The following is a 72,089-nucleotide window of genomic DNA, read 5'->3' as shown; positions in this document are numbered from 1 at the left end:
TTAATGTTTTGGCACTTCCTATTGCTTCCACTAGATGTCACCAGCCTTTACAAAGTGTTTTGAGTCTTCTACTGTGAGATCTGACTGAACGAGCCTTGGAACGGTGATGGCCGATTAGACTCTGGCGCGCGAGGTCATGTTGGGTACCCTCGTTCCAATACGTTTTAAAAGAGAATGCATTTGTCCACCTTGAATATTATTCATGTTCTGGTTAAAAAAGGCACTAATGATTTATGCTATACAACGTTTGACATGTTTGAACGAACGTAAATATATTTTTTCCCCTCGTTCATGAAGTGAAGTCCGGCGGGCTTAGATCATGTGCTAACAACACAGAGCTTTTTGGACATAAATGATGAGCTTTTTTGAACAAAACTACATTCGTTATGGACCTGGGATTCCTGGAAGTGACATCTGATGAAGAGAATCAAAGGTAATGGATTATTTACATAGTATTTTCGATTTTAGATCTCTCCAACATGGCCGTTAGTCTGTATCGCAAAGCGTATTTTTCTGGGCGCAGTGCTCAGATTATTGCAAAGTGTGATTTCCCAGTAAGGTTATTTTTAAATCTGGCAAGTCGATTGCGTTCAAGAGATGTAAATCTATAATTCTTTAAATGACAATATAATATTTTACCAATGTTTTCTAATTAATTATTTAATTTGTTGTGCTGACGTGACTGCCGGTTATTGGAGGGAAACGATTTCCTGAACATCAACGCCATAGTAAAACGCTGTTTTTGGATATAAATATGAACTTGATAGAACTAAAAATGCATGTATTGTCTAACATAATGTCCTAGGAGTGTCATCTGATGGAGATTGTCAAAGGTTAGTGCATCATTTTAGCTGGTTTTATGGTTTTGGTGACGTCTGTCTTTGAATTGACAAAACATTACACACAGCTATTGACAATGTACTCTCCTAATATAATCTAACTTTATGCTTTCGCCGTAAAACCTTTTTGAAATCGGACGACGTGGTTAGATTAAGGAGATGTTTATCTTTCAAAGGGTGTAAGATAGTTGTATGTTTGAAAAATTCGAATTTTGACATTTATTTGGTTTCAAATTTGCCGCTCTTGAAATGCACCTGCTGTTGATAGGGTGCACCACGGGTGGCACGCTAGCGTCCCACATAGCCCCAAGAGGTTTTAAGTCCTTTTATTTAAGTGGCCAGAGATTTGAGTCTGTATGTTGACAGCAGCCACTCAATGTTAGTGATGGCTGTTTAACATTCTGATGGCCTTCGAGATTGAAGCTGCTTTTCAGTCTCTCTCTGTCTTTCCAGCTTTGATGCACCTGTACTGACCTCACCTTCTGGATGGTAGCGGGGTGAACAGGCAGTGGCTCGGGTGGTTGATGTCCTTGATGATCTTTTTGGCCTTCCTGTGACATCGGGTGGTGTAAGTGTCCAGGTGGACATGATGATGAGAAGGGTATGTTGAGAAGGGTATGTTTGAAAGGATGCACATAACTCTGCAATGTTAGGTTGTATTGGAGAGAGTCTCAGTCTTAAATAATTTTCCACACACAGTCTGTGTGTCACGACTTCTACCGAAGTCGATGCCCCTCCTTGTTCGAGTGGTGTTCGGCGGTCGACGTCACCGGTCTTCTAGCTAACACTGATACATTTTTCATTATCCATTGGTTTTGTCTTGTTTCTTTTCACACCTGGTTCCAATCACATTCATTACCTGTTGTGTATTTAACCCTCTGTTTCCCCTCATGTCCTTGTCCGAGATTGTTTGGTGTTATTGTGTTCGTGTTAGTTTTCTTAGGTGTTCGGCGGGTATGTGTACCCATTTAGATTTTTATGTATTTCTATTCTTGGAGTTTGTTTTAAAAGTTATTAAACTACTCCGCGTATATGAAGTTTGTTTCTCCTGCGCCTGACTTCCCTGCCACCTACACACACGACAATGAGACTGTGCCTGTATTTAGTTTTCATGCTAGTAAGGGCCAAGTATCCACTCTCACATAGGTACATGGTTGCAAAGGGTATCAGTGTCTTAACAGCACGATTTGCCAAGGCAGGATACTCTGAGCACAGCCCAATCCAGAAATCTGTCAGTGGCTTCTGATTAAATTCAATTTTCACAGAACCACTTGTTGCAATTTCGATGAGGCTCTCTTGTTCAGATATCGGTAAGTGGACTGGAGGCAGGGCATGAAAGGTATAACGAATCCAGTTGTTTGTGTCATCCGTTTCGGGAAAGTACCTGCATAATTGGGCACCCAACTCACTCAGGTGCTTCGCTATATCACAATTGACATTGTCCGTAACCTTGAGTTCATTTGCACACAAAAAAATCATACAATGATGGAAAGACCTGTGTGTTGTCCTTGTTAATTAACCTGTTATGGCTAGGGGGCAGTATTTTCACGGCTGGATAAAAAACGTACCCGATTTAATCTGGTTACTACTCCTGCCCAGTAACGAGAATATGCATATAATTATTGGCTTTGGATAGAAAACACTCCAAAGTTTCTAAAACTGTTTGAATGGTGTCTGTGAGTATAACAGAACTCAAATGGCAGGTCAAAACCTGAGAGATTCCTTTACAGGAAGTGGCCTGTCTGACCATTTATTGTCTTTCTTTGACATCTCATTCCATTACAAAGGATCTCTGCGGTAACGTGACACTTCCCACGGCTCCAATAGGCTCTCAGAGCCCGGGAAAAACCTGAATGTCGTCATTCCAGCCCCAGGCTGAAACACATTATCGCCTTTCTCAAGTGGCCGATCAAGGGACTGTGGGCTTAGGCGCGTGCACTGGCCGCCCCCGTCTTTGTGTTTTTTCCTCTGTTTGCAGAAAAGGAGATTCCCGGTCGGAATATTATCGCTTTTTTACGAGATAAATTGCATAAAAATTGATTTTAAACAACGGTTGACATGCTTCGAAGTACGGTAATGGAATATTTAGAATTTTTTGGTCACGAATTGCGCCATGCGCGTGACCCTGATTTACCATTTCGGATAGTTTCTGGAACGCACGAACAAAACGCCGCTATTCGGATATAACGATGGATTATTTTGGACCAAACCAACATTTGTTATTGAAGTAGCAGTCCTGGGAGTGCATTCTGACGAAGACAACAAAAGGTAATCAAACTTTTGTAATAGTAAATCTGATTTTGGTGAAGGCTAAACTTGCCGGGTGTCTAAATAGCTAGCCCGTGATGGCTGGGCTATGTACTTAGAATATTGCAAAATGTGCTTTCACCAAAAAGCTATTTTAAAATCGGACATATCGAGTGCATAGAGGAGTTCTGTATCTATAATTCTTAAAATAATTGTTATGCTTTTTGTGAACGTTTATCGTGAGTAATTTAGTAAATTGTTAATAAATTCCCCGGAAGTTTGCGGGGGGGTATGCTAGTTCTGAACGTCACATGCTAATGTAAAAAGCTGGTTTTTGATATAAATATGAACTTGATTGAACAAAACAAGCATGTATTGTATAACATAATGTCCTAGGTGTGTCATCTGATGAAGATCATCAAAGGTTAGTGCTGCATTTAGCTGTCTTCTGGGTTTTTGTGACATTATATGCTAGCTTGAAAAATGGGTGTCTGATTATTTCTGGCTGGGTACTCTGCTGACATAATCTAATGTTTTGCTTTCGCTGTAAAGCCTTTTTGAAATCGGACAGTGTGGTTAGATAAAGGAGAGTCTTGTCTTTAAAATGCTGTGAAATAGTCATATGTTTGAAAAATTTAAGTTTTTGTATTTTTGAGGAATTTGTCATTTGCGCCATGCCTATCATTGGATATTGGAGCAGGTGTTCCGCTAGCGGAACGTCTAGATGTAAGATTAACCTGTTGTGGACAGACGTTCTGCCAGCGGAACCCCTAGCCAACAGCCAATGAAACAGCAGGGCGCGATATTCAAATCATAAAAAATCTAATAATAAAAATGTCTCAAACATTCAACTATTTTACACCATTTGAAAGATAAACCTCTCCTGAATCCAACCACGTTGTCCGATTTCAAAATGGCTTTACAGCGAAAGCAAAACATTAGATTATGTTAGGATACCACCACAGCAAAAGAACAACAACACAGCCATTTTCTTAGCATTTTCAAAGCAATGGTAGCCGTCCAAAAGCACAAAACCAGCAAAAATTATGCACTAACCTTTGACGATCTTCATCAGATGACACTCCTAGGACATTATGTTAGACAATACATGCATTTTTTTGTTCCATCAAGTTCATATTTATATCCAAAAACCCCATTTTACATTGGCGGCGTGATGTTCAGAAAATGTATTTCCACCAAAACTGCCAGTGAAAGGGCACCATAATTTACAGAAATACTCATAATAAACGTTGATAAAATATTAAGCTGTTATACAAAGAATTATTGATTAACATCTCCTGAATGCAACCGCTTTGACAGATTTCAAAATAACTTTATGTGGAAAGCACACTTTGCAATAATCTGAGTACTGCGCTCAGAAAAATACACCAGATACCCGCCATTTTGGAGTCATCTAAAAGCATTAGAAATATTCACTTACCTTTAATAATCTTCATCAGAAGGCACTTCCAGGAACCCAGGTCCACAATAAATGTTGTTTTGTTCGATAAAGTTCATAATTTATGTCCAAATAACTCCATGTTCTTTGCGCGTTCAGTAGGCTACTCAAAATGAAGGAAGCGCGAAGAATATGTCACGACGAAAAGTAAAAAAAAAGTTATATTTACGTTCGTTCAAACATGTCAAACGTTGTATAGCATCAATCTTTAGGGCCATTTTAACTTCAAACTTCAATAATATTCCAACCGGACGTTTGCAATGTTTTGAAAAACGTTTTGGAACACAGGTACCTTCTAACGTTTACGCGCGCAATGAACTCGTGTGATTTTCTGAGTCACCAACTTCCCAGCGTTCTTGTTCGGATCTGTGTTTACCGCAAAAGCCTCAAACAACTTTCTAAAGACTGTTGACATCTAGTGGAAGCCTTAGGAAGTGCAAAATGACCCCACAGACAGTGTAGTTCGGATAGAAAATCATTTGAAATGACTACAACCGTCAGAGGTCAAACTTCCTGGTTGGATACCTCTCAGGTTTTTGCCTGCCATATGAGTTCTGTTATACTCACAGAGACCATTCAAACAGTTTTAGAAACTTTAGCGTGTTTTCTATCCAAATCAAACAATTATATGCATATTCTAGTTTCTGGGCAGTAGTAATAACCAGATTAAATCGGGTACGTTTTTTTATCCGGATGTGAAAATACTGCCCCCTACCCTAGAGAGGTTAAGCTTGAATGGGCTAGTGATTGTGACAGCATGGAAGGAGGAGATAGACAGATGGGTCAGGGGAGAAAGAGAGAATGTCCACTTGGGAGAGATGAGGATTCCAGTCCCGCCACCCCGCTGACCAGATGCTCTCGGGGTATGCGAGAACACGTGGTCAGACGAGGAGAGAGCAGTAGGAGTAGCAGTGTTTTCTGTAGTAATCCATGTTTCTGTCAGCGCCAAGAAGTCGAGGGACCCAAGGGTAGCATAGGCTGAGATGAACTCTGCCTTGTTGGCCGCAGACCGGCAGTTACAGAGGCTGCCGGAGACCTGGAACTCCACGTGGGTCGTGCGCGCTGGGACCACCAGGTTAGAGTGGCAGCGGCCATGCGGTGTGAAGCGTTTGTGTGGCCTGTGCAGAGAGGAGAGAACAGGGATAGACAGACACATAGTTGACAGACTACAGGAGAGGCTACGCTAATGCAAAGGAGATTGGAATGAAAATTAACTAAACAACTGGGGAGCGAGAGAGTAGGGCCTCCCTCACTAACCATTCGCTGAAACACTCAAATATAACTATTCCAACTTCCACTTAAAAATTATAATTGATGTAAACTACAGTGGTTCAATGTTTCCAGGAATAGGCTCAAACTTAGTTTATTCAGCTATATAACTTGGTACAGTATTCTTCCGTGAAACCCACCAAGTGCACCGTGTCTTATGACGCCGTAGCTAACTAGCATGCTAGCATCCAATAACACACGGTTAGCACCAATACTTGGTTGCAACAAACTTCCAATGGATCATTCGTGTCCGTGTCTAGTTCCTTTCATAACGCAGAAGTAATTATACATTGGCTAGCTAACACAAAGTCAGTCCTGCTAGCTACACAAGTGGACTACACAACTCGAAAGCTTACGTTGCAAAAATCTTATTGACTAAAAATGATACAGTACTGCCTAGCTAACCGTGTTAGTTTCTCAAAGCTACACCTACACCTTTAGCTACACCTTTATCCTTGATGCAAAGACAACTATGTAGCTAACTAGCTAACATTACACTAATCAAATCGTTCCGTTGTAATGTAAGGAATGTAAGGAAATGTAATATTACCCGCGGAGCGAAGAACAGCACGTCTACTCACTCCAGCATCCGGAAGAGCAGGGCAGTGTCTGTAGGAGCAGGGCAGTGTCTGTAGGAGCAGGACAGTGTCTGTAAGAGCAGGACAGTGTCTGTAAGAGCAGGACAGTGTCGGTAAGAGCAGGACAGTGTCGGTAAGATCAGGACAGTGTCGGTAAGATCAGGACAGTGTCGGTAAGATCAGGACAGTGTCGGTAAGATCAGGGCAGTGTCGGTAAGATCAGGGCAGTGTCGGTAAGAGCAGGGCAGTGTCGGTAAGAGCAGGGCAGTGTCGGTAAGAGCAGGGCAGTGTCTGTAAGAGCAGGGCAGTGTCTGTAAGAGCAGGGCAGTGTCTGTAAGAGCAGGGCAGTGTCTGTAGGAGCAGGGCAGTGTCGGTAAGAGCAGGGAAGTGTTGTTGGTAAGAGCAGGGCAGTGTCGGTAAGAGCAGGGCATTGTCGGTGTCTGTAATTTTCTGGTAATCATCCCAGTACCCTGGTGACGTGTGGTACATACCCTACTATTCTGAAGTACACTATGCTACACACAGCAGTAGCCTGTGTTCATGTACAGTACCTATCATAGAATATTGTAGACATGTGCAATAGTGCCCCTATCCCGAACATTAAGTGCCTATTATAGACTTATTGTATTCCATAGAATGCTCTAGCATTGGGCCCAATGGTAGAAATACATATGTGTCACGGCCCCTCCTCTGCAGTGCAGGGGCGGTTCCTCCTGCAGGCAGAGGAGGGTCGTTAGTGATTGGAGCCACCTGGGCTCAGGGTATTTAAACTGCTTCACTAACCACTCTTCTCTCTCTCTCTGCTCCTCCAGGTATGATCCTGTTTTGTTTGTTCCTTTGTAGGTTTACTTAGTTTCCACTCAGTCATGTTCACACACACAGATTCATGCATCCATGCACCTTACATACACCCTACATTATGACATTTCCACACATCATTCCTTTTTCTTTGTTTAAAGTTAATAGTTTTTGGTTTACAATAAAGAACCTTTTGATTGGCCTATACCTGTTGTTCATGTCCCCTCATTTTGCCACAGGCTATGAGCCGGCCTGTGACATATGCTAGATTAGTTGTAACACAAGAAATATTATACAATATATTTTTAAAGAAATAAGAAAACAACAAAAGTGAAAGTGAAGGCACAACCACAAACATCTGGCTGATAGAGAGAGGCAGAGAGAGAGAGGGGGCTTTTCTCATGCGAAAAAAAAAATTGTCTTCCAGAAAAAAATTGTCTTCCAGATGTTTTCCTTGCTCTGGAGTTGAGGGCATATTTTTGTCCCCTACAATTCAAAAGGTCCTTTAGTGCTGTTTTATCATCATCACCCCATGACCAATACGGTAATTACCTTTTAATTCTGAAATTGGGGAATTGCATTTGTCATTACAATTACTTAATTTGTCCTATAGGAAGTTTGTATATAGAAATGTGTCATTATTATTATGATGCTGATTATTGTGATATCAAGCCCTGCTCAGATAATCCCTACCATTGTGCTGTTGAATTGTCTTAGTGCTGCTGCAAATGTACATTATCCTAGGGGTGTTGGAAGTCATAATGTAAGTAACCAAATGTGTTATCCTCTAACTCCCCTAAATGCCTCTGTCAATCAAACAGATATTGTAAGCAGTAATCATGCGCCCATGAACCTGAGTTCTACTGTTAGCATTGAAGTGGTTTGCCCTGGTAGGAGGTCTATTATCTGCTCCAAAATAAATATAATTGTCATGTCTACTTCCGATAAGCCTCACAGTAAATCAATAAAAAACAATCATTAACATAGTTAGCCTGAAAACAAGGTTCATGAAATTGATAACTTGCTAGGAATTGGCAGCAATACATGGTTACCACATCATCAGAAAAAACAGGAATGCCAATGGGGGAGTTGTTGCTGTTTTTATGTTGAGTCATATTCCTGTAAAGCTTAGAGAGGATCTTATGTCAAATGCTGTTGAAATAATATATATATATATATATATATATATATATATCTTTCTTTTTTTACAATTTTTTTCTCCCCAATTTCTTGATATCCAATTGGTAGTTACAGTCTTGTCCCATCGCCGCACCTGCCGAACGGACTCGGGAGAGGAGAAGGTTGCTAGCCGTACATCCTCCAAAATACGACCCTGCCAAGCCACACTGCTTCTTGACACAATGCTAAAACAAAAGTTGCACAGCCCGTGCGCACTGTCCCTGCATTCAATTTGAGAAGACGGCGACGGAAAAGATGGCTGACGTTTTACATGCTCCTAACCGATTGTGTTTTTGTGTATGTTTTTTTGCGTTGTTTGTAACATATTTTTTTACTTATTTGGTACATAATGTTGCTGCTACCGTCTCTTATGACTGAAAAAAAATTCTGGACATCAGAACAATGATTACTCACCACGAACTGGCAGAAGCTTTATTTCCATTAACGAGTCCGAAGAGCCCAACGTGAACGGCATACTGCTTTCCTGGGAACAGGTCCAAATCCCTGTTATTTGCGTGAAGAGACAACGGAGAAAAAGAGCACGGAGGTTGGGCTGCCTTCTGAGAATTCGTAGACAATCGAATAAACCCCCACTGCCTTCCATCCTACTAGCTAACGTGCAATCATTGGAAAATAAAATCGACGACCTATGAGGAAGATTAAACTACCAACGGGACATTCAAAACTGTAATATCTTGTGCTTCACAGAGTCGTGGCTGAATGACGACATCATCAACATACAGCTGGCTGGTTATACGCTGTATCGGCAGGATAGAACAGCAGAGTCTGGTAAGACAAGGGGTGGCGGACTATGCATGTATGTAAACAACAGCTGGTGCATGATATCTAAGGAAGTCTCAAGGTTTTGCCCGCCTGAGGTAGAGTATCTCATGATAAGCTGTAGACCACACTATCTACCTAGAGAGCTTTCATCTGTATTTTTCGTAGCTGTCTACATACCACCACAGACCGATGCTGACACTAAGACCGCACTTAATTAGTTATATCCACCATAAGCAAACAGGAAAACGCTCATCCAGAGGTGGCACTCCTAGTGGCCGGGGACTTTAATACAGGGAAACTTAAATCTGTTTTACCAAATTTTTATCAGCATGTTAAATGTGCAACCGGAGGAAAAAAAACTCTAGACCACCTTTACTACACACGCAGAGACGCGTACAAAGCTCTCCCTCGCCCTCCATTTGGCAAATCTGACCATAATTCTATCCTCCTGATTCCTGCTTACAAGCAAAAATTAAAGCAGGAAGCACCAGTGACTCGGTCAAAACAAAAGTGGTCAGATGAAGCAGATGCTAAGCTACAGGACTGTTTTGCTACCACGGACTGGAATATGTTCCAGGATTCTTCCTATGGCATTGAGGAGTACAACACATCAGTCATTGGCTTCATCAATAAGTGCATTGATGACGTCGTCCCCAACAGTGACCGTACGTACATACCTCAACCAGAAGCCATGGATTACAGGCAACATCCGCTCTGAGCTAAAGGCTAGAGCTGCCGCTTTCAAGGAGTGGGACTCTAACGCAGAAGATTATAAGAAATCCCACTATGCCCTCCGACGAACCATCAAACAGGCAAGTGTCAATACAGGACTAAAATCTAATCATACTACACCGGCTCTGACGCTCGTCGGATGTGGCACAGCTTGCAAACTATTACAGACTACAAAGAGAAGTACAGCCGCGAGCTGCCCAGTGACACGAGCCTACCAGACGAGCTAAACTACTTCTATGCTCACTTTGAGGCAAATAACACTGAAGCATGCATGAGAGCACCAGCTGTTCCGTAAGACTGTGTGATCACGCTCTCATGTGAGTATTAAACAGGTCAACATTCACATTGCCGCAGAGCCAGACGGATTACCAGGATGTGTACTGCGAGCATGCGCTGACCAACTGGCAAGTGTCTTCACTGACATTTTCAATCTTTCCCTGTCCTAGTCTGTAAAACCAAAATGTTTTAAAACTTGTTAGGGCTAGGGGCCAGTATCCGAATTTCCGCCTGACTGAATGTGCCCAAAGTAAACTGCCTGTTACTCAGGCCCAGAAGCCAGTATAGGCATATAATTGGTAGCATTGGATAGAAAACACTCTGAAGCTTCTGCAACTGTTCAAATGTGGCTATAATAGAACTTATATGGCAGGTGAAAACCTGAGGAAAATCCATCCAGAATAAAACATTTTTAGGCCTTTTCAATGCAAGTCAATGGGATATATATAAAAATTCCTCCCAGATTGCAGTACCTATGGCTTCCACTAGATGTCAACAATCTTTAAACAAGGTTTCAGGCTTGTTTCTTGAAAAACGAACAAGTAATTGTAGTATTTCCAAAGGGAGCGACACAGGAAAACTAGTCGTTTGGCGCACGTGAATGAGGGCGCACTCTTCATTATTTTCCATTCCTATTGAACATAGTTTTTTCCGTATGAAATATTAATGTTTATTTACATATTAGGGTACCTGAGGCTTGAATAGAAACGTTGTTTGACATGTTGGACGAAGTTTACCATTATCTTTTCTGACTCCTTTGTCTGTATGTTGAACGAGTAGATTACTGAAATCAATGGCGCCAACTAAACAGACTTTTTTGGATATAAAGAAGGACTTTATCGAACAAAACAAACATTCATTGTGTAGCTGGGACCCTTGTGATTGCAAACAGAGGAACATTTTCAAAAGTAAGTGATTTATTTTATCGCTATTTGTGATTTTGTGATGCCTGTGCTGGTTGAAAAATATGTTGGTGTGGGTAATATGTAATATGTTTAATATTATGATTTTTTGAATTTGGCACTCTCCAATTTCCCCGGATTTTGTCACCTTGCCCTAACAGGTTGCAGACCACCATAGTCCCTGTGCCCAAGAACACTAAGGTAACCTGTCTAAATGACTACCGACCCGTAGCACTCACGTCTGTAGCCACGAAGTACTTTGAAAGGCTGGTAATGGCTCACATCAACACCATTATCCCAGAAATCCTAGACCCACTCCAATTTGCATACCGCCCTAACAGATCCACAGATGATGCAATCTTCACTCCACACTGCCCTTTCCCACCTGGAGAAAAGGAACACCTATGTGAGAATGCTATTCATTGACTACAGCTCAGCGTTCAACACCATAGTGCCCTCAAAGCTCATCAATAAGCTAAGGACCATGGAATTATACACCTCCCTCTGCAACTGGATCCTGGACTTTCTGAGGGGCCACCTCCAGGTGGTATGGGTGGTAACAACACTCCGCCACTCTGATCCTCAACTCAGGGGCCCCTCAGGGGTGCATGCTCAGTCCCCTCCTGTACTCCCTGTTCAGTCATGACTGCACGGCCAGGCACAACTCCAACACCATCATTAAGTTTGCCGATGACAGGCCTGTTAGGCCTGATCACCGACAACGACGAGACAGCCTATAGGGAGGAGGTCAGAGACCTGGCAGTGTGATGCCAGGACAACAACCTCTCCCTCAACGTGATCAAGACAAAGGAGATGATTGTGGACTATAGGAAAAGGAGGACTGAGCACACCCCCATTCTCATCAACAGGGCTATAGTGGAGCAGGTTAACCTCTCTGGGCCAGTGGGACGCTTGCGTCCCACCTACTCAACAGCCAGTGTAATCCCGTGGCGCGATATTCAAATACCTTAGAAATGCTATTACTTCAATTTCTCAAACATATGACTATTTTACACCATTTTAAAGACAAGACTCTCGTTAATCTAACCACACTATCCGATTTCAAAAAGGCTTTACAACGAAAGCAAAACATTAGATTATGTCAGCAGAGTACCCAGCCAGAAATAATCAGACACCCATTTTTCAAGCTAGCATATAATGTCACATAAACCCAAACCACAGCTAAATGCAGCACTAACCTTTGATGATCTTCATCAGATGACAATCCTAGGACATTATGTTATACAATACATGCATGTTTTGTTCAATCAAGTTCATATTTATATCAAAAAACAGCTTTTTACATTCGCATGTGACTAGCATGTGACTAGCATTCCCACCGAACACTTCCGGTGAATTTACTAAATTACTCACGATAAACGTTCACAAAAAACATAACAATTATTTTAAGAATTATAGATACAGAACTCCTTTATGCACTCGCTATGTCCGATTTTAAAATAGCTTTTCGGTGAAAGCACATTTTGCAATATTCTGAGTAGATAGCCCGGCCATCACAGGCTAGCTATTTTGACACCCACCAAGTGTGGTACTCACCAAACTCCGATTTACTATTAGAAAAGTTTGATTACCTTTGCTGTTCTTCGTCAGAATGCACTCCCAGGACTTCTACTTCAATAACAAATGTTGGTTTGGTTCCAAATAATCCATAGTTATATCCAAATAGCGGCGTTTTGTTCGCGCGTTCAAGACACTATCCGAAGGGTAAAGAAGGTTGACGCGCCCGACGCGTTTCGTGACAAAATAATTCAAAATATTCCATTACCGTACTTCGAAGCATGTCAAACGCTGTTCAAAATCAATTTTTATGCTATTTTTCTCGTAAAAAAAGCGATAATATTCCGACCGGGAGTCGTTGTTTTCGTTCAAAGAGAGAGAAAGTAAACATGGTATCGGCTCGTGCACGCGCCTCCAGTCTCATTGTCCTCAGATCGACCACTATCCAAATGCGCTAATGTTTTTCAGCCATGGCCTGCAAAGCCACCATTCATCGTTCTGGCGCCTTCTGAGAGCCTATGGGAGCGTTAGAAAATGTCACGTTATGCCAGAGATCCCCTGTTTTGGTTAGAGATGATCAAGAAGGCCAAGAAATAGTCAGAGAGAGCGCTTCCTGTTTGGAATCTTCTCAGGTTTTGGCCTGCCAAATGAGTTCTGTTATACTCACAGACACCATTCAAACAGTTTTAGAAACTTTAGGGTGTTTTCTATCCAAATCAAACAATTATATGCATATTCTAGTTACTGGGCAGGAGTAGTAACCAGATTAAATCGGGTACGTTTTTTATCCGGCCGTGCAAATACTGCCCCTATCCCCAACAGGTTAAGAGCTTCAAGTTCCTTGGTGTCCACATCACCAACAAACTAACATGATCCAAGCACACCAAGACAGTCGTGTAGAGGGTACGACAGAACCTATTCCCCCTCTGAAGACTGAAAAGATTTGGCATGGGTCCTCAGATCCTCAAAAGGTTCTACAGCTGCACCATTGAGAGCATCCTGACAGGTTGCATCACTGCCTGGTATGGCAAATGCTCGGCCTCCGACTGCAAGGCACTACAGAGGGTAGTGCGAATGGCCCAGTACATCACTGGGGCCAAGCTTCCTGCCATCCAGGACCTCTATACCAGGCGATGTCAAAGGAAGGCCCTAAAAATTGTCAAAGACTTCAGCCACCCTAGCCATAGACTGTTCTCTCTGCTCCCACACGGCAAGCAGTACCGGAGCACCAAGTTTAGGTCCAAGAGGCTTCTAAACAGCTTCTACCCCCAAGCCATAAGACTCCTGAACATCTAATAAAATGGCTACCCAGACTATTTGCATTGCCCCCCCCCCTCTTTTATGCTGCTGCTACTCTGTTATTATCTATGTATAGGCACTTTAATAACCCTGCCTACATATACGTATTACCTCAATTACCTCGACTAACCAGTGGCCCCGCACATTGACTCTGTACTGGTACCCCCTGTATATAGTCACGGCATTGTTATTTTACTGCTGCTCTTTAACTTCTTGTTACTTTTATTTCTTATTCTTATTCATATTTTTTAAACTGCTTTTGTGATTAGGGGCTTGTAAGGAAGCGTTTCACTGTAAGGTCTACCTACACCTTTTGTATTTGGTGAATGTGACTAATAAAATTTCGTTTGATTTGGTTTACAACCGTTATTGTCAGTTGGAAACATCGACATCGCTGTCCACTCCCTTGCTAAAAACCCATTTCTGAGTCATGAAAATAAAATAAAAACACTGGAAAGATTCTCCCTTCAAAGGTGACTGTTTATGATAGCCTGGAACTAATTTTTTTGCTGATAACTGTCTGATTGAGAAACCGTTGGGTGGGAGGAACCATGGAAATGCTGGCTAGCCGGGCTAGCTAGCTAACTGGCAGACGTTAGCGCTGTGGTTAATTAAGATAGTTATCTATGCAGAAGATTAGTAGTAAGTAGCTAATCATTTAGCTAATCACTAGTTAACCAGCTTGTGAACTGTTAGCAAACGATTTGATATATGTATGTGTAACCGATGTGAAATGGCTAGTTAGTTAGCGGTGGTGCGCGCTAATAGCATTTCAATCAGTGACGTCACTCGCTCTGAGACTTGAAGTAGGGTTTCCCCTGCAGCTTTTGTGGTGCGATGGGTAACGATGCTTCGGTGGGTGTCAGTTGTTGATGTGTGCAAGGGTCCCTGGTTCGAGCCCGGGTTGGGGCGAAGAGAGGGACGGAACCTACACTGTTACATATGTATTATGTCAAGTACCTTGTACAGACACACTGTCAATTAATATAGGCCTAGCTGTAGCTAAGTTAGCAGACCTTTATAGTTAGCTAGCTAAACACAGCTTTCTAGCCTGAGTTGGATGGGTAGCTAGCTAAGCAGCTGGCATGTTCAATTATTGGGACAGTGAAGAATGTTTGTAACCATGATTATTATTGAGCTGTTCTTGCCATAATAAGGACTTGGTCTTTTACCAAATAGGGCTATCTTCTGTATACCTCCCTACCTTGTCACAACACAACTGATTGGCTCAAACGCATTAAGAAGGAAATACATTCAACAAATGAACTTTTAGGAAGGCTCACCTGTTAATTGAAATGCATTCCAGTTGACTACCTTATGAAGCTGGTTGAGAGAATTCCAAGAGTGTGCAAAGCTGTCATCGAGGCAAAGGGTGGCTATTTGAAGAATCTTAAATATGAAATATATTTTCATTTTTTTAACACTTTTTTGGTTAATACATGATTCCATATGTGTTATTTCATAGTTTGATGTCATCATTATTATGCTATAATGTAGAAAATAGTAAAAATTAAGAAAAACCCTTGAATGAGTAGGTGTTCTAAAACTTTTGACCAGTAGTGTACAATATTTACCATTACCATTAATTTAAATAATCTGAAACACAACCAAAACCAACAGCAAATGCATCCAACAAATTTTTAGAGCCACAAGCTCTACAAATTTGGAGGGGGGGGACACAGACGGACGGACTACGTACAAAAGGCGCTGTAATTTCGAAACGGTTCACCTGATATGGATGAAAATACCCTCAGGTTAAAGCCAACAGAGTGCACGTTAACCTCACAGTCATAGTTTTATTTCAAACACAAACTTTTGGAGTATAGAGTCAAAAAAGTAAATGATTTCCCAATAATTATGGAGGGCACTGTACTTTTTAAGTGAAGGCACCACCACAAACATTTGGCTGATAGACAGAGGCTGAGAGAGAGTGAAAGAGAGAGGGAGAGACAGAGAGAGAGAGGGAAAGGCGAAGAGAGAGAAGGGGGGCTCTTCTCTCGCAAGCCCAATTTGTTCTCCTGGCAAGTCAAAGATCTTCTCCCTCAACTTCTTTCCCTCGTTCTCTTTTCAGTGATTTTCAATCTTCCACCCCCGTTTTGACTCCAGGGGGTTTTAGACCAACCCACAGCCAAACAGCAAACTTCTTATATAAACCAATGCGATTCGAAACACTTCATCATTAACGCCTGCAAACTGACACACTCAGAGAGAGAGAGAGAGAACACAGTGCAGAACCTTCGATACAAGACCGCATATCAACTTGTTTGCCTTCATAAAGGTAAGAGTAGCTTTATTTCAGTTTGATTTTTCTGAGAAGAAAAACATTTATTCCCTTAAATCCCTGCACCAGTATTTGTTTCTTGGCTCAAGAAATGCAATCTAATTTTATTGGTTGTGTGTCCATTCGAAAGAGTAAAAAATTCAAAATCAAATAAATAGCTAAATGATTCTTGGTATGACCGACTTAAAACAATTACACTTTGGATGGTGTAGCAATACACCCAGTCACTACAAAGATACAGCCGTCCTTCCTAACTCAGTTGCTGGAGAGGAAGGAAACTCAGGGATTACACCATGAGGCCAATGGTGACTTTAAAACAGTTACAGCGTTTAATGGCTGTGATAGGAGAAAACCGAGGATGGATCAACAACATTGTAGTTATTCCACAATACTAACCTAAATGGCGGAGTGAAAAGAAGGAAGCCTGTACAGAATAATATTCCAAACATGCATCCTGTTTGCAATTAGGCACTAAATTAAAACTACAAAAAATGTGGCAAAGAAATTCACTTTATGTCCTAAATACAAAGCTTTATGGCAAATCCAACACATAACTGAGTACCACTTCATATTTTCAAGCATGGTGGTGGCTGCATCATGTTATGTATATGCTTGTCATTGGCAAGGACTAGGGAGTTTTTTTAGGATAAAAAAAACCCGGAATTAAATGTTGTGTCTTTGGCTATGCCGGATTAAGTGATATGACATGCTATTCTATAAAATCCTTTCTCTGTAATTAATTTTACCTTACCTATTACTGGGGGACCAGTACGGGGAAAAAAATGTATGAAATGTATGCATTCACTACTGTAAGTCGCTCTGGATAAGAGCGTCTGCTAAATGACTAAAATGTAAATGTAAAATGTAATTAACTAGAAAGTCAGGGCACCCCGAAAGAATGTTTATAGAGCTGTTATCTTCCGAATAAACTCTTAAAGACCTAGTAATATTTTACATCAATAGCAGTCAATATTAATCATCACCTTATTTCAGTCTCTTCTGAAAGTTGTAAATTCTTGGTTATCTTCACGAACCCTGGCTAACAAGTTGAATCAGCAATACAAATTGGGTTTAATTATTTATTTACTAAATACCTAACTAATCACACAGAATTACATATACACAGAATGCAAATTATGTCATTCATAAAACTTCCCTGGGGGACGGTACTATATGACGGCTGGTTACACAAAGAGAGGGGGTTGGGCTTAAATGAAAGAGCGGGAAGACTGAGGAACAAAGGGAGAAGCTGTGCTATCGTAAATACAGTATCTTATGCATTCTAAATTACCGCCCATTTGGAAAAGGAAAATGCAATAAATATTTACTCTGAGCTGCGCTTCGGTAGGTTGATCGTAGATGCTGGCCGTGTTGGCCAACAGAGATCTTCCTGTCTTCGGAAGAATGTCTCTGGTGGTAAATTGGATACGTTGTAGTATCTTCGTTGTGTGTTAGACTGGATACGTCGTCCGTCCTTTCCTAGCCCACGTTTACAGCTGCTGTTGCGAACTGAACGGCTAGGATGTCTCACTTCTTTAGTGAATAAGAGTTCAAAGTTCATACCATTCACAACCAAAGCTCACGCCGAGGTTGGCTTAGTTCTGTAGTTGACATGTTAGTCCTTTTAAACCTGTTATGGCTAGGGGGCAGTATTTTCACGGCTGGATAAAAACCGTACCCGATTTAATCTGGTTACTACTCCTGCCCAGTAACTAGAATATGCATATAATTATTGGCTTTGGATAGAAAACACCCTAATGTTTCTAAAACTGTTTGAATGGTGTCTGTGAGTATAACAGAACTCATATGGCAGGCAAAAACCTGAGAAGATTTCATGCAGGAAGTGGCCTGTCTGACAAGGAGTCGTTCTTCTTGTCTCTGTTTATTGAAGAGTGAGGATCTTAGCTGTCCCGTGACACTTCCTACGGCTGCCATAGGTTCTCAGAAGGCGGCAAAACGCTGAATCGTGGCTTTGCAGGCTCTGGCTGAAACAAAGTAGCGCGTTTGGGTAGTGGCTGGTTACAGTACTGTGAGACTCAGGCTCGTGCCCGCGTCGACCGAAAGCTTTGTTTTCTTTCCTCTGTTTAGCTAAATGGACATTCCCGGTCGGAATATTATCGCTTTTTTTACGAGAAAAATGGCTTAAAAATGGATTTTAAACAGCGGTTGACATGCTTCGAAAGTACGGTAATGGAATATTTAGATTTTTTTGTCACGAATTGCGCCATGCGCACGACCCTTCTTTACCATTCGGATAGTGTCTGGGACGCACGAACAAAACGCCGCTATTCGGATATAACGATGGATTATTTTGGACCAAACCAACATTTGTTATTGAAGTAGCAGTCCTGGGAGTGCATTCTGACGAAGACAACAAAAGGTAATCAAACTTTTATAATAGTAAATCTGAGTTTGGTGAGTGCTAAACTTGGTGGGTGTCTAAATAGCTAGCCCGTGATGCCTGGGCTATGTACTTAGAATATTGCAAAATGTGCTTTCACCAAAAAGCTATTTTAAAATCGGACATATCGAGTGCATAGAGGAGTTCTGTATCTATAATTCTTAAAATAATTGTTATGCTTTTTGTGAACGTTTATCGTGAGTAATTTAGTAAATTGTTAGCAAATTCCCCGGAAGTTTGCGGGGGGTATGCTAGTTCTGAACGTCACATGCTAATGTAAAAAGCTGTTTTTTGATATAAATATGAACTTGATTGAACAAAACATGCATGTATTGTATAACATAATGTCCTAGGTGTGTCATCTGATGAAGATCATCAAAGGTTAGTGCTGCATTTAGCTGTCTTCTGTGTTTTTGTGACATTATATGCTAGCTTGAAAAATGGGTGTCTGATTATTTCTGGCTTGGTACTCTGCTGACATAATCTAATGTTTTGCTTTCGCTGTAAAGCCTTTTTGAAATCGGACAGTGTGGTTAGATAAAGGAGAGTCTTGTCTTTAAAATGCTGTGAAATAGTCATATGTTTGAAAAATTGAAGTTTTTGTATTTTTGAGGAATTTGTAATTCGCGCCACGCCTATCATTGGATATTGGAGCAGGTGTTCCGCTAGCGGAACGTCTAGATGTAAGAGGTTAACGTATGGACCGTCGTCCTATCGTCCTCGGAACAGAAGGTTACATTTTCGTCAAGGGCTTATATAGTGGAGGGAGAGAAGGGTGTGTTTCATAGTTTATAACCCATGTCTCTTCAGAGGGGCGGGCCACTGACTGAGCAGGGCTCTAACCTTATGAAAACCCAATTCTCTCATTTGGGAGCTAAAATGACATTTAATCTTTTCACAAATAGTTTCATTTAAATTGCATTTAAATTGCACAACAATTCCATGTGAATCTGATAACTATAATGTGTAGACTTTCCCAGATACAGTTTATGTCGTCCTGTCATCAGTCATAATGTCTCAGATGACAACCGAACTGACATCATATTCATTAAGTACCATCGCATATTTTCAACTGGTTATATTACCGAAATATGGTTCCTTTCTCCCCACTTGTTTGATGTTCCCAGACTCTCTATGTTTAACAAAGGCTATTCAAGAGTCCTTCAGTAGAGTCAGAGGGAAGGGAGAAAGGTATTTATGGGGGGGTCATAAACCTTACCCACAGGCCAACGTCATGACAATAGCTTAGCACAGGCAAAATCCTAGAGGTTAACCTGGTTCAGGCTGCTTTCCAATGGACACTTGGAGACAAATTCACCTTTTCACTTTTCAGAAGGACAGCTGTAATTGCTGCAAAAGGTGATTCATGTATTGAGTCAAGGGTGTGAAAACGTATGAAAATTAGATATATTTTTATTTTTATTTTTTAAATAAATGTGCAAACATTTCTTGTAAACGGGTATAAATACTTTTTAAACAACCTCGTAGGGATCCCTTAACACTCGAATCCCGTTAATGGGATAGATTTGACAACCGGTGAAATTGCAGAGCGCCAAATTCAAACTACAGAAATATAAATATTTAATATTCATATAAATACAAGTGTAATACATCAAAATAAAGCTTCACTTCTTGTTAATCCAGCCGCTGTCAGATTTCAAAAAGGCTTTACGGCGAAAGCACACCATGCGATTATCTGAGGACAGCGCCCTGCATACAAAAACATGAAAACCATTTTTCAACCAGGCAGGTGCGACACAAAAGTCAGAAATAGCGATATAATAAATGCCTTACCTTTGAAGATCTTCATCTTTTTGCAATCCCAAATGTCTCAGTGACATAACCTCTCTGGGCTAGGTGGGACGAAATCGTCCCACCTACGCAACAGCCAGTGTAATCCCGTGGCGCGATTTTCAAATGCCTTAGAAATGCTATTACTTCAATTTCTCAAACATATGACTATTTTACACCATTTTAAAGACAAGACTCTCATTAATCTAACCACACTGTCCGATTTCAAAAAGGCTTTACAACGAAAGCAAAACATTAGATTATGTCAGCAGAGTACCCAGCCAGAAATAATCAGACACCCATTTTTCAAGCTAGCATATAATGTCACAAAAACACAGAAGACAGCTAAATGCAGCACTAACCTTTGATGATCTTCATCAGATGACACACCTAGGACATTATGTTATACAATACATGCATGTTTTGTTCAATCAAGTTCATATTTATATCAAAAACCAGCTTTTTACACTAGCATGTGACGTTCAGAACTAGCATACCCCCCCGCAAACCTCCGGTGAATTTACTAAATTCCTCACGATAAACGTTCACAAAAAACATAACAATTATTTTAAGAATTATAGATACAGAACTCCTTTGTGCAATCGAGGTGTCCGATTTTAAAATAGCTTTTCGGTGAAAGCACATTTTGCAATATTCTGAGTAGATAGCCCAGCCATCACGGCTAGCCATTTAGACACCCACCAAGTTTAGCCCTGACCAAACTCCGATTTACTATTACAAAAGTTTGATTACCTTTGATGTTCTTCGTCAGAATGCACTCCCAGGACTGCTACTTCAATAACAAATGTTGGTTTGGTCCAAAATAATCCATCGTTATATCCAAATAGCGGCGTTTTGTTCGTGCATTCAAGACACTATCTGAAGTGTAAATAAGGGTCACGAGCATGGCGCAATTCGTGACAAAAAAATTCTAAATCTTCCATTACCGTACTTCGAAGCATGTCAACCGCTGTTTAAAATCCATTTTTATGCCATTTTTCTCGTAAAAAAGCGATAATATTCCGACCGGGAATCTGCGTTTAGGTAAACAGAGGAAAGAAAACAAAGCATTCGGTCGACGCGGGTACGCGCCTGAGTCTCACAGTACTGTAACCAGCCACTACCCAAATGCGCTACTTTTTTTCAGCCAGAGCCTGCAAAGCCACGATTCAGCTTTTTGCCGCCTTCTGAGAGCCCATGGGAGCCGTAGGAAGTGTCACGTAACAGCAGAGATCCTTTGTAATGGATAGAGATAATCAAGAAGGGGAAGAAATTGTCAGACAGGCCACTTCCTGCATGGAATCTTCTCAGGTTTTGGCCTGCCATATGAGTTCTGTTATACTCACAGACACCATTCAAACAGTTTTAGAAACTTTAGGGTGTTTTCTATCCAAAGCCAATAATTATATGCATATTCTAGTTACTGGGCAGGAGTAGTAACCAGATTAAATCGGGTACGTTTTTTATCCAGCCGTGTCAATACTGCCCCCTAGCCCTAACAGGATAATGGTCGTTTTGTTCGATAAGTTCCTTCTTTATATCCCCAAAATGTCAATTTATTTGGCGTGTTTGATTCAGAAATACACAGGTTCCAACTCGCCCAACATGACTACAAAGTATCTAATAAGTTACCTGTAAACTTTTCCAAACATTTCAAACAACATTTCTAATCCAACTTCAGGTACCCTAAAATGTAAATAATCGATACAATTTAAGACGGAGTAAACTGTTTCCAATACCGAAGAAAAACAACGAGGAGCGCGCTCATGTTCACACGCACCAAAAGGCTTGAGTCCATCTGAGTGACGCCTAGAAAGAATAGGACTACTTCTTCATTTCTCAAAAGAAAAACATCGAACAATTTCTAAAGACTGACATCTAGTGGAAGCCATAGGAACTGCAATCTGGGCCCTAATACATCAGGTTCCCATAGAAAAGCATTTGAAAACACAATGACCTCAAAAAGATTTTCCCCTGGATGGATTGTGCTCGGGGTTTCGCCTACCAAATCAGTTCTGTTATACTCACATACATTATTTTAACAGTTTCAGAAAGGTTAGAGTGTTTTCTATCCAATACTACCATGCATACGCATATCCTAGCTTCTGGGCCTGAGAAACAGGGAGTTTACTTTGGGCACACTTTTCATCTGGACGTCAAAATACTGCCCCCTATCCCGAAGAAGTACTGTATATGATGTGAGGAAATTATTCTGTTTTGATTGGCAACACTTACTCAATTGATTTGTGGGTCTTATGTAGAGAGTTATGCTAACAAAAAGGTGCTTATCATTTGCATTTTGTGTGAAAGCAATGTGAAAATGTTACTGTTGTGCTCATGTATGTTATTGCTGTGGGCATGTAAAACTTCAGTTTCGTACAAATGGTGTAAGACTGTAATAAAAAAGTCAAATTGAACAATCACATCTATGACCCCGTTAGACACTTTTTTTGTAGACCAACAGTGGACATTTTACAAAAGGTAATTTATTAGGCTTCCAAGGCTGGGGAAGTAGGCTGGAAAGCCTTTTGCTGTTGTTAAAATGTTTTAAAATCAGGTGGAATTACTATAATTCTAATATAAATGAATCTATCTTTAATATCATGAATCCTTAATATCATTAATATATCCTCAATATCATTAATCTATCTCTTACAGCCCCTTCTGGATAGGGGGCAGTATTGTCACTTTCGAAATAAATATTTGCCCATATTAAACTGCCTCCTACTCAAACTCAGAAGCTAGGATATGCATAGTCTTAGTAGATTTTGATAGAAAACACTCTGAAGTTTCTAAAACAGTTTGAATGATGTCTGTGAGTATAACAGAACTCATATGGCAGGCAGAAACCTGAGGAAAATCCTAGCAGGAAGTGAAAATCTGATGCGTGGCATCTTTTCTAAGCCTTTGCCTATGAAACACACAGTGACTGGTTACTCATTTAGCACTTCCTAAGGCTTCCACTAGATGTCAACAGTCTTTAGAAAGTTGTTTGAGGCTTTTCTGGTAAACACAGACCGAATGAGAAGGCTGGGAAGTTGGTGATACAGCTGGTGACACCTCCTACATTTTGAGTAGCTGAACTGAACGCGCGAACAACAAGGAGCTATTTGGACATAAATTATGGAGTTTATCGAACAAAACAACATTTGTTGTGGACCTGGGATTCCTGGAAGTGCCTTCTGATGAAGGTCATCAAAGGTAAGGGAATATTTCTAATGCAATGTATGATTTTAGATGACTCCAAGATGGCGGCTATCTGTATAGCCTAGAGTATTTTTCTGAGCTCAGTACTCATATTATTGCAAAGAGTGCTTTCCTCGTGAAGCTTTTTTGAAATCTTTCATAACGTTTGCATAAAGGAGATGTTCATCTATAATTCTTTGAATGACAGTTTCATTTTGTATCAATGTTTATGACAAGTATTTTTGTAAATTGTGGCGCGGGTTCACCGGCAGTATTTGATGGACAATATTTTCTGAACGTCACGCGCCGATGTAAAATGCTGTTTTTATATATAAATATGAACTTTATCGAACAAAAAATGCATGTATTGTGTAACATGATGTCCTAGGAGTGTCATCTGATGAAGATCGTCAAAGGTTAGTGCTGCATTTAGCTGTGTTTTGGGTATTTGTGATGCATGCTAGTTGCTTGGAAAATGGCTGTGTGGTTGCTTTTGTCGATGTACATAATCTCCTAACATAATCTAATGTTTTGCTTTCGCTGTAAAGCCTTTTTGAAATCGGACAACGTGGTTCGATTCAGGAGAAGTGCATCTATAAAATGGTGTAAAATAGTCCTATGTTTGAGAAATAGAAATTATTAGATTTGGTTTTGAATATGGCGCTCTGATTTTTTTCACTGGCTGTTGATCCCGCTAACGGGATCGGAGCGGCAAGAGGGTTTATTGCATACTTTTAAACATGCACATTTAAAAAAAACTATTATAATATAACATTCTTTAAAGTATACTTTTTAGAGAGTACTAATGTTACTGTCCCCACCACAACAAAGAAAGACTTAAATACATGTAATTTTGTCTGTGACATCCTATGGAGGACTGCTCTTTATAAGGAGAACCAATATGGCAGCTGCTGGCTTCAAAGCCAAAGGGAATTCCTTTGGTCTCTACTGAGTTAACTAAAAGCTGATTTAACTTTCTTGCACCTTATTTGTGGAACGATCTTCTAAATGTTCAGAAGGCTGATGGAGTACCTTATTACTGATGAATGTGTTTTATGACCATGGTTTTCTTTCTGCTTGCATTGTGTATTTTCTGTAATTTATGTAATTCAGGGCTCATCTGTAAAAGAGATCCTGGTTTCAGTATGACTCACTGATAAAATAAAGGCAAAATAAATATAATTAATCTATCCTTTATCCAATTGTTGAAGTACAGGCAGGGAAAAGACTAGTAACGTAGTCCGGGAGATCGGGCAAGAGGTTGATGACAGGGAATCCGATAGGCAAAAGTACAGGCAGGGAATAGGCAAAAAGGCATTGTTAGTGAGGATGGCCAAAACTATGATACACAGGAGGACTAATATGGGAAAAACAGCGCTTCGAATAGAAAAGTGTATCAAAACAAACAATACCTCACAAAGATGGGGTGCAAAGAACTGAAGTAAATAGTGTGTGTAAATGACATACAGGTGTGTGAACAGGTGATTAGAATTCATGTGATTGGGATCTGGAGAGTCAGCTGCGTTCAGGGGACCTACGTGTTTGAGAGTCTGATCTTGAAAGTGGGCTGGAAAGTGGGCTGCGTTCAGGGGGTCTATGTGTTTGAGAGCGTGAGTTGGAAGCAGACATTACAATATCCTTAATATCATTAATATATCCTTTATGTCATTAATCCTTAATGTCATAAATCCTTAATATCACAAATATATCCTCAATATAATGAATCCTTAATATCATTAATGTATCCTCAATATAATTAATCCTTAATATCATTAATGTATCCTTAATATCATTAATCCTCAATATCCTTAACCTATCCTTAATATCATTAATCTATCCTTAATATCATTATTATATCCTTAATATCATCAATCCTCAATATCATTCATCCTTAATATCATTACTCTATCCTCAATATCATTAATCTATCCTCAATATCATTACTCTATCCTCAATATCATTACTCTATCCTCAATATCATTAATCTATTCATAATTTCTTTAATCCTTAATATCTTTCCTTACTGTGTTTTTCTTTTCTCAGGAGAAAGCAGTTTTTGTGAATGTCACATAGCCACCATGAGGCCCACTGGACTTTCCATTTTCATTGTCGTCCTCTCAGCCTCTGTCCCGGGGTGCGGCTCCATGTGGCCTTACTCCACACCGGAGTGGCAACAGGTTAACAATAATCGGCCAAATGAAGCGGAAATTCACTTAGTGCTTGGGCCACCCGATGTCTTCACCACTGACCAAGCTTACATCAATTACGAAACTTCTTACTTCAAAGGGAAAGAAACTAAGGTGTTGGTTTTAAAATTAAACATAGACCAAAACGGTCAACCTACATTTCAAGAGCTTAGCAGGCCAAATTGGATGAGCGATGAACTTATTCAGAATGCTAATAGAGTCAAGATTACCTTGATTTCTCATGGTAACAGAAAACTTGTAGAGTCAACAAACGATGGACTGAAATATTATGGTGTGGACTACAACATCAACAACATGGATCACCATCAACTGGCTAATGTGGTGAAGTTATTGGTCCGCAATATGAGACAACCCCAAGTTGAAATGCGATTCATTGTGTGTAATGCTGGAACGGATGCCGCAGGGAATTACATGACTCAATTCATGAAGGAGGTGAATAATAATAATCTGGGGTTCCAGCTCCGTGAGATTGTGGCGTATGACACCTTCGTGTCAACAACCAACACACTTAATGTTTACCAACCCAGATTTTCTAATTTTCCTGAACAACTATTCTTTCAAAATTATGAGCAACATGGTCTGACATCTTTTCCTGATCTCAACCAGGGGCGAATGAGTAATGAAATGACCATAAAAGATGAAAGAAGAGTTTTGTTCACTTATGAAAATGGAAATGTGCTTCGCAGCCCCTTGCGAAAAATTACTAATATTAATAATAACCAAATGGACGTCGACATGGAAACAAACATAAATCGGTTTAATGACCAAAACAGCTTTGGGGAGCAGCTTGATAATAACTTACATGGTTGTTTTAAGAAGAGGCGACGACGCAGAAATGTGTGCAATTCAGAAGAGTATGTGGTGAAGGACAAGTCACTGCGCATTAAAGACGGTCAAGTGGAGGTGGAAGTGGCAAGCAGGAGGAACCCAGAGGACACCCACCTGGTCTCCTTCCCTCTAGATGAGTCCAAAACCTTCTACACCCGGCAGATCGAAGAGAATGCCATGCATCAGGGCAGTCGGGTGAAAGCGGCAGGTGGGGGTGCCCTGGACAAGATCAACAGAGGCATGGCGGTGTATGGCATTGTGGCTGGCTTTATTGGGGCGGGGAAGTTTTTTGCAGAGAATGATACAGCCAGAGGGGCCTTTACTCTCACCCAGTCTCTACACGGGCTCGGGGGGCTGACTGGCGTGAATCAACAGATCTCCAAAATGTCCCAGAACATATTAAAAAGCACCATCCGTAAAGGGGCAGAGAGATTGGGTCTGGAGAAGACATTGGAGAGAGTAAGCGGCTCACTGGAAAGAGTTCAGGAGAGTGCCGCTGGACAGTTTCTGAAGGACATTCCCTTCGTTGGCTTGGGTTTCCAATTCTATTTCATAGCTGAAGATTCTGTAGCTATTCAGACAAGCAACAACTCTGACCCAGAACAGAATAAATATTATGGCTTAAAAGTTTCAAACTTAGTCTTGGACGTGTCAACCACTGTGCTGTCCATCGCTGAAGTGGCCTTCCCTCCGGCCGCACTTATTCTGGAGCCCATAATCATTGGCCTGACCATAGTTAGGATGTCTATCAGTGATTTTTACTGCGATGTTGTGAGTGAGCTGGACCGACTGCCCAAGGGGGCTAATGACATACAGAAACTGACTGCTGTTTTAAAAGGGTTAGGGGAAGGTGCTTTGGATTTTGGGACCGGAGGGCTGCTGAGACAGATGAAAGAGGTGGATGAAGAATACAGGAAAAACCAAGAGCTTCTGCGAAATTTGTCTTCTGCCAGTGCCTATTACAGAATAGTGGCCAATGACGGTAACGTAAGCACCATCGACCTGACGGAAGGGGCGCTCTCACAGTATGGGGGTTTGATAACGGTCCGGCTGTCAAACCACGGCAATGTCACCATTCAGATTGGAGGCATTGATGACGGGCGAGGCGGGGTCAAAACCATTGTGAAAACATTCCACAACCCTGCCATTCAGAGCATCATTCTTGGGGTGGGGGAGTCTCGCCAGTTCCTGTACACCCAGAAGACTGCAAACCTGTGGTGGGTCATCCCAGTTCACTCCCAACAGGTCATCTGTGGAGAACTCCTGCTCCGCTCCTCCCTGTTTGGCACCTATTATGGGAATGACAAGGACAACTCATTCTTTGCCCTCCATCAACCCGCAGCAGAGCAGCCTCCACCAGCTCCCTCAGACCCCTGCGCTTATGGAGGCCTGGATTTGGACTACGTGATCCGGAACTACCGCTACACCATCCACGGTCATGGGGGGGATGACATTTTCTTTCTCGGGTCTCAGGCTTCGGTGCTCTCTGGCGGAAAAGGGAAGGACCTTTACGTCTTTCCCACAGACGGAAGCATTTCCGAGATTGACAATTTCTCCCACGATTTGTTTAAGGATCACCTGTTGATAAAAGCACCTTTCAGCCGCATTGATTGTATCCGGAAACAAAACGATCTTCTCCTCGTTTACGGACAACAGAAGAAGCACCAGATCACCATTCGGAACTGGTTTAGCCACAGCAACGTTGACTACTATCAGCACATGACATTTCAGTCTGCTGATGGCGTCATCTTTAAAATAGCAGACAGAGGACTTATGGGGCACAAGTTCCATACTAACTGTGTCCCGGAAACCCTGGACAACACCAAATCCCAAAGTCCGGTATCTCTCAGACTGGAGGGGGATTACCAAAGCGTAATCAGGGTTTTGGGCAGCAATTTTAGTGACAGCATTTTGGGCAACAAGAGAGACAACGTTCTCAATGGTGGTCCGGGAGCAGACGTACTTGAAGGAGGAGAGGGAGCCGACACCTATGAGATCTTCCCAGCAGAAGGCTGTGATATCGTAAACAACTACGCCACAGACCAGAAAATAGACTTGGTGGTGTTTCACGTGCCCTTCCAGAGGATTCGTGCAGAACTGCTGGATGATGGTGTTCGGGTGACAGACGAAAAAGAGCCGAAGTCAACGTGCTTCCATTTGCAAAAGTGGAACATTGGCAGACAATATCAACACTTCGCGTTTCTGTCTTCTGATCATGTGACTTTTTACATCTCAAAAAGTGAAGACAGTGGGCTGGTAAAGACGCCGCTGATGGTCGACCTCAGCACGGAGCAACACGGCAGCACCGTCAACCTCAACAAAACTGACCAACACTTCCACACTGTGGTGACTGTCTTCGACTCCCCCTATGATGACATCATTGTCGGGAATGTGCTGGGCAATTTCCTCAGCTGCAGCGGGGGCAGGGACCACCTGCAGGGAGGAGGTGGCAGTGATAAATACGTCATTAAGTCTGGCTGTGGAGGAGCTCAGATCAACAATTTCGCAGAAGACAAAACTAGCGACGTTTTGTTTATCCAGTATGCCTGGGGGGAAATCAAAACAGAGCTTCGATTGCCACACCTTGTTTTGAAGGTGGCATTTGTTAACATTGAAGTCGTCCTGTGGAACTGGTTCCAGGGTAAGAACTTCCAACACCTGGTTGTGCAGACTTCTGATGGCATCATCGCCACCTTGCCGCTCAATGAGTCCGACCAGGACATCATGAGTCCCATGGAAATTAACCTCAGCAAGGAGGATTGTATAGACCAGAAACAATTCTTTGACTTGAGCAAAGAGCCCTGGAGGAAAGTGGAAAGGTTCCAAGCCAAATCTAGCAAGTGTTCATACACTGTGATTGGAAACTCGTTGGACAACTTCATTGACCCTGGCATTGGAAACATTTACAAGTACCAGTACCTGCGGGGAGGCAATGGGTCAGACACCTATGTCATTGGCCATGCATACGGCTATGAGAACGAAATTGACAACGAGGCAGAAGACATGAAAATGGACAACCTCTTCCTCCAGGTCCTCTATGAAGACGTCGAAGTTCTCCTGGAGGGACCCCACATTATCATGTTCTCCCGCTCTAGGAACGACTCGGTCCGTGTCCGCTTGCTGAAGTACTTGAAGGGGGCGAAGTTTCAGCACCTCCTGGTTCGTTCCTTGGATGGATTTCTGTTCAAAATCAATGGTGATTCTTACCCCTACAAGTCCGTCCTCAGCATTGACATGGCATCCTCCTCCAAGAGCTGCAACATCAGCTGTGCCTCATCAGGAAGTGAATTCAGCAATGTTTCTAGAATACATGGCGCCACTGCCTTCAGTAACTACATCACAGGGAGCAACGGCAGTTTACTTATTGCCGGGGGCAACATGAAGGACTATATCCATGGCAACCAGGGAAGTGAGATGATCGAGGGCTTTGGAGGAAATGACATCATCATCGGAGATGGCGGGAATGACGTCCTAGAGGGGGGAGAAGGGGAGGATGAAATCCAGGGTGGCGAGGGAGACGACTTCATCTACGGGGGAGGTGGGGCCGACAGGATTGACGGGGGTCCTGGGATCGATACAGTGTTCTTCAGTGGAGACGTGCGGACAGGCAGCGGGGTCACGGTGGACCTACACTCAGGCAGGGGGTGGGGAGCAGATGCAGAGAATGACACCTTCACTGGTGTGGAGAGGGTGATTGGGACAGAGTTCAACGACCTGCTGATTGGCGACAACGAGGATAACCAGCTGATTGGGAAATTCGGAAATGACAGTCTGGTGCCGGAACACGGGTCAGACCTGCTGTGCGGGGGGCCAGGAAGAGACCTTTACATTCTGGATGACAGCAGCGGAGTGAAACACATTGACAACTTTGCCTCAGATGGGATCGAGGATAGCGTTCTATTTCGTAACTTCGCCCCCCAGGACGCCTGCTTCTTTACTTTAGAAGGAAACCTTGTTGTTTCTCTGCACTATCGAGACCCTCTTCTAAACCTGATTGGAAGAGACTCACTTACTGTTATATTTGACAACTGGAGCAGCAACCGCTCGCTTTACCAGCACATCAGCTTTGCCTTTGCAAACAACACCCTGACTGACTCATCCTACTTCAGCTCAGCTGTTGAGATTAGCACCTCCCTCAAGGCTTTTAACTCATCCCTTCCACCCTTCAGCGTGACACGTGCTAATGAGACGGCCATTGTAGTCGAAGACATGGCTCTGGGGAGAGTAGGAAGTGTGGCAGAGTCAATGTTCCGCTATCATTTAAAAGTGTCAGACCAGCTTTTCCACAGCGACACTTTAACTTGGGGTAACATGCCCTCATTGGAAATCACTGGCCTCCTTTCTGGAGTCCTTTACACCTTTCAGCTTTACCTGACGAAATGTGAAGTTCCAGTGCTGGTTTTATGGGAGGCAGCACAGAGAACGAAACCCAATCCGCCAGTGTCTCTGAAAGTGCTGCACGTCACCCACAACAGCGTGATGATAAACTGGGCGGCACCCCCTATGGGATCCGACACCAACAGCGAGAGGTACACTTACGTGGTGCTTGTGGAAGAAGACAACGGTGACCTGGTGGCGCTCTTCAACACCAGCGATGCTAGGGCGGAAATCCGCGACTTAAAACCCAAATCTGCATTCAGGGTCTTTGTGTCATCGGTAATAGAAGAGATGGAAAGTCAGAAGGCTGTCTTCCCAGCAATAGAAACTCTAAGCATATGCCTAGGCTTCATTGCCCCAAGTGGAAGCACTATCGTTGAGGAGAAAATGACAGCGGATGGACCGGTGGCGGTGATTGAGTGCCTGGAGGGCTACCAGCTGACCTCTAGCTCTGAAATTCAATGCACACCAACAGACCTATTACTACCCTTGGATAGGCCCTGTGTCCCCAGAGGCTGCATCCATTGGGGCGATCATGTTCCTCATGGCAGAACTATCTCTGTTATCTGTCTTGGCTTCCTTTTCGAAAGCACATGTCACTACGGTACTTTACAACCCACCCCTTCGTTGTGCTGCAGGACCCCACCGGAGATCAACAACGGGCATCACCAATCCTTGCGTCACTCAAACTCCATTACAATCGTCTACAGCTGTGACTCAGGGTACGATCTTTTTGGGGTGTCCAGCTTCACATGCCAGGTAGAATCAGGAGAGTGGTTTCCACCCACTAGAGGTGGAATACTACTCTGCAAACCAATCCCCTGCCTTGCCCCTCCCCAGGTTCCTCATGGTAAATTATATTCACCTTCAGGTAGCATAGGGAATTTAGAAGAAGGCGACTCTCTGTACTTGATATGTGATGATTACTACCACATTTCTTCTGAGGACCGCACCATAACCTGCCACGGTGGTGACTGGGGATTGATAACCTCATCCTGTGAGCCTAACTTCCAACTTGTCAACATTCAAGACGGCCTTTATGACTTAGTTGACAAAATCCAGACACAGATATTTTACTTCCAAAATATTGGTCCCTACGCCAGGTTATCCTGCGAAGACAGACAGTTGGAGTTTGTAACACTGATATCTCAGGAGGTGACATGTAGAAAAGTAAAGCTACAGACAAGTGGCTCGGATTATACAGGGATTGTTGAAGGGAACGTGGATGGGGCCGGTTGGAGCAAAATTTGTGTTGAAGACTCAAATGCAGCTAAAGCTGTCTGTGGATACCTGTTTCCTGGTCATGGTGAGTAAGCATTTATATACAGTTGGTGGTCCAAAATGATTGACACCCTTGATAAATATGACTGTATGAAATTAATAATACCAATACCGAGCTTCAGTATAGTGTATGCTCCAATTATTTTTGAAATTATATAATTTTATGCTAATGCAGTTGTTCAGATAATTTTGCTTAACAAGTTTTGTTTAACTTTTTTTCTCTCAAAAAGATAAGGGTCAAAATGATTCAGACACCCTGGCACGCAGACAGACAGACAGACAGACAGACAGACAGACAGACAGACAGACAGACAGACAGACAGACAGACAGACGTAGACACACGTAGACACAGACAGACACAGACAGACACACACAGACGTAGACACAGATAGACACACGTAGACACAGACAGACACACACACACACACACAGACGTAGACACAGACAGACGTAGACACAGACAGACGCAGACACAGACAGACGCACACACGTAGACACAGACACACACACACAGACGTAGACAGACAGACACACACACACAGACGTAGACACAGACAGACACACACACACAGACGTAGACACAGACAGACACACACACAGACGTAGACACAGACAGACACACACACAGACTTGGACACAGACAGACAGACAGGCAGACGCAGACGCAGACACAGACACAGACAGACGCAGACGCAGACACAGACAGACGCAGACACAGACAGACGCAGACACAGACAGACGCAGACACAGACAGACGCAGACACACAGACACAGACGTAGACACAGACGTAGACACAGACACAGACGTAGACACAGACAGACGCAGACACACACACACAGACGTAGACACAGACACAGACGTAGACACAGACGTAGACACAGACAGACGCAGACACACACACACAGACGTAGACACAGACAGACGCAGACACACACGTAGACACAGACAGACACACACACACAGACGTAGACACAGACAGACACACACACAGACGTAGACACAGACACACACACAGACGTAGACACAGACACACACACAGACGTAGACAGACACACACACACACACACAGAAATACACGCACACATAGGCACACACACACTCAGACACACACTCACTCACAGACACACAGTCATAGACACACACATAGGCACACACACACACTCAGACACACACTCACTCACAGACACACAGTCATAGACACACACACACACACACACACACACACACACACACACACACACACACACACACACAGAAAGACACGCACACATAGGCAGACACACAATCAGACACACACACACACACACACATAGGCAGACACGCAGACACACACACACTCACTCACTCACTCACTCACTCACTCACTCACTCACTCACTCACTCACTCACTCACTCACTCACTCACTCACTCACTCACTCACTCACTCACTCACTCACTCACTCACTCACAGACACACACACTCATAGAAAGACACACACACACACACACACACTCATATTGACACACAGACACACACACTCATAGAAAGACACACACACACACACACACACACACACACACACACACACACACACACACACACACACACACACACACACACACACACACACACACACACACACACACACGCGCGCACACACACACACATATACAGTGCCTTCGGAAAGTATTCAGACCCCTTGACTTTTTCCACATTTGTTGGGCCTTATTCTAAAATGTATTAAATAAAAACATTTCTTCATCAATCTACACACAAATCCCCCTTAATGACAAAGCAAAAACAGGATTTTATAAATGTTTGCTAATTTAGAATTTTTTTTTAAACTGAAATATTACATTTACATAAGTATTCAGACCCTTTACTCAGTACTTTGTTGAAGAACGTTTGGCAGCGATTACAGCCTTGAGACTTCTTGGGTATGACACTACAAGCTTGGCCCACCTATATTTGGGGAGTTTCTCCCATTCTTCTCTGCTGATCCTCTCAAGCTCTGTCAGGTTGGATGGGTAGCGTTGCTGCACAGCTATTTTAAGGTCTCTCCAGAGATGTTAGATCGGGTCAAGTCCGGCCTCTGGCTGGGCCACTCAGGGACATTCCGAGACTTGTCCCGAAGGCACTCCTGCAATGTCTTGGCTGTGTGCTTAGGGTCGCTGTCCTGTTGGAAGGTGAACCTTCGCCCCAGTCTGAGGTCCTGAGCGCTCTGGAGTAGGTTTTCATCAAGGATCTCTCTGTACTTTGCTCCGTTCATCTTTCCCTCAATCCTGGCTAGTCTCCCAGTCCCTGCCGCTGAAAAACCTCCCAACAGCATGATGCTGCCACCACCTTGCTTCACCGTAGGGATGGTGCCAGGTTTCCTCCAGAAGTGATGCTTGGCATTCAGGCCATAGACTTCAATCTTGGTTTCATCAGACCAGAGAGTCTTTAGGTGCCTTTTGGCAAACTCCAAGCGGCCTGTGATGTGCCTTTTACTGAGGAGTGGCTTCCATCTGGCCACTCTAACATAAAGGCCAAATAGGTGAAGTGCTGCAGAGATGGTTGTCCTTCTGAAAGGTTCTCCCATCTCCACAGAGGAAGTTTAGAGCTCTGTCAGACTGTCAGACTGGTCACCTCCTTGACCAAGGCCCTTCTCCCCCGATTACTCAGTTTGGACGGGTGGCCAGCTCTAGGAAGAGTCTTGGTGGTTCCAAACCTCTTCCATTTAAGAATGCTGCAGAAATGTTTTGGTACCCTTCCCCAGCTCTACTGACAATTCTTTCGACCTCATGGCTTGGTTTTTGCTCTGACATGAACTGTCAACTGTGGGACCTTATATAGACAGGTGTGCGCCTTTCCAAATCTTGTCCAATCAATTGAATTTACCACAGGTGGACTCCAATCAAGTTGTAGAAACACCTCAAGGATGATCAATGGAAACAGGATGTAATTGAGCTAAATTTCGCGTCTCATAGCAGGGTCTGAATACTTATGTAAATAAGGTATTTATTTTGAACTTTTAATACATTTGCAAAAGTTTCTAAAAACCTATTTTCACTTTGTCATTATGGGGTATTGTGTGTAGATTGCTGAGTATTCTTTTACTTATTTAATCCATTTTTAGGCTGTAACGTAACTGTCACAAAATCCTTCGTGCTGTTGAAAGGAGGACCAAGGCGCAGCGGGAATATGGATACTCATATTTTAATTTTCAAAAAAGGAGTAAAGCATCCACTGAAAAAACAATAAACACAACAGTGACAGTCTTACAGGCATACAAAACGCAGTGCAAGAACAACCACCCACAAACCCCAGTGACAAATAACTCCTACATATGACTCCCAATCAGGAACAACGATTCCCAGCTGTTCCTGATCAGGAGTCACAAGACACACAAGACCGCCACGTCCTGACCCCCAAACTACTACAACAGCTCCATCTGCTGGTCAGGACGTGACAGTAACAAAATGTGGAAAAAGTCAAGGGGTCTGAATACTGTACACACACATAGACACACTCACTAAAGAAACACAGAGAGAGACACACACACACACACACACTATGAACTCACCAGACATACTAATAACATATTAATTTCCAAGTACTGTAATATAAATTCCTCTTATGTAATATTTAGTTATTGAGTATACTCTATGATGAGTCTGGTGAGTTTATTTGTTTATATTTCTGTTTCCATGACAGATATTGTGTTTATATTTCTGTTTCCATGACAGATATTGTGTTTATATTTCTGTTTCCATGACAGATGTGTGTTATATTGCTGTTTTCATATGCTCTTGTATTTTGTTGCTGTTGTGTATACAGAATGGACAGCATCAGTGATCGACAGTGGAGGGTTTATTTCTCAACAGACACACGTCTGTGATGTCATGGGATGTAGGTTCATACGAGAAACATTGATCTGCAGCAAACAGATCCAATGCAGACACCGCTGTGATCCCTATGAAGTTCCCAATGGCCAAGCATTTTGTGCCTCCAATTTTGAAGGAGAAAAATGCGATATAATGTGTAACCGACTCTATAATCTCGAAGTCTCCTCCCAGATCCGATGTACCAGTTCTGGATGGTCAAGCTTTCCCTACTGCATTGGTGAGTCAACAAGGTTATAGCTATTTTTTTTCATTTGGCTACCTACAAAGGCTACAAAATACAATCTATTCCATACAAAGAACGGCAATTTTCTTACTTCCATTTTCTCTCCAATTTGGAATAGCCAGATATTGACATATTTATTTAAAAAAAAATTGAGAGCAGTAAATTAAGCACCCAGTACATGGGATGTCTATGTATTATATATATATAATAAAATATATATATATTATATATTATATATATATATATATATATATATATATATATATATATATATAAAAATATATTATATATATTATATCTATATATTCAATGTTCCGGAACTCCAATTTGAGCAGCAGCAGCTGAAAAATGAGCTCCTACAAATATTGAAATTTACATTTTTTTTAGAGTGAAGTACATCGGAAAAAAGCAAAAGAAAACTGCAAGACTGAATAGGAGAAAAAACAAGCAACAAACAAAGAAGATAACTATTTTTCATAAAATTGTAGTTATCTTAGCAAGCTGAATTGTTTACCAGTTGCTAAGCAGTTGCTAGGGACTCTTTTGGAAGAAGCTAGCTAGCTAACGAAGAACAACAAAGAATATCTAGTTAACAGAAGAAAAGAAAGAGAAAATCAGGACAGAAGAAAAAGGATATCAAAGTGAAACAGTTCTCTAAAGACACAGGAGACAATAATACAAGAAACAACACTTCTGTAGCTTGTCAACTATGTGTCTGTCTATCCCTGTTCTCTCCTCTCTGCACAGGCCATACAAACGCTTCACACCGCGTGGCCGCTGCCACTCTAACCTGGTGGTCCCAGCGCGCACGACCCACGTGGAGTTCCAGGTCTCCGGCAGACTCTGGAACTGCCGGTCTGCAGCCAACAAGGCTGAGTTCATCTCAGCCTATGCTACCCTCCAGTCCCTAGACTTCCTGGCGCTGACGGAAACATGGATTACCACAGATAACACTGCTACTCCTACTGCTCTCTCTTCGTCTGCCCACGTGTTCTCGCATACCCCTAGAGCATCGAGCCAGCGGGGTGGTGGCACTGGAATCCTCATCTCTCCCAAGTGGACATTCTCTCTTTCTCCCCTGACCCATCTGTCTATCTCCTCATTTGAATTCCATGCTGTCACAGTTACCAGCCCTTTCAAGCTTAACATCCTTATCATTTGCTGTTCTTCCACTAATCTCATTGCAACTCCCCTCCAAATCTCCGACCACTACCTTGTATCCTTTTCCCTCTTGCTCTCATCCAACACTTCTCACTCTGCCCCTACTCGGATGGTATTGCGCCGTCCCAACCTTCGCTCTCTCTCTCCCGCTACTCTCTCCTCTTCCATCCTATCATCTCTTCCCTCTGCTCAAACCTTCTCCAACCTATCTCCTGATTCTGCCTCCTCAACCCTCCTCTCCTCCCTTTCTGCATCCTTTGATTTTCTCTGTCCCCTATCCTGAAGGCCGGCTCGGTCCTCCCCTCCTGCTCCGTGGCTCGACGACTCACTACGAGCTCACAGAACAAGGCTCCGGGCAGCCGAGCGGAAATGGAGGAAAACTCGCCTCCCTGCGGACCTGGCATCCTTTCACTCACTCCTCTCTACATTCTCCTCTTCTGTCTCTGCTGCTAAAGCCACTTTCTACCACTCTAAATTCCAAGCATCTGCCTCTAACCCTAGGAAGCTCTTTGCTACCTTCTCCTCCCTCCTGAATCCTCCTCCCCCTCCCCCCCTCCTCCCTCTCTGCGGATGACTTCGTCAACCATTTTGAAAAGAAGGTTGACGATATCCGATCCTCGTTTGCTAAGTCAAACGACACCGCTGGTCCTGCTCACACTGCCCTACCCTGTGCTTTGACCTCTTTCTCCCCTCTCTCTCCAGATGAAATCTCGCGTCTTGTGACGGCCGGCCGCCCAACAACCTGCCCCTTGACCCTATCCCCTCCTCTCTTCTCCAGACCATTTCCGGAGACCTTCTCCCCTTACTCACCTCGCTCATCAACTCATCCTTGACCGCTGGCTACGTCCCTTCCGTCTTCAAGAGAGCGAGAGTTGCACCCCTTCTGAAAAAACCTACACTCGATCCCTCCGATGTCAACAACTACAGACCAGTATCCCTTCTTTCTTTTCTCTCCAAAACTCTTGAACGTGCCGTCCTTGGCCAGCTCTCCTGCTATCTCTCTCAGAATGACCTTCTTGATCCTAATCAGTCAGGTTTCAAGACTGGGCATTCAACTGAGACTGCTCTTCTCTGTGTCACGGAGGCTCTCCGCACTGCTAAAGCTAACTCTCTCTCCTCTGCTCTCATCCTTCTAGACCTATCTGCTGCCTTTGATACTGTGAACCATCAGATCCTCCTCTCCACCCTCTCCGAGTTGGGCATCTCCGGCGCGGCCCACGCTTGGATTGCGTCCTACCTGACAGGTCGCTCCTACCAGGTGGCGTGGCGAGAATCTGTCTCCGCACCATGCGCTCTCACCACTGGTGTCCCCCAGGGCTCTGTTCTAGGCCCTCTCTTATTCTCGCTATACACCAAGTCACTTGGCTCTGTCATATCCTCACATGGTCTCTCCTATCATTGCTATGCAGACGACACACAATTAATCTTCTCCTTTCCCCCTTCTGATAACCAGGCGGCGAATCGCATCTCTGCATGTCTGTCAGACATATCAGTGTGGATGACGGATCACCAGCTCAAGCTGAACCTCGGCAAGACGGAGCTGCTCTTCCTCCCGGGGAAGGACTGCCCGTTCCATGATCTCGCCATCACGGTTGACAACTCCCTTGTGTCCTCCTCCCAGAGTGCTAAGAACCTTGGCGTGATCCTGGACAACACCCTGTCGTTCTCCACTAACATCAAGGCGGTGACCCGATCCTGTAGGTTCATGCTCTACAACATTCGCAGAGTACGACCCTGCCTCACACAGGAAGCGGCGCAGGTCCTAATCCAGGCACTTGTCATCTCCCGTCTGGATTACTGCAACTCGCTGTTGGCTGGGCTCCCTGCCTGTGCCATTAAACCCCTACAACTCATCCAGAACGCCGCAGCCCGTCTGGTGTTCAACCTTCCCAAGTTCTCTCACGTCACCCCGCTCCTCCGCTCTCTCCACTGGCTTCCAGTTGAAGCTCGCATCCGCTACAAGACCATGGTGATTGCCTACGGAGCTGTGAAGGGAACGGGACCTCCATACCTTCAGGCTCTGATCAGGCCCTACACCCAAACAAGGGCACTGCGTTCATCCACCACTGGCCTGCTGGCCCCCCTACCTCTGAGGAAGCACAGTTCCCGCTCAGCCCTGTCAAAACTGTTCGCTGCTCTGGCACCCCAATGGTGGAACAAGCTCCCTCACGACGCCAGGACAGCGGAGTCAATCACCACCTTCCGGAGACACCTGAAACCCCACCTCTTTAAGGAATACCTAGGATAGGATAAAGTAATCCTTCTAACCCCCCCCCTTAAAAGATTTAGATGCACTATTGTAAAGTGGTTGTTCCACTGGATATCATAAGGTGAATGCACCATTTTGTAAGTCGCTCTGGATAAGAGCGTCTGCTAAATGACTTAAATGTAAATGTAAATGTCTAAGTGTACTAATCACAACAACAACACCAATAAGAGATCTCATAGTAAAAACACAGGTCAGCATAAGACAAGGGTAGCCTATACTACATTTATAAAAATCTTCCCACATTTTCAGCCTGATATTTCAGAAGGGCCACAGTTGAAAACAGGTTGCATAACACCTTTGATATACCAGAAAGGTTTTAAAATGTATTTTTCCAAAGTCGTACGCAATGACCATACAATGCAATCTGAAAATACAGTCGCATGACAGCTTGTTAAATAATTGTATATAAATATAAATGTGCTCCAAAATATACTCGCTGAATTATTTTACTAAATAAGACATGACCCCTCTCGAGTCGTAAACTTTCTGCGACTAAAAAGGGTTGAATAGCACTCCAGTAAAATACTTGTGCTTAGCTGGGTGTAATGCAATGTTTTGAACGATCCTTAAAAAAAACCCCAGAAGCATAACGCCCTGCTTCCCACTGCTGTCTCGCATCTGAAACTAGGGAGGGTTGGTCCTGGTCGGTCCCTGAATGGGAGACCAGATGGTGTTGGAGGGCCAGTAGGAGTCACTCTTTCCTCTGGTCTAAAAAGTATTCCAATACCCCAGGGCAGTGATTGGGGACATTGCCCTATGTAGGGTGCTGTCTTTTGGATGGGATGTTAAACGGGTGTCCTGACTCTCTGTGGTCACTAAAGATCCCATAGCATTTATTGTAATAGTAGTGGTGTTAACCCTGGTGTCCTGGTTAAACTCCCAATCTAAACCTCATGGCCACCTAATCATCCCCTGCTCCCAATTGGCTCATTCATCCCTCTTCCCTGTAACTATGACCCAGGTTGTTGCGAAAATGAGAATGTGTTCTCAGTCAACTTACTGGGTAAATTAATATTATAAAAAACTAAACAGCCTTGCTGTAATAACTGTATTTATTCGATGAAATGTGCATGTTAAAGGTCCAATAAACTTGTTTTAAAAGAAAAATCTCAATTTCAAATATGGGTAACAATGAAGTACCTAACTGTGATTGCTGTGATTGCACAGCCAGAAGAGGACTGGCCACCCCTCATAGCCTGGTACCTCTCTAGGTTTCTTCCTAGGTTTTGGCCTTTCTAGGGATTTTTTTCCTAGCCACCGTGCTTCTACACCTGCATTGCTTGCTGTTTGGGGTTTTAGGCTGGGTTTCTGTCCAGCACTTTGAGATATCAGCTGATGTCAGAAGGGCTATATAAATACATTTGATTTGATTGTTTTCAATTAAAATGTTTAAAAATAAACAAAAATGGCTTCTTAGCAAAGAATTTCTCAAGCAAAAATTTTGCTAGGACTGTCTGGGAGTGATCTGAGTTGGGATGAAAACTAGCTGTTATTTGCAGAAAGGTTTGGAACTATCTTTCTCATTGGTCTTTTAACTAATCCACTGGCCAAAACTCTATGCACCAAAACAAGCTGAAATGTCAGGCGGTCTTTTCAAATAGCTATTACACTATAGTAGTGAAAATGCACTGCAACCTCAATGTGTGCTTTAAATATGCCCCTTCTGAAAAACAGGCTGTTTTTGGAAGCATGCGATTTCCACTTCCAGGTCACACGAGACTCCTCCTGTATCTAACTGGCTGTGCAAAAGTATCATTTGACTATGTTGATAATGATTATCACAGTGCTTGAAAAAATACACGGGACAATGGCAGTCATTCTGGGCTTATGGGGGAACTCAAATTGTTTTGTGTGTGTGTTCTCATATGTTGCTGCAACTGTTAAGTAAGGTGTGTACATCCTGAAAATGTGTTTTACGCTATTACATTTCAGTGTACACAATGTCCAAGATGACTTCACATATACCCTTAAGAAGAACCTGAAAACGTTTCCCATCATATTGTTTGCTCATGTGTCTATGATGGAGGGGTTGATGGGAAGTGTCCTTCTAAAGTTCTTTATCTGAAAGAGTACATTAGGAAAGCCATCTTGGAAACCGAGCACTGTGTAGAGACTGCAATTTAATACCGTGGACAGGATGTCAAAACAATTCAAGAATAAATACAATGCACACACCTTATTTAAACAGTTGTGGCAACACATGGAAACATGTAGCACACACAAAAGAAAAACCACTTGAGATGGTTAAATAAAGTTGCATTAGTGACTAACTCCTGCCTAAAGTGCAAATATCGCTATCAACAGTGTTTCTCCCAGAATATTGCACTGAGCCACTCAGGGAAATCCATTTCTATTAATCTATTTGAAAGGTAAATACTTATGACTAACCTGCATTCTTTCTCTCTTCTACCTTCTTTCTTTCTGTTACCCGCCCCCAGAGAGTGGGGACTGTGGCTATGACAACGAGAGGGGACCCCATTTCATGAAGTGCTTGAGCAAGCTTTGGGTGGAGGCAGGTTGTAGCCTCCAGACCGACGGTTCTCCTACAAGGAACCCGGATTTTGTAAGTTACTGGAACACAATGACTGTGAGTGAGGTGAGGAGAAACATGGCCAAATACCCCAGTAAAGATCCATTCACTATAAACACCTGGTGCCAGAAAGATGAGGAGTGCTTCCCCGCCCATGCCACGGTGCTCACCAGTGACGGCTCCAAGAGAACCATGACAGAGCTGCGCTTGGGGGACAGGGTGCTGGCTGTCGACGCTGCTGGCCGGCCCACCTTCAGCGAGGTCCTCCTGTGGCTTGACCGGCGGAGCGGCTCAAGGGAGCACTACCTCCTGCTGGACACGGAGGGGTCCGAGGAGCCCCTGTACATCACTCCTGACCATGTTCTCTTCATCGCCCCCAACAACGCAACAACCATTGACTTGGCCAGCGACGCTCGCAGGGTCCCGGTGTTCGCCAAGGATGTCCTCCCGGGCCACCTAATCTACCTCCATGACCCCAGCACCGGATCACTGGAGGCCAAACGCGTGACCGAAGTGAGTGAGGCAGAGAGCCTAGGGGCCTATGCTCCCCTGACTGTGGAGGGGAACCTGGTGGTGGATGGACGCCTAGTTTCCTGCTACACCCTGCAGTGCCGGCAGCATCTTGCTCACCTCACCTTCGTCCCCTACAGGCTCCTCCACATCCTGCGCTCCTCCCTCCCTCTCCTTGGGGACCGGCTTCTGGCTCCCCCGCGGCAGGGGCAGGAAGACCAGGAAGGCATGCACTGGTACGCCAGTGCCTGGTACCAGCTGGGCCTGTGGATGGGGTATCCGTTCGGTGAGACATGCTATCCCACCGAGCTGCTGAGGTACCACTACCCAAGACCTGCCACTGGTCCGCTGTGAAGGCTGCCCACCAGTGATAAGCTGTGAAGCCCGCCCACCTAATCTCCTCCACAGTCAGATATCAAAATATATAGAATGATAGACTGATTATTATTATTATTAATTTCTTAACAGATGCGCCACTTATTTGTCTTTCTATAAACTAGGGTACCAGTGACAATTTCCTACACTCAACAACTTGTTACAGCTGTTGATGAGTCATTGATAATGATCTGCCCATTTTTTTCATGTCAATACATGTCATGTCATTACATTACATAAGATATAACGGGGGATCATAGTTATATTCAATAAAATTGACGTGTTGATTGAAGTGTTTAACCCTTTATCATGGTTGGTGTCTTGACGGAATTTGTCTAAAATCGTGTGACATAAAACATAATTTTTTTCCCTTGCATTTATGGCAGTGTATATTGTCGTTATATCATATATTACGAATGAATCAGTTAAATTAGACATTGAACTGGAACGCTGTAAGAATCCAGGATCTAGCTGTCTGACTGTTTTTTGTATAGAGATCTCAGAAATGCAGCGTAACTACGAAACATTTAATTTTGTGTCTCCTTATGTTGGGGGGTGAAAATAGTTTTCATTGCCACACAAATCCCACATTATGTGTGCGATTGCAAAATCGAATGCTTTTAACTGAAAGAGTCACCTTACCTTCATAATGCTTTAATAAATCTTTAATTTGACACATTTAGGACGTTTACTGTGCATTTCTCGTTAAGTTGTATCTCAATTAAAACCCCTTATGAACTGTAAAGAACCAACATACAGTATTGTGTACAAAACAAGTACAATATATTACTTGCAGTGTGTACTTGTCTTGGACAGTACACTATATTCTCTGTCATATTTATTTTAATATAGACACGGGTAACTTCCAAGATAATGGAAACATTTGAGTAAATGGGGATAGTACTAGTAGGTTTAATTGGTTTCTCACAGTCATAGACTGAAATGCACACCAATTTACAGTCATAACATCAATCATATATAATTATCAGATCCTAAACTAGCAAAACACTTAATATAACACAATGTTAAAATATGCAATATATGTAAACAAAACAACAACAACAAGTTTAAGGGTGGCAGCTTTAGAAAACCCATCTTTAGAGTTCTTAGGAAGACATTTCCACTGGGCTATATGGTGTATGTATGATCAGTGTAGTGAAGTATGGGATGGTAGAGTTCTGACAGCGGCCTGTACGTGTCATGGGAGTGTTCAGTTTGTGGCTGTTGCGGGTTGCCTGTCCAGTAATCTGCTGTCTGCTTGGATGGAGCCAGTCTGCAAACTGGGAGTTCTGCAGGGATTTAGCAAATGTCAGTCAGATCTGATCCCATCTGCTCTCCAAAGACATGATTCCGAGGGTTTACACGAGTGTGGAGCAATTAACATCCTATCATGCTTAGGGTCATGCATAAAAATGCTGGGCAGGCCTTTATTGTGGCTACAATGGCTATGCCCCCCATAGGGTGACAATACCCTCATCCACAGCGCACAAGCGGTCACTGAATGGTTTGCTGAGCATGAAAATGATGTAAACCATATGCCATGGCCGTCCCAGTCAAGCTGACGGGACCCCCTAATGGGGTCTGGGTGTGTGTGTGTGTACCATTGTTGGACTTGCGGGTTAGTTGCAGACTGGCAGTAGATACCCATCTACGGTGCACTGAATAAGCTACAATAAGCTGGACAGGGGCAACAGCTAGGCTATACACTCGGTTTCAGGTTAATCACTGTGAATCCAGGAAACCACGATAGGGAAGACAAATGCCACAACCTATGATCGCGTTTAGCCTGATTAATCATGTCAAATACAGTCACACACTACAAAAACTGATATAGCGTCAAGCTAATTAATTTGCATGTCAAAGAACAAATGTAACGCACAGCGTACTCTGTTTATGCAATCAGGAGAGAGGGGTAGCACTCCTAGAAAACCCACTATCTTATCTGGTGTACCAAATTCCCCCTCACTACCTGTCTTTGTTGCAAACTGCAGTACCCAGCAGCAACCGACAACCTCCCCTGTTAAGGTAAGTGAGTGCACGGCTGATACTTGCAAGGGCTACGGAGCAGGGCGTCCTGTTCCTGCTCCCCGCACGAGCCCTGGGTTTCTGGCATGAAGTAAACACGTGTGCACAGCATTTGAGAGAAATACGCTTTTTGTGCGGATAGAACATTTCTGGGATCTTTTAATTTAGCTCATGAAACATGGGAACAGCACTTTACATGTTGCATTTATATTTTAGTTCAGTGTATTTTTCAACCTGTACGGCGCACCTGTCAATTTTTTTGTCCATTAATTGAAACTGGAACATTTCTTTTATTTTCACAATTTTATTTAGCCAATTTTGGTCTTTTAGTCCTATTAATGATATAATTTACAAAGATTTGACTGTTTTTAAACATTCCCAAAACAGTTGTATATTTGAGTTTAACCATAATATTTGTCTTGTCTTTTCTGGTGGGTTAATCTGAAATTGCAACCAGCTTTCTATTGCTTGTTTAAAAATAGCAATATTTTGGAGATGATTTCATTTTCAAATAACCGAAAGTGAAAGGTTGAAATCTGAATGAAGGGAAAAGGGCCATTGTTGAACACGGGGTGAGCCATTCTTACTAATCTGCTAGATAACCAGTTTGGATTTAAGTATAACCTTTGTCTGACTGAAGCCTTTAGTGAGAGGTCCAATGCTTTAATATTTAATAATTTCTGCCTTCCAAGTTCATATTCATTATATAAATAAACCTGTTTAATTTTGTCTGGCTTGCTGTTTCAAATAAAGTGGAATATTTTTTTCTAACATAATTTAAAAACAAGTCGTTAGGTGTAGCAGGGCCATAAGTAAATAGGTAAACTGGGATTTGACTAAATAATAATCAGGGTGATTTCCCCACAAACAGACAGGTGTTGTTCTTTCCATGGTAGCAAAATCTTATCTAATTCGGGCAACCTTTTAGTGATGGAAAAAGTACCCAATTTCAATACTTGAGTAAAAGTAAAGATACCTTAGTAAAAAATGACTCAAGTGAAGTCCCTAATAAAATACTACTTGAGTAAAAGTATAAAAGTATTTGGTCTTCAATATACTTAAGTATTAAAAGTAAATGTCATTGCAAAAATATACTTAAGTATCAAAAGTAAAGGTATAAATAATATCAAATTGCTTATTTTTTATTTTTTTATTTAACCAGGTAAGCTAGTTGAGAACAAGTTCTCATTTACAACTGCGACCTGGCCAAGATAAAGCAAAGCAGTGCGACACAAAAAAAGTCAATAACACAATAGAAAAAAAATAAAGTCTATATACAGTGTGTGCAAATGGCGTGAGGAGGTAAGGCAATAAATAGGCCATAGTAGTGAAATATTAAGCAAACCAGACGGCAAAATGTTCTTGTTTTTAAAATTTACGCATAGCCAGGGGCACACTACAACATGCAGACACAATTTACAAACAAAGCACTTGTGTTTAGTAAGTCCGCCAGATCAGAGGCAGTAGGGATTATTTTGACAAGTGCGTGAATTTGGCCATTTTCCTGTCCTGCTAAGCATTCAAAACGTAATGAGTGTCAGAGAAAATGTATGGAGTAAAAAGTACATTATTTTCTTAAGGAATGTAGGGAAGTAAAAATAAAAGTTGTCAAAAATATAAATAGTAAAGTGAAGTACAGATGCCCCAAAAAATGACTTAAGTAAAAATACTTTAAAGTATTAAGTAAGTACTTTACACCACTGCTAACTTTCTACAAAACATACCAAGTATGTTCACTTCCCCCGTCGGACCATTTTATTGGTAAACTACATAATAATGTAAAAGTATTTTTGAGAGATCCAGTTTGTAAAATGGTGCACTTATCATAAATTGGTTTTAATCCAGAGAGGTTAGAACAATTACATAGAGCTTCTATGAGGCTGTGCAGGGATCCAAATGGCTGATTTAAAAGAAAACATGAATCGTCAGCGTACAATGACACCTTTGTTTTTAAACCCTTGAATTCTATCCCCTTCATATTTTGGGGGGAATCAGATTTTAATAGTTAACATTTCGATGGCCATAATAAATAGATATGCCGATAGTAGACAACTTAGTGTTACTCCTCTTGACAATTTAATACTTTCTGAGAAGTAGCCAGTACTATTTTACAACTGGGATTACTTTACGTAACATTAACCCATTGTATAAGGATTCTCCGAAATTAAAATAGTCCAGTCCATATGTTAATTCCTAATTGTACTTTATTAAAGACCTTTTCAAAGTTAGCTATGAATACAATGCCTGGTTTCCCAGATTTTTCATTGTGTTCTATTGTTTCCGGTACTTGTCTTATATTATGTCCAATGTATCGTCCATGTAAAAAAACCTGTCTGATTAGGATGAATAATATCCGACAACACCTTTTTAATTCTATGCGCTATGCATTTTGCTAGGATTTTGGCATCACAACACTGAAGTTTAAGGGGTCTCCAGTTTTTTAGGTGGACTGGATCTTTATATTGGCCACCTGGGTCCTGTTTCAGTAATAGTGAAATCAGACTTTCTTGCTGAGTGTCAAATAGTCTATCATTTTTATAGGAGTGGTTAAAACATGTTAAAAACTGACCTTTGAGTACATGAAAAAATATTTGATATTCCTCAACTGGTATGCCATCCAGCCCTGGAGTTTTCCCGGACTTGAAAGCTTTATTTACATCTACAGTAGAAGTTCATCCTCTGTAATTAGGCCTTCACATACGTCTTTCTGTATAACTGTTAATTTGACACTATTAAAAGAAAATAAATCCTTACAATTAACTTCGATTAGTGGAGATGGAGGAGACTGAAAAAAAATATTTTCTTATAGTACTTTGCTTACTCTTTCAGAATACAGTTTGTTGAATCATGGATGACTCCATCATTTGTACATTTCTGTAAATTATTTTTCGTAGCATTTCTGTGTTGAAAAAAATTAATAATCGTCTTTTGCTTCTTTCCCCATATTCCATCCAGTTCATTTTATTTTTTATAATATATTACACTTCATCTTTCTTGAATGTTTCTCTAGTTCTTTTTGTTTTTCCTCTAACTTATTCTGTGCCTCTATGTTACAGTTTTTATTGCGATCTATCTGTACTGTTAGTTCCACTATGTTACAGTTTTTATTGCGATCTATCTGTACTGTTAGTTCCACTATGTAACAGTTTTTATTGCGATCTATCTGTACTGTTAGTTCCACTATGTTACAGTTTTTATTGCTATCTATCTGTACTGTTAGTTCCACTATGTAACAGTTTTTATTGCGATCTATCTGTACTGTTAGTTCCACTATGTTACAGTTTTTATTGCTATCTTTCTGTACTGGTAGTTCCACTATGTTACAGTTTTTATTGCTATCTATCTGTACTGGTAGTTCCACTATGTTACAGTTTTTATTGCTATCTATCTAGTCGCAAAAACCATCAAACGCTATGATGAAACTGGATCTCATGAGGACCGCCACAGGAAAGGAAGACCCGGAGTTACCTCTGCAGCAGACGTTAAGTTCATTAGTTACCACCCTCAAAAATTGCAGCCCAAATAAATGCATCACAGAGTTCAAGTAACAGACACATCTCAACATCAACTGTTCAACGGAGACTGCGTGAATCAGACACACTGACTGACCTTAATGTCTTAAAGTAATGATGGACTGTCATTTCTCTGCTCATTTGAGCTGTTCTTGCCATAATATGGACTTGGTCTTTTACCAAATTGTTTTCTGCTTTCTAGTCCTCCTGTTTCTGTCCATTTTGCCTGCCCTGAACCTGAGCCTGCCTGCTGTTGTGTCCCTGATTGACATTGTCTTGGATTACCGACCTCTGCCTGCCCTGGACCTGTCGTTTGCCTGCCCCCTGTTTTGTAGTAAACATCTGAACTGTCTGCATCTGGGTTTTATCCTGAGTCGTGTTCCTTATGAAAGTATTCCTTATGAAGCTGGTTGAGAGAATGCCAAGAGTGTGCAAAGCTGTCATCAAGGCAAAGGGTGGCTACTTTGAAGAATCTCAAATATAAAATATATTTTGATTTGTTTAACACTTTTTTGGTTACTACATGATTCCATATGTGCTACTTCATAGTTACATTTCTTCACTATTGTCAGGGATTTCTTCGTCGTCAGACGATATAGCGAAATCATCGTCGGAAAAAGAGGACCAATATGCAGCAGAGTTGAGAGAGTTCATTTTGAACATTTAATAAACTCAAAAATGAACATACAAAATAACAAAACGAACTCACGATTACTAGACAGTTCTGTTATGCTCACACACGCTAAACAAGAAACATTCTCCCACAAATACACAGACAAACACACCCAACTAATATAGGACTTCCAATCAAAGGCAACACCACACAGCTGCCTTCAATTGGAAGTCCACCCCAATTAACCAAACATAGACATACAACCAGCTAGATCAACATAGAAATACGTAAACAAGGAACAGTGCCCAAAAACCCCGGAATACTTAAATCAAATGCCCTTTTAGAAAAAAACACCACCCCGAACCACATAAACCAAATACCCTCTGCCACGTCCTGACCAAACTACAATAACAATTTACCCTTATACCGGCCAGGACGTGACAACTATTATTCTACATTATAGTAAAAATAAAGAAAAACCCTGGAATGAGTAGGTGTGTACAAAATGTTGACTGGTACTGTATATATATATATATATATATATATATGAAAATCTTGCAAATCTTAATTTATTCCCACAATCGACTTAATAATAATAAGCATTTCTACTTACGATTGCTCCCTATCACATAGGATTGCAGTATAAATTCTACATTTTTGTCAACAGATGTTGGATGCATACACTCACTCACTCACTCACTCACTCACTCACTCACTCACTCACTCACTCACTCACTCACTCACTCACTCACTCACTCACTCACTCACTCACTCACTCACTCACTCACTCACTCACTCACTCACTCACTCACTCACTCAACACACCTCCCTAACAAACACCTCTGCATCCTCTCTTCCCTTCCACCCATAGATCGACTTACACCCCCCCCCCCCCACAGACACACACACAACCAAACACATCCACAAGCTCACCACTTGATGTGTGAATGTGTACAGAGTTTGGCTGTTTTAGAAGGCATGCCAAATTGCCAAATTAAGCGGTGTCGTGTCTCTGACTGTTTAAATTATATGACAGGCTATTTCATCAAATCGATTAGCTAATGTTTGATTGATTACGTGATTGAATTAAACCATGCAACAATTAACTCGCTAACAACCTGGGGCACCACGGAAGAGTGTTTATAGAGCTACTGTCTTCCGAATAAACTCTTAAAGATCTGAAGATCTTATATATATCAACAGCAGTCTATTATTAATCGTCACCTTATTCAGTCTCATCTGAATGTCGTAAAATTCTTGGTTATCATCACGAATCCTGGCTAACAAGTTTAATCAGCAATACAAAAATTGGCTTAATTATTATTTGCTAAATACCTAAATAATCACACAGAATTACATATACACAGGATGGATCATACATCGATTACTAATCATGTCATAAAATAAAGTCTCTAGCAGACGAAACCGATATGACGGCTGGTTACTCAAAGGGGGTTGGGTTTGAATAAAAGAGCGGGAAGACTGAGGGACAAAGGGGATTGGGTCTTTATCGGACCTTTAGAAGCTATGCTACCGTAAATATAGAATCTTATGCGTTCTAAGAACCGCCATTCGGAAAAGGAAAATGCAAGATATATATTTACACTAAGCTGCGCTTCAATAGATGGGTCGAAGATGGAAGACTGGTTTGCCCGGCAGAGATCGCCTTTGTCCTTTGTAGAATCTTTCTGGTCATAGTGTTGTAGAGTGGATACGTTGAAGTACCCTGTCTTCTCATCGGATTGTCTGTCCTTTATTAGGCCACGTACGTTTACAGCTGCAACTGATAACTCAACGTCTAGGAGGTATCACTTCTTTAGTGAATAAGAGTTCATACCAAGTTGCCATACTCAGCTCGTGCTGTATTCTGGCTGGTCTAGTCGAAATTCATCCTTCCAGTGTGGGGATCGTCACCTCCACATTGAAATTAGCCCTTTTAAACATATGGACACCAGTCCTCACGTTGTCGGGAACTAAGGTTGACTTCCGTCAACAGGCTTTTGTATTGGGGGAGAGAAGGGCGTGTTTCACAGTTCTCAACCAATGTCTGTTCACTTGGGCGTGGCCACTGAGTGAGCATAGTTTACTTATGAAAACAATTCTCTCATTTAGAAGCTAAAAATTGCACAACAATTCCATGTGAATCTGATAACTAGAATGTGTAGACTTTCCAAGATAAAATGTATGTTGTCCTGTCATCAGATATAATGTGCCAGACACCAACTGATCTGACATCATATTATTTTAGTACCAACGGACACTTTCAACTGGTTGGATTACAGACATATTGTACCTTTCCCCAACCTTTTGATGTTACCATACTCTCTCTATGTTAACAATGGGCTTTCCAAGAGTCCATTCTGTAGGGAGGAGAGAAAAGTGGGAGAGGTATTTATGGGGGTCATAAACCTCATACAACAGGGCAACGTCATGACAGCAGGAATGAGAAGATTTGATTAACCAATATCTAGTCCTAGCTGGTGGAACTCGGATATTCCCCCAACACCCACACACGCACACCCACACACGCTGGTCGCCCGTTGTGACCCATCTTCCCAAGCACCACTGTGCAGTCAGACCCTTTAATTATTCTGTACCGCCAGGGCCGCAATAATATGCTCCCCCTCTGATTGTCTGAGTGTAACTCCCTCCCCATGGGTTGAGTGTAACTCCCCATGGGTTACTGCAGCCAATGTTGCCAGCACTGCCACTACCTGGGTGGGGTACTCCACTGGAACTCCAAATGGCTAGGTGCGATGTTGTCAAGGTTTTCATTAGCAGCTTTGAGAAAATCCTTGTATATTGCTTTGTCAAGAGGTGTGTGTAGCTGGTGCATGGAAGTCAGGCGCAGGTGAGCAGAGATGAGTGGACAAAGCACTTTACTGAGGCAATATTTTGAACAGAACGCAACTGCATCACAAAAACAAATGCCCATAGAACAAGTGACGCTGCCACAAAGCACGGGTACAAAACAAAACCCGGCACAAACCAGCCGGAAGCGTGCCAACCTGACAATAAACAATTTCACACACAGACATGGGGTGACCAGAGGGATATATACGCGACAAGTAATAAAGGAATGTAAACCAGGTGTGTGGGAAAACAAGACAAAACAAATGGAAAATGAAAGGTGGATCGGCGATGGCTAGAAGACCGGTGACGTTGACCGCCGAACGCCGCCCGAACAAGGAGAGGAACCGACTTCGGCGGAAGTCGTGACATGCTCACCAATCCCAGGCTTTGGCTTTTGGACCCACCCTGCCAGGCAGGCTCAGACTCTTAATCTCTGTTTATCTGGGCGGTCATGCTTCAGCCAGCAAGCAGACAAGCTAGCTAGCTAGCTAAAGATATCTTAGTTAGATAGTATAATTAGGTTGTGAAGACTTGGTTGATATTAGCTACAGGTTTATAGTTTTTGGTAAGATTAACTCTGACTCTTGTGTCAACCAGCTGTTGGAGGAAAGCCTTTTCTCACAGGCATACCGTAACCCACCTTTCATTATGTAATGAGTGTCACGTCCTGACCAGTAAAAGGGGTTATTTGTCATTGTAGTTTGTTCAGGGCGTGGCAGGGGGTGTTTGTTTTGTGTTTACGTTCTATGTGTATATCTAGTTTTCTATTTCTATGCTGGGTTTTTGGCATTGACCTCCAATTAGAGACAGCTGGTTGTCGTTGTCTCTAATTGGAGGCCATATTTAGTTGTGTTTGTTTCACTTGTGTTTTGTGGGTGGTTATTTTCTGTATAGCCTGGGAGCCTTATGGAACTGTTATTGTTGTTTGTTTATTTTGTTTAAGTGTTTACTTTAAATAAATTAAGAAGATGAGCACTTTACCCACTGCGCCTTGGTCCAATCCTTACGACGCCTATGACAATGAGACCATTTCTACCTCTGTTAACCATGACAACAACGTTGGCCCTGTTGCACCCACCTGTTGGAGGAAAGCCTTTTCTCACAGGCGTACCCTAACCTACCTTTCATTATGTAATGAGACCATCTCTGTTAACCCAGGCTTCATCCCAAATTCCACCATATTCCCTATATAGTGCTCTACTTTTGACCAGGGCCCATAGTGCTGTATAGGGAATAGGGTCCTTTTTGGGATGCAAAATAGGATTTCAGTTCAAACCCGTTTTCCACGTAGTATAGGGCGTTGCCGTCTCATAGCCAGCACCGTGGACGCTCATTGGCTGAGACGGTGCTTGAGAACTGACCATATGTATGTTGCTATCACCTTTAGAGTGGAGGGGGCTGAAGGGACTGTACAGTATGTTATATTTACAGGGGTAGAATGTACAACATTCAGACACTACAAGGCTGAGGTAAAGGACAGCCAATCCATATTTCTCTCTCTCACTCTCTCTGTAGTCTTTTCTTTGTCTCTATTTGGTTTGTTTCTCTCAGAAGTATCTTGGCTTCTCTTTCACCCTGTAGTTTTCTTTGTCTGTACTGGGTTCGTTTTTCTCAGAAGTATCTTGGCTTCTCTCTTTCTCTTCCTCTCTGTATGTGGCATGTGTATTTTCTCCTTGTCTCTCCTAGTTGTAATCGCTAAACTGATCGAGACCTTGAAATGGACATACATTCTTATTACATTGTTATGCGTGTATGTTTACGGTTTGAAGACGGTTTATGCTCTGTGACCAAGCTCTTACGCTCTCTTTAACCTCTACGGATCCCCCCCCCCGCGCGGGACGGTTGAGCTAACGCGTGCTAATGTTAGCATGAGGTTGAAAGTAACAAGAACATTTCCAGGACAAAGACATAATTTAAGAAAGCTTAAATGATTGTTAATCTAACTGCACTGTCCAATTTACAGTAGCTATTACAGTGAAAGAATACCGTGCTATTGTTTGAGCACTCTTGAGGAGAGTGCACACAAACAATAAACTTTTAGCATGGCAACTGGTTTGATACATTCACCTCTGAAGGTAAATAATGTACTTACATTCAGTAATCTTACTCTGATTTGTCAGCCTGAGGGTTCCAGAGACAAAAAGGTAGCATAGTTTTTTTTTTTTATATTCAAATATAGGAACTGGGTCCTACAGTTTGAAAATGCATGTTTTTTTTCGATGTATTATCTTTTACCAGATCTAATATGTTATTTTCTCCTAAATTAATTTCACATTTCCACAAACTTCAAAGTGTTTCCTTTCAAATGGTATCAAGAATATGCATATCCTTGCTTCAGGTCCTGAGCTACAGGCAGTTAGATTTGGGTATGTCATTTTAGGCGAAGATTTAAAAAAAAAAAAAAAAAGGGTCCGATCCTGTTTTAGTTCTCGTTCTCTCTCTCTCTCTCTCTCTCTCTCTCTCTCTCTCTCTCTCTCTCTGTTTTCACGTTCTTCCTCCGTCTCTCTCTGTCCCCCCTCTCCTAGTTGGCTTCCCTCCACGGATCAAGCCCTATCTGACTGAGAGACATGTCCTCCTCCTCTCTCCTGTGGTGCCTGCTGGTGGTGTGTGTTCTGACTGTGGTTCAGGTCTATGCAGCAGAGGAACGTAAGGTCCTCAAGGTGTTCAACCTCAGAGCCAGCGACCTGAACAGCGGCTTGTTCCAGACCCCTGATGCCTACGTCAAGGTAAATCTCTCCTCACCTGAGTCACCTGTCCACCATGATAGATGATGTGTGGTGATCTGTCTGGTGCAAAATAGCCAGGTGCTAGTGCTATACATTATAGATTAGATGAGGTGAGTCACCCTTCCCCCCTATACTATGAGCATCTGGGAGGGGGATTTATATATCTAATCTAATGACGATAATGAAAATAATTGTAATAATGATGATGATAATGATAAGAATGATGATAAATCAAATCAAATTTTATTGGTCACACACATACATAACTATACACATGGTTAGCAGATGTTAATGCGAGTGTAGCAAAATGCTTGTGCTTCTAGTTCCGACCGTGCAGTAATATCTAACATGTAATCTAATGTCACAACAACTACCTTATACACACAAGTGTAAGGGAATTAATAAGAATACGTACATATAAATATATGGATGAGCGATGGCCGTGCGACATAGGCAAGATGCAGTAGATGGTATAGAGTACAGTATATTCATACAGTATGAGTAATGTAGGGTATGTAAACATTATATAAAGTGGCATTGTTTAAAGTGGCTAGTGATACATTTATTACATCCAATTATGAATTATTAAAGTGGCTAGAGATTTGAGTCAGTATGTTGGCAGCAGCCACTCAATGTTAGTGATGGCTGTTTAACAGTCTGATGGCCTTGGCATAGAAGCTGTTTTTCAGTCTCTCGGTCCCAGCTTTGATGCACCTGTACTGACCTTGCCTTCTGGATGATAGCGGGCTGAACAGGCAGTGGCTCGGGTGGTTGTTGTCCTTGATGATCTTTTTGGCCTTCCTGTGACATCGGGTGGTGTAGGTGTCCTGGAGGGCAGGTAGTTTTCCCCCGGTGATGCGTTGTGCAGACCACACTACCCTCTGGAGAGCCTTCCGGTTATGGGCGGAGCAGCTGCCGTACCAGGCGGTGATACAGCCCGACAGGATGCTCTCGATTGTGCATCTGTAAAAGTTTGTGAGTGTTTTCGGTGGCAAGCCAAATTTCTTCAGCCTCCTGAGGTTGAAGAGGCCCTGTTGTGCCTTCTTCACCACGCTGTCTGTGTGGGTGGACCATATCAGTTTGCCCGTGATGTGTACACCGGGTAACTTAAAACTTTCCACCTTCTCCACTACTGTCCTGTCGATGTGGATAGGGGGGGTGCTCCCTCTGCTGTTTCCTGAAGTCCACGATCATCTCCTTTGTTTTGTAGATGTTGAGTGCGAGGTTACTTTCCTGACACCACACTCTGAGGGCCCTCACCTCCTCCCTGTAGGCCGTCTCGTCGTTGTTGGTAATCAAGCCTACCACTGTAGTGTCGTCTACAAACTTGATGATTGAGTTGGAGGCGTGCATGGCCACACAGTCATAGGTGAACAGGGAGTACAGGAGAGGGCTGAGAACGCACCCTTGTGGGGCCCCAGTGTTGAGGATCAGCGTGGGTGGAGATGTTGTTTCCTACCCTAACCACCTGGGGACAGCCCGTCAGAAAGTCCAGGACCCAGTTGAACAGGACGGGGTCGAGACCCAGGGTCTCGAGCATAATTACGAGTTTGGAGGGTACTATGGTTTTAAATGCTGAGCTGTAATCGATGAGCAGCATTCTTACATAGGTATTCCTCTTGTCCAGATGGGTTAGGGCAGTGTGCAGTGTGATTGCGATTGCGTCGTCTGTGGACCTATTGGGGCGGTAAGCAAATTGAAGTGGTTCTAGGGTGTCAGGTAGGGTGGAAGTGATATGATCCTTGACTAATGTCTCAAAGCAACTTCATGATGACGGAAGTGAGTGCTACGTAGCGATAGTCGTTTAGCTCAGTTGCCTTTGCCTTCTTGGGAACAGGAACAATGGTGGCCCTTTTGAAGCATGTGGGAACAGCAGACTGGGATAGGGATTGATTGAATATGTCTGTGAACACACCAGCCAGATGGTATGCGCATGCTCTGAGGATGCGGCTAGGGATGCCATCTGGGCCGGCAGCCTTGCGAGGGTTAACATGTTTAAATGTTTTACTCACATTGGCCGCAGTGAATGAGAGCCAGCAGGTTTTGGTAGCGGGACGTGGTACTGATAATAATGACGATAATGACAATACTGATTCTGGTAATGATGACAATGATAATTATAACACATCATCATCAGCATCATTATCATCATTTCCATAATCAGTAGTGTAATCATTATCATCATCATCATCATCATCATCAGTATCATCATGACCATAATCAGTATTGCCATTATCATCATTATTATCATTAATGTCATTATTGTCATTATCACTAGTATCATTATAATTTAGGTGTTTATGGGCTCCGGCTACGGCGGGAAGACAGAGGTAAAGAACAACAACCATGACCCCTGGTGGAAGGAGGACTTCAACTTCTTTAACGCCCATGAGAACAACCCCATGAGGCTGGAGGTGTACGACAGTGACTTGCTCTTCGACGACCTGTTGGGGACCTGTGAGCGCTCCATCAAGATTGGAACTTGGCAGCATCAATGTTTCCTGAAGAAGGGAGGGACCCTGTACTACTCCTACACCCTAGAGCCTCTACAGTAGATCCTGTACTACTCCTACACCCTAGAGCCCCTATAGTAGATCCTGTACTACTCCTACACCCTAGAGCCTCAACAGTAGACCCTGTACTACTCCTACACCAAGATTTCCAACTGTAGACCCTGTACTACTCCTACACCCTAGAGCCTCTACAGTAGACCCTGTACTACTCCTACCCCCTAGAGCCTCAACAGTAGACCGTGTACTACCCCTACACCCTAAAAGCCTACAGTACACCCTAGACCCGTTCCACATAGCTAAAACAGCATTTACTACTGGTAGTCCTATATCCAGCTAGAATAGAGTCCTCTTGTTACCTACAACAACATCTGGTCCCATATCTCTGTCCTCTTATATACAACAACGGCTTGTTCCACGGTTTCTCTCCTCTTATCTATTTTTACAACAACGTCCCATTTCGGATCCCTCATTTGTTACATGATTTCTCGTTCTCCTCAAACCCCCTGGCCTCATCCTCAAGCTCATCATAACAGAGTAGATTCTAGAATACTGAGCAGTACAAAACTCCACCTCCCCCTTACAGTTAGTGTATTGTAATTAGTGTCTACGCTGATGTCTCTCTCTAAGTCTCTCACTTTGTAATAAGCAACATACAACTGCTTATTTCCAGTAAAAGTCATCATAAAACATTGGTTCTGTGTCTGTTTATCTTGTGAACTGCAGTAAAGAAGTTGACCTCTTGTCACTATGTTTGTACTTTTATGCTCCTTCTAGCTCTGTGTCTGATTGGCTCTGTCCAACTGTCACTTCTGTGCTCACTCTACAATGGCATCAATTAATAAAAACTAGATTCACTGCACAGGGGTTTCAGTCTCTCTCCTATTTTTGTTGTTGTGTTGAAATGAGGCTCACTTACATGAAGGTCTGTTAGAAAAGGAACACAATTCTTAGAGAGTCAAAAAAAAAAACAGGAAGTGATTTGCTATATACAGTATCTCATAAAAGTGAGTATATCTTTTCATGTGACAACACTGAAGAAATGACACTTTGCTACAATGTAAAGTAGTGAGTGTACAGCTTGTATAACAGTGTAAATTTGCTGTCCCCTCAAAATAACGCAACACACAGCCATTAATGTCTAAACCGCTGGCAACAAAAGTGAGTACACCCCTAAGTGAAAATATCCAAATTGGGCCCAAAGTGTCAATATTTTGTGTGGCCATCATCATTTTCCAGCACTGCCTTAACCCTCTTGGGCATGGAGTTCACCAGAGCTTCACAGGTTGCCATTGGAGCCTTCTTCCACTCCTCCATGACGACATCACAGAGCTGGTGGATGTTAGAGACCTTGCACTCCTCCACCTTCCGTTTGAGGATGCCCCACAGATGCTCAATAGGGTTTAGGTCTGGAGACATGCTTGGCCAGTCCATCACCTTTACCCTCAGCTTCTTTAGCAAGGCAGTGGTCGTCTTGGAGGTGTGTTTGGGGCCGTTATGTTGGAATACTGCCCTGCGGCCCAGTCTCCGAAGGGAGGGGATCATGCTCTGCTTCAGTATGTCACAGTACATGTTGGCATTCATGGTTCCCTCAATGAACTGTAGCTCCCCAGTGCCGGCAGCACTCATGCAGCCCAAGACCATGACACTCCCACCCCCATGCCTGACTGTAGGCAAGACACACTTGTCTTTGTACTCCTCACCTGGTTGCCGCCACACACGCTTGACACCATCTGAACCAAATAAGTTTATCTTGGTCTCATCAGACCACAGGACATGGTTCCAGTAATCCATGTCCTTAGTCTGCTTGTCTTCAGCAAACTGATTGCGGGCTTTCTTGTGCATCATCTTTAGAAGAGGCTTCCTTCTGGGACGACAGCCATGCAGACCAATTTGCAGTGTGCGGCGTATGGTCTGAGCACTGACAGGCTGACCCCCCACCCTTCAACTCTGCAGCAAGTCTGGCAGCACTGATACGTCTACTTCCCAAAGACAACCTCTGGATGTGACACTGAGCACGTACACTCAACTTCTTTGGTCGACCATGGCGAGGCCTGTTCTGAGTGGAACCTGTCCTGTTAAACCGCTGTGCGGTATTGTTCACCGTGCTGCAGCTCAGTTTTAGGGTCTTGGCAATCTTCTTATAGCCCAGGCCATCTTTATGTAGAGCAACAATTCTTTTTTTCAGATCCTCAGAGAGTTCTTTGCCATGAGGTGCCATGTTGAACTTCCAGTGACCAGTCAGTATGAGGGAGTGTGAGAGCGATGACACCAAATTTAACACACCTGCTCTCATTCACACCTGAGACCTTGTAACACTAACGAGTCACATGACACCGGGGAGGGGAAATGGCTAATTGGGCCCAATTTGGACATTTTCACTTAGGGGTGTACTCACTTTAATGTCAGCGGTTTAGACATTAATGGCTGTGTGTTGAGTTATTTTGAGGGGACAGCAAATTTACACTGTTATACAAGCTGTACACTCACTACTTTACATTGTAGCAAAGTGTCATTTCTTCAATGTTGTCACATGAAAAGATATACTCAAATATTTACAAAAATGTGAGGGGTGTACTCACTTTTATGAGATACTGTATATAGCAAATCACTTCCTGTTGTTTCCCCCTGAGACAGACAGACAGACGCTCGTCTCCAGACTCTACAGAACACAGGTATTATGACCTTTTAGGAGTCATGTAACGAGAGTTTATCCTCTTGACGTTACCCTAGGATAGGGGGCGCCACAGCGCATTTTGGAAAAAATTCGTGCCCATTTTCAACGACCTACTAATCAAACTCAGAAGCTAGGATATGCATATAATTAATACCTGTGGATAGAAAACACCCTAAAGTTTCTAAAACTGTTTGAATGGTGTCTGTGAGTATAACAGAACTCATATGGCAGTCAAAAGCGATTGAAACAGGAAGTGGAATTCTGAATTGTGGACTCAACTTCACGTCGTTGCCTATTATTCACACCGTGAGCTATCGTTCATTGAGCACTTCCTATTGCTTCCACATGATGTCCCCAGTCTTTACAAAGTGTTTTGAGCCTTCTACTGTCGAAACTCAGTGAATGAGACGCGTTGGAAATTGGTCACAGGGGGAGGGCCATCACCATTATGACGGCGGCGGCCCTGTCTACCCCCACCTTTCGAAACGTTTTGAAACACATTACATTTACATTTAAGTCATTTAGCAGACGCTCTTATCCAGAGCGAATAACAAATTGGTGCATTCACCTTATGATATCCAGTGGAACAACCACTTTACAATAGTGCATCTAAATCTTTTAAGGGGGGAGGGTTAGAAGGATTACTTTATCCTATCCTAGGTATTCCTTAAAGAGGTGGGGTTTCAGGTGTCTCCGGAAGGTGGTGATTGACTCCGCTGTCCTGGCGTCGTGAGGGAGCTTGTTCCACCATTGGGGTGCCAGAGCAGCGAACAGTTTTGACTGGGCTGAGCGGGAACTGTGCTTCCTCAGAGGTAGGGGGGCCAGCAGGCCAGAGGTGGATGAACGCAGTGCCCTTGTTTGGGTGTAGGGCCTGATCAGAGCCTGAAGTTATGGAGGTGCCGTTCCCTTCACAGCTCCGTAGGCAATCACCATGGTCTTGTAGCGGATGCGAGCTTCAACTGGAAGCCAGTGGAGAGAGCGGAGGAGCGGGGTGACGTGAGAGAACTTGGGAAGGTTGAACACCAGACGGGCTGCGGCGTTCTGGATGAGTTGTAGGGGTTTAATGGCACAGGCAGGGAGCCCAGCCAACGGCGAGTTGCAGTAATCCAGACGGGAGATGACAAGTGCCTGGATTAGGACCTGCGCCGCTTCCTGTGTGAGGCAGGGTCGTACTCTGCGAATGTTGTAGAGCATGAACCTACAGGATCGGGTCACCGCCTTGATGTTAGTGGAGAACGACAGGGTGTTGTCCAGGATCACGCCAAGGGTCTTAGCACTCTGGGAGGAGGACACAAGGGAGTTGTCAACCGTGATGGCGAGATCATGGAACGGGCAGTCCTTCCCCGGGAGGAAGAGCAGCTCCGTCTTGCCGAGGTTCAGCTTGAGGTGGTGATCCGTCATCCACACTGATATGTCTGACAGACATGCAGAGATGCGATTCGCCGCCTGGTTATCAGAAGGGGGAAAGGAGAAGATTAATTGTGTGTCGTCTGCATAGCAATGATAGGAGAGACCATGTGAGGATATGACAGAGCCAAGTGACTTGGTGTATAGCGAGAATAGGAGAGGGCCTAGAACAGAGCCCTGGGGGACACCAGTGGTGAGAGCGCATGGTGCGGAGACAGATTCTCGCCACGCCACCTGGTAGGAGCGACCTGTCAGGTAGGACGCAATCCAAGCGTGGGCCGCGCCGGAGATGCCCAACTCGGAGAGGGTGGAGAGGAGGATCTGATGGTTCACAGTATCAAAGGCAGCAGATAGGTCTAGAAGGATGAGAGCAGAGGAGAGAGAGTTAGCTTTAGCATATTAACACTGGAGTGATAGACGTGCAGATGATGTTGCAAGTAGAAATACTGGTCTGCAAAAGAGCAAAATAAAGTAAATAAAAACAATATGGGGATGAGGTAGGTAGATTGGATGGGCTATTTACAGATGAGCTGTGTACAGCTGCAGCGATCAGTAAGCCGCTCAGAGAGCTGATGCTTAAAGTTAGTGAGGGAGATAAGTCTCCAACTTCAGCTATTTTTTTTAGGCAGGACTTAGACCTTCTCCTGAACCTTAGACCGGTGGCTGTAACTCAGCTAAAGGTCAGTCCAAATGATAGAAGAATCTATGGTTATCTAAGTAATTTTGTGATCATGGTGAACTATCCCTTTAAGGTGTTCAACTGCAGCTATGGGGAGAGGACAGAGGTGAAGAATGACCAATCTGACCCCTGGTGGAAGGAGGACTTCAGCTTCTTCAACGCCTATGAGAACAACCCTGCAAGGTTGGAGGTGTAAGACAGCGACTTGCTCCTCGACGACCTGATGGGGACCTATGCACGCCATCAAGAACGGAACTTGGCAGCATAGCTGCTTCCTGAAGAAGGGCGGGACACTGTACTACTCCTACACCCTAGATCCTCTACAGTAGACCCTGTACTACTCCTACACCCTAGATCCTCTACAGTAGACCGTGTACTACTCCTACACCCTAGATCCTCTACAGTAGACCCTGTACTACTCCTGCACCCTAGATCCTCTACAGTAGACCCTGTACTACTCCTACACCCTAGAGACTCTACAGTAGACCCTGTACTACTCCTACACCCTAGAGACTCTACAGTAGACCCTGTACTACTCCTGCACCCTAGAGCCTCTACAGTAGACCCTGTACTACTCCTACACCCTAGAGACTCTACAGTAGACCCAGTCCTCACTCTGATCTCATGGTCCTCCCTTTAAAAATCAATAAATTAACTGTATTTCAGCATAATGGTCTCAGTTTAGACATCAATAAAACAACTGTATTTCAGCATAATGGTCACAGTTTGGTTCTTTCTTTTATCACCATGAAGTGTTTAGCTTTTCTCCTAATATTTGTCAATGATTGTGCATTTGTTCCTTTATTGCTGTAATGTATGTCACAAGTTGGTAAAATATACCGTTTTTTACAGTATATTAGCAGGAATTGGATAGCCTGCAAGAATGGAAATATAGTCGTTTTATATATATATATATATATTGTGGCAAACCTCTTCAAAGCTAGGAGCGTTTGTCACAAATTAAGTGGGAAACTGTCACCAAAGTCAGCCCAGAATTAAAGTTATTTCGAACATGACAGTACCTGTATGTTTGTTTCTCTGTCCTGGTCCACCCAGGCCGCAGGTAAGGTCAAGGATAGTAGGGTTCGGTACACAAATCTGGTTCTCGGTAGGTCCAGGTCTAAACGCCAACAGATAAGTCCAAAAGAGTCCAGCTCGTACACGGTAAATCCAGCCAATGTAGATTGTCTCTTTCTCTATGGTTCATAGATCCTTCCCGCCCTCTCTCTCTCTTCCGGGTTTTTCTTGACCCTTTATCTGTGGGTCGGCTCCACCTTCTGAGGGTTCCCCTTGCTTCTGGGAATTATAGTTTTGGCAGTCGGCCATTTTGTGATCTGTAGTTCTGATCAGGGTGGCCATTTTAGTGATCGGGCAGAGCCCTTAGTTCTGCCCTCCTATCTGCCATTTTCACTCACCCTTGCCTTTTGCAAGGGGAACCCTCAGAAGGTGGAGCCGACCCACATAAAGTCAAGCCGGGAAGGATCTATGAACCATAGAGAAAGAGACAATCTACATTGGCTGGATTTACCGTGTACGAGCTGGACTGTTTTGGACTTATCTGTTGGCGTTTAGACCTGGACCTACCGAGAACCAGATTTGTGTACCGAACCCTACTATCCTTGACCTATCGGTAGGAATTGGTTTGCCTACAAATGATTATACATAGTTTTGACTAAAAGGGAGTAGGAATTGGTTTGCCTACATGAGAGGAGAAAGTTAAAGGTAATTCCAGACATTTAACTGTAAGAGTTTGGTTGGTAATGGGACGGGTTGAGTATAGAAGTGAAGTGATAGACCAGTGGTCGAGTAGACTTGTGTCGTTTGGGAGACGTAGTTGGGTAAAGAGAGACTGAATTGTATGTGTGTATTATGGGTTTATTTAGAAGGTGCTGATCCAGCGGGAGAAAAAACGTACTCACCCACACGTAAACGTACGTAAGAGGTGTAAAAAGTCCTCATATGAAATGTTCAGTGGTCCATTTGTGGATAATTTGATAAAGATGAGGTTAAAGCATTGTATGACCGTTTAAAGGGAAACAAAGTCTCAGACAAATATCATCGCCACGTTAATCATCAACTTCGTCAATAATTACCTCAAGCTAGGAAAAGCCACAAGGGGCAGATAAACTGACCCCTTCCTCAGCTCCCCCACCACAGCCTCAACCCCCACCACAGCCTCAACCCCCACCACAGGCCTAACCCCCACCTCAACCCCCACCCCAGCCTCAAACCCCACCACAGCCTCAACCCCCACCACAGCCTCAACCCCCACCACAGGCCTAAGCCTCACCTCAACCCCCACCCCAGCCTCAACCCCCACCACAGGCCTAACCGCCACCTCAACCCCCACCCCAGCCTCAACCCCCACCACAGCCTCAACCCCCACCACAGGCCTAACCCCCACCACAGGCCTAACCCCAGCCTCAACCCCCACCACACCCTCACCCCCAGCATACCCTCAATCCCCACCACAGCCTAACATTATGGTAAAAATACAAGGTAAAGAAATTCCTATATTGGTAGGTATGCGAGCCACTAGATCTATTTTTTGTAAAGGAGCTGGAATTGACCTACCCCTAAACAATAAAACTAAAAACGGTTGTGGGATTTCCTCCACCCCGGTGGTACATTTTGAAACAAAACCCATGCCCTTGTCACGACTTCTGCCCGAAGTCGATGCCCCTCCTTGCTCGGGTGGTGCTCGGCGGTCGACGTCACCGGTCTTCTAGCCATCATTTATCAGTTTTTCATTTTCCATTGGTTTTGTCTTGTCTTCCTACACACCTGTTTCCATTCCAATTAATCATGTTGTGTATTTAACCCTATGTTTCCCCTCATGTCCTTGTCGGTGATTGTTTGATGTTATGTTAGGTGAGTTTGTGTATCGGTGTGCGACGGGTATACTTTACCCAGGTTATTTTGTACTTTGGTTGTGCAGTTGGTTTTTTCATTAAATACTCCATATTAACCAACTTGGTTTCTCCTGCGCCTGACTTCCCTGCCACCTACATACATGGATATGACAGAATCACCGACCAGCATATTGAAGTCAGCAGGAGAAGATACCCCGGACAGAAAGGTGGAGGAGCGCATCCAGGAGAATGCGGAGAAGCTACACCATCTATGCGCCGCCATGGATCACGTTGTCCAGAATCTGGACCGCTGGGAGAGACAGGGAATTCATCCAGCGCCTCCACCAGCTCAACCGGGGTCTATCCGAAGCGCCCCATGCCAACCGGAACCCGGGGGCATCAGTCTAACCTTGCCTCAGGGTTACGACGGGAGTGCTGCCAACTGCCGGGGTTTCCTGCTCCAATTAGAACTTTATCTGGCCACGGTCCCCTCAGTTCCAACTGAGCGTGAGAAGAGTTTCGCCTCACCGGGAGAGCCCTGGAATGGGCCAGCGCTGTGTGTGGAGAAGGAGATGCGGCGTTGGACGATTATGAGGTGTTCACCATTCGTTTTCGGGCAGTTTTCGACCACCCACCTGAGGGCAGAACGGCGGGTGAGCGCCTCTACCATCTGAGGCAGGAGACGAGGAGCGTCCAGGATTTCGCCCTGGTGTTCAGGACCCTGGCAGCTGGTACTGGATGGAATCACAGGGCCCTGATCGACCAATACCACTGCAGTCTGCGTGAGGACGTTCGTCGGGAGCTGGCCTGCAGAGACACCACCCTCATCTTCGACCAGCTGGTGGATCTGTCCATCCGGCTGGACAACCTGCTGGCTGATCGCGGAAGTCCAGATCAGGGTCTGGTGGTTCCATCCTCCCGCACCCCCTCTCCTCTTCCCATGGAATTAGGAGGGAGGGTACACAGGGAGACTGGAGGGGGTTCCCGCTCGTGCACCATGGGTGGCCGCAGAGGTCACACTGCTGGTCGGTGCCGGGTAGGTTCCTCTGGGAATCAAGGTAACAGGCAGGGCGCTCTGGCGCCACCCCAGGTGAGTAGACACCATTCTCATCCAGAGCCCTCTGTTGCACATATATTTGTGTCTGTTATTTTTCCTGATTTTTTTCCCCCCGCGTTCCCAGCATAAGGCGCTAGTAGATTCAGGCGCGGGTGGAAATTTAATTGATCAAGCTCTTGCTCGTAGTTTAGGGAACCCCATTGTACCCGTGGATGTGCCTTTCCCCGTTCACTCCTTAGATAGTCGACCATTAGGGTCAGGGTTGATAAAGGAGGCCACAGCTCCTTTGAGTATGGTGACGCAGGGGGGTCACAAGGAAAAATTTGTATTTTCCTTATTGACAGTCCTGCGTATCCCGTGGTGCTGGGTCTACCTTGGTTAACTAGTCATAACACTACTTTTTCTTGGCCACAGAGGGCTCTCACGGGGTGGTTGCGAGAGTGCTCAGGTAGGTGTGTAGGGGTTTATGTTGTTGCTACTACGGTTGAAAGTCCGGAGCAGGTCTCCACCGTGCGCATTCCCCCCAAATATGCTGATTTGGCTCTCGCCTTCTGTAAAAGGAAGGCGACTCAATTACCACTCCATCGACAGGGGGATTGTGCGATAAATCTCATGGTAGACGCTGCACTTCCCAAGAGTCACGTGTATCCCCTGTCGCAAGCGGAGACGGTGGCTATGGAGACATATATCTCCGAATCCCTGCGTCAGGGGTACATTAGGTCCTCCACTTCACACGTCTCCTCGAGTTTCTTTTCTGTGAAGAAGGATGGAGGTCTGCGCCCATGCATTGATTATCGAGGTTTAAATAAAATCCCGGTGGGATACAGTTACTCACTACCACTGATTGCCACGGCGATTGAGTCAATGCACGGGGCGCGCTTCGCTAAACCAGATCTCAGGAGTGCGTACAATCTGGTGCGTACCCGAGAGGGGGACGAGTGGAAGACAGCATTTAGTACCACCTCAGGGCATTATGAGTACCTCATTATGCCATACGGGTTGAAGAATGCTCCATCAGTCTTCCAATCTTTTGTAGATGAGATTTTCAGGGACCTGCACAGGCAGGGTGTAGTGGTGTATATCGATGAGATTCTGATATCCTCCGCTACATGCGCCAAGCATGTGTCCCTGGTGCGCAGAGTACTTGGTCGCCTGTTGGAGCATGACCTGTATGTCAAGGCTGAGAAATGCCTGTTCTTTCAACAGTCTGTCTCCTTCTTAGGGTATCGCATATTTACGTCAGGAGTGGAGATGGAGAGTGACCGCATTGAAGCCATGCGTAATTGGCCGACTCCAACCATGGTGAAGGAGGTGCAGCGATTTTTAGGGTTTGCCAATTACTACCGGAGGTTTATCCGGGGTTTTGGTCAGGTTGCTGCTCCCATTACCTCACTATTGAAGGGGGGTCCGGTGCGTTTGCAGTGGTCGGCTGGGGTGAACAGGGCTTTTAGGAAACTGAAGGCTCTGTTTACCTCGGTTCCGGTGTTGGCTCATCCGGGTCCATCTTTGCAATTCATAGTGGAGGTGGACGTGTCTGAGGCTGGGATAGGAGCTGTGCTCTCTCAGCGCTCGGGTACGCCATCTAAGCTCCGCCCCTGTGTCTTCTTTTCCAAGAAGCTCAGCCCGTTGGAGTGGAACTATGATATGGCGGACAGGGAGCTGTTGGGTGTCGTCAAGGCTTTGAAGGTGTGGAGACAATGGCTTGAGGGGGCTAAACACCCTTTTCTCATCTGGACTGACCACCGCAATCTGGAGTACATCCGGGAAGCGAGGAGACTAAATCCTCGCCAGGCAAGGTGGGCCATGTTTTTCACCCGTTTTGTGTTTACCATCTCTTACAGACCAGGTTCCCAGAACATTAAGGCAGACGCATTGTCCCGGCTGTATGACACAGAGGAGCGGTCCATGGATCCCACTGCCATAATTCCAGCATCTTGCTTGGTGGCGCCGGTAGTGTGGGAACTGGAAGTAGACATTGAACGGGCGTCACGTGCAGAGCCCGTTCCGCCTGAGAGTCCAGCTGGGTGTCGGTACGTTCCGTCTGCTGTCCGCAAGCGATTGATCTACTGGGCCCACACGTCACCCTCCTCTGATCATCCTGGGATTGATTGGACGATGCGCTGTCTTAGTGGGAGGTACTGGTGGCCCACTTTAGCAAAGACGTGAGGGTTTATGTTTCCTCCTGCTCAGTGCAAGGCTCCTAGACACCTACCCAGGGGTAAGTTACAACACTTACCCGTTCCACAACGGCCGTGGTCGCACTTGTCGGTGTATTTTATAACCGATCTTCCACCTTCACAAGGTAACACCACGATCCTGGTCGTTGTGCATCGGTTTTCTAAGTCCTGTCGTCTCCTCTCTTTGCCAGGTCTCCCTACAGCCCTACAAATGGCGGAGGCTCTGTTTACACATGTCTTTTGGCACTACGGGGTGCCTGAGGATTTAGTGTCTGATCGGGGTCCCCAGTTCACTTCTAGGGTCTGGAGGGCGTTCATGGAACGTCTGGGGGTCTCCGTCAGCCTTACCTCGGGTTTTCACCCTGAGAGTAACGGGCAGTTGGAGAGAGTTAACCTCTATGGGCTAGGCGGGACGAATTCGTCCCACCTACGTAACAGCCACTTGAAGCCTGTGGCGCGATTTTCAAAACCTTAAAAATCCTATTACTTCAATTTCTCAAACATATGACTATTTTACAGCTATTTAAAGACAAGACTCTCGTTAATCTAACCACACTGTCCGATTTCAAAAAGGCTTTACAACGAAAGCAAAACATTAGATTATGTCAGCAGAGTACCAAGCCAGAAATAATCAGACACCCATTTTTCAAGCTAGCATATAATGTCACAAAAACCCAGAAGACAGCTAAATGCAGCACTAACCTTTGCTGATCTTCATCAGATGACAACCCTAGGACATTATGTTATACAATACATGCATGTTTTGTTCAATCAAGTTCATATTTATATCAAAAACCAGCTTTTTTAAATTACTCACGATAAACGTTCACAAAAAGCATAACAATTGTTTTAAGAATTATAGATACAGAACTCCTCTATGCACTCGATATGTCCGATTTTAAAATAGCTTTTTGGTGAAAGCACATTTTGCAATATTCTAAGTACATAGCCCAGCCATCACGGCTAGCCATTTAGACACCCGGCAAGTTTAGCACTCACCAATATCAGCTTTACTATTATAAAAGTTTGATTACCTTTTGTTGTCTTCGTCAGAATGCACTCCCAGGACTGCTACTTCAATAACAAATGTTGGTTTGGTCCAAAATAATCCATCGTTATATCCGAATAGCGGCGTTTTGTTTGTGCGTCCCAGACACTATCTGAAATGGTAAAGAAGGGTCGTGCGCATGGCGCAATTCGTGACAAAAAAAATCTAAATATTCCATTACCGTACTTCAAAGCATGTCAACCGCTGTTTAAAATCCATTTTTATGCCATTTTTCTCGTAGGAAAGCGATAATATTCCGACCGGGAATGTCCATTTAGCTAAACTGAGGAAAGTAAACAAAGCTTTTGGTCGACGCGTGCACGCGCCTGAGTCTCACAGTACTGTAACCAGCCACTACCCAAACGCGCTACTTTGTTTCAGCCAGAGCCTGCAAAGCCACGATTCAGCTTTTTGCCGCCTTCTGAGACCCTATGGCAGCCGTAGGAAGTGTCACGGGACAGCTAAGATCCTCACTCTTCAATAAACAGAGACAAGAAGAACGACACCTTGTCAGACAGGCCACTTCCTGCCTGAAACCTTGTCAGGTTTTTGCCTGCCAAATGAGTTCTGTTATACTCACAGACACCATTCAAACAGTTTTAGAAACTTTAGGGTGTTTTCTATCCATGTGTAATAAGTATATGCATATTCTAGTTACTGGGTAGGAGTGGTAACCAGATTAAATTGGGTACGTTTTTTTATCCAGCCGTGTCAATACTGCCCCCTATCCTAAACAGGTTAACCAGGATGTGGGTAGGTTTCTGAGGTATTATTGACAGGACCGGCCGGGGAAGTGATCGGAGTTTGTGCCCTGGGCAGAGATGGCTCAGAACTCGCTACGCCACTCCTCCACTAACCTCTTTCCCTTTCAGTGTGTGTTGGGGTATCAGCCGGTTCTGGCCCCTTGGCATCAGAGTCAGACCAAGGCTCCTGCGGTGGACGACTGGTTCCGGCGCGTGGAGGAAACCTGGGACTGCTCATGTCCGCCTTCAGCGCGCCGTGCAGCACCAGAAAGTGGGCGCAGACCGTCGCCGCAGTGTGGCCCCGGTGTTCGCACCGGGGGACAGTGTCTGGCTCTCGACCAGAAACCTGCCCCTCCGCCTGCCCTGCCGGAAGCTGGGTCCGCGGATTGTGGGGCCGTTTAAAGTCCTGAGGAGGGTGAACGAGGTATGTTATAGATTAAAGCTCCCTTCCTATTACCGCATTAACCCCTCGTTCCATGTGTCTCTCCTCAGGCCGGTGGTGGCTGGGCCGCTCCAAGAGGCTGAGGTGCAGGAGGTTCCTCCGCCCCCTCTGGACATTGAGGGGGCCCCGGCGTACTCCGTTTGATCCATCCTGGATTGGAGATGTTGGGCGAGGGATCTTCAGTACCTCGTGGACTGGGAGGGGTACGGTCCCAGAGGAGAGATGCTGGGTTCCGTTGGAGGATGTGTTAGATCCTTTCCTGCTTCGAGAGTTCCATCGTCTCCATCCAGATCGCCCTGATCCTCGTCCTCCGGGTCGTCCCCGAGGCCGGTGTCGACGAGCCACACGTCGGGTGGGGGGTGGGGTGGGGGGGGGGGTACTGTCATGACTTCTACCAACATCGATGCCCCTCCTTGCTCGGGTGGTGTTCGGCGGTCGACATCACTGGTCTTCTAGGCATCATTGATCAGTTTTTCATTTTCCATTGGTTTTGTCTTGTCTTCCTACACACCTGTTTCCAATCCAATTAATGATGTTGTGTATTTAACCCTCTGTTTCCCCTCATGTCCTTGTCGGTGATTGTTTGATGTTATGTTACCCCAGCCTCAGACTATTTTACACCATTTTAAAGACAAGACTCTCGTTAATCTAACCACACTGTCCGATTTCAAAAAGGCTTTACAACGAAAGCAAAACATTAGATTATGTCAGCAGAGTACCCAGTCAGAAATAATCAGACACCCATTTTTCAAGCTAGCATATAATGTCACATAAACCCAAACCACAGCTAAATGCAGCACTAACCTTTGATGATCTTCATCAGATGACAACCCTAGGACATTATGTTATACAATACATGCATGTTTTGTTCAATCAAGTTCATATTTATATCAAAAAACAGCTTTTTACATTAGCATGTGACTAGCATGGGACTAGCATTCCCACCGAACACTGCCGGTGAATTTACTAAATTACTCACGATAAACGTTCACAAAAAGCATAACAATTATTTAAAGAATTATAGATACAGAACTCCTCTATGCACTCGATATGTCCGATTTTAAAATAGCTTTTCGGTGAAAGCACATTTTGCAATATTCTCAGTAGATAGCCCGGCATCACAGGGCTAGCTATTTAGACACCCAGCAAGTTTAGCACTCACCAAAGTCAGATTTACTATAAGAAAAATTTTATTACCTTTGCTGTCTTCGTCAGAATGCACTCCCAGGACTTCTACTTCAATAACAAATGTTGGTTTGGTTCAAAATAATCCATAGTTATATCCAAACAGCGGCGTTTTGTTCGTGCATTCAAGACACTATCCGAAAGGGTAAATAAGGGTGACGAGCATGGCGCAATTCGTGACAAAAAAATTCTAAATATTCCATTACCGTACTTCGAAGCATGTCAACCGCTGTTTAAAATCAATTTTTATGCCATTTTTCTCATAAAAAAGCGATAATATTCCGACCGGGAATCTGCGTTTAGGTAAACAGACGAAAGAAAATAAAGCACGGGGTCGACTCGTGCACGCGCCTAAGCCCATAGTACTCTGATCGGCCACTTGCCAAAAGCGATAATGTGTTTCAGCCAGAGGCT

At 43.7% G+C, this 72,089-nt stretch overlaps 2 protein-coding genes across 2 annotated transcripts; both read left to right on the top strand.

Annotated features, from left to right (window-relative positions):
* Nucleotides 1-15,802: 15,802 nt before the first annotated feature.
* LOC106570873 (uncharacterized) lies at nt 15,803-43,851 on the top strand. The gene is made up of 4 exons (XM_045695354.1): nt 15,803-16,157; nt 25,582-32,256; nt 36,034-36,318; nt 42,193-43,851. Exons 2-4 carry the CDS (start codon nt 25,617-25,619, stop codon nt 43,146-43,148), a joined length of 7,881 nt encoding a protein of 2,626 aa, XP_045551310.1. The 5' UTR covers nt 15,803-16,157; nt 25,582-25,616; the 3' UTR covers nt 43,149-43,851.
* A 9,728-nt stretch (nt 43,852-53,579) lies between these two features.
* LOC106570885 (perforin-1) lies at nt 53,580-58,270 on the top strand. Its single transcript, XM_014143451.2, has 3 exons — nt 53,580-53,641; nt 54,698-54,898; nt 57,193-58,270. Exons 2-3 carry the CDS (start codon nt 54,740-54,742, stop codon nt 57,451-57,453), a joined length of 420 nt encoding a protein of 139 aa, XP_013998926.2. The 5' UTR covers nt 53,580-53,641; nt 54,698-54,739; the 3' UTR covers nt 57,454-58,270.
* Nucleotides 58,271-72,089: the final 13,819 nt, after the last annotated feature.

The sequence above is a fragment of the Salmo salar genome, chromosome ssa15 (assembly GCF_905237065.1).
Source record: "Salmo salar chromosome ssa15, Ssal_v3.1, whole genome shotgun sequence".
Classification (NCBI taxonomy): domain Eukaryota; kingdom Metazoa; phylum Chordata; class Actinopteri; order Salmoniformes; family Salmonidae; genus Salmo; species Salmo salar.
The sequence above is the reverse complement of the archived record's forward strand: the minus strand, read 5'-3'. Positions and strand labels throughout refer to the sequence as shown.

Bases quoted from the DNA above. Each gene is read 5' to 3' on its own strand.
- LOC106570873 (XM_045695354.1), top strand. From the start codon at position 25,617: ATGAGGCCCACTGGACTTTCCATTTTCATTGTCGTCCTCTCAGCCTCT. The intron at 32,257-36,033 runs GTGAGTAAGCAT...TTGTGTATACAG, and splicing joins ATACCTGTTTCCTGGTCATG to AATGGACAGCATCAGTGATC. The intron at 36,319-42,192 runs GTGAGTCAACAA...ACCCGCCCCCAG, and splicing joins AAGCTTTCCCTACTGCATTG to AGAGTGGGGACTGTGGCTAT.
- LOC106570885 (XM_014143451.2), top strand. From the start codon at position 54,740: ATGTCCTCCTCCTCTCTCCTGTGGTGCCTGCTGGTGGTGTGTGTTCTG. The intron at 54,899-57,192 runs GTAAATCTCTCC...ATTATAATTTAG, and splicing joins CCCCTGATGCCTACGTCAAG to GTGTTTATGGGCTCCGGCTA.